This window comes from Dioscorea cayenensis, chromosome 8, assembly GCF_009730915.1.
Source record: "Dioscorea cayenensis subsp. rotundata cultivar TDr96_F1 chromosome 8, TDr96_F1_v2_PseudoChromosome.rev07_lg8_w22 25.fasta, whole genome shotgun sequence".
NCBI classification, from domain to species: Eukaryota; Viridiplantae; Streptophyta; class Magnoliopsida; order Dioscoreales; family Dioscoreaceae; genus Dioscorea; species Dioscorea cayenensis.
Window position 1 is genome coordinate 17,168,683 of NC_052478.1, and position 72,089 is coordinate 17,240,771.

A 72,089-nucleotide genomic window follows, 5' to 3' on the forward strand; every position below is an offset into this window, starting at 1 on the left:
GGACAATTTATAATTGTCACACCCTGAGCCATAGTCTAGCACGTGGCAACCAGCGTAATAACTTAGGAAGGGACAACCGTTACCCACACCCGAGTTACCGTAAGGCTTAAGAAAACATGGATTCATAAATAATTAAAACAAAACCCAACAAATTCACTTTGAACTTAGGATACAAACATAATTTAACTAATCAGATACAACCCAACGAATCTAGTCTATACAATGAGTCTTACACATACAAGATACAATCCACAGACCTATACTACAGAACACTGGATAAGCTGCACAATAAAAGATCCACAACCCGCACTACTTAATCTGAGGGAAAAGATAGAACAATAGAGTGATAAGTAATATGATTACACAATAAGTAAGCAAGGCACATAGTTCAACAAGGATAGAAATGAAACCAAAAAGAACATCAAAATTTATAAAAACATCCCCACAAAATGCGCATTTAAACCATAGATTTATATCACTATAGTGTAAAACTCATGAAAACTTTCAGGCTAGCCATAAAGAATGTTCTCCCTTATTGTTGTCTCAAGTAGGGTTTTGAACCCGCCAAGGTTATTTTATTATTTAAAATGATAACTAGGTAGCCCACCTTGGCATTGGCCTCTGGCAGCCTCGTGTAGTGACTCCGAGAATCTCAGTCAAGTTTGGGCCTATTCAAGCTCTCTATGTGCCTCCTAATATGGGTAATATATTGGTTAACCATGCTACCTCTAAAGGCCAGCCGTGGGGACCTCCACTGAAGTGAAGCTCACAAAGCATGCCACCATCAAGACAAATGGAAAAGGTCATAAATCATCAATATCTCAATAATGGAGCATAAACATTCACATATAGAACATAATGTTTCCATTCCACATTTTAGTTTTATCACTGGTATACCATAGATTCCACATATTGGAATAGTATACCATCGTAAAATCCAGTAAGTATCCTAACATTTTGAAAATTTATATCTCACAACCTCCAAGGAACTATAAAAAAACATATAGCATAAAGATACTATTCTATACCACCATTTTATAGAGAAGCCACAAATCCCAAAGATATGGATGTATATATATCAATATATATACTAAGTCAATGGTCTAAAACTTGCCAAGGATTGCAAATATATCATCATAGGTTTAAAATACATGAAATGGGGATGAAATCAAGTTGGGTGATGGTGAGCATTCTACAAAGTGAGCACGCGACTCCCCCGGCCGCAAGTGTACAGGTCGTCAAGTAATAAATCTCACACGTAAGCACGAGAGGGTCATATTCTCTGGGGTCCCAAGATCAGCTATTACTTCCTCCTAGGAATCACTATCTTGTCTACCAAGCTGAAGTTATTGCTTCAAAATAAAATAAGAAAATAAATAAAAGAAAGAACTATAAACACAATGGACTGAGATACACCATACATGCACAGGAAGATAGCAAATAACAATGAGCATGAGAGGCCTCGGGTGAGGATTTCCTCGGGAGAAGAACAAGTAAGGATGAATTTGGGACTTTACATACAATGTTGGCTAGGTTTGGTCCACTAAACTTGGGAGTCAACTACCCCAGAACCTCCGTGGTGTAACCCTAATCAAATACAGGTTCCTCCATCCAGAAGATGCCCCTACAATATCTTTGGGAATGAGGAGTCTTGTCTAGGTAATTCTAATAATCACTCTCGGCTAGAACTGCCCTAATGCTCGTGCGGAGCTACTGGCACCTGGAACCTTCGATGTACCTATACACTGAATCCCCTTTAAACTATGTGGATCTAATACAAGGGCGCATCTCGCATATATAAGTACAATCGACGAGATGAATCATAGAGTTCTCATGCAATCCACTACAATCAAGTACACATAGAATGAAAACCAAACAAACATGCCAGCAATCTATTATTTTTTTGTAGTTGTTTTCTTATGTATTTTTTTTATTCTAACTTTTACAGCATATGCAAATTTTGCCACATTTTCAATTTTTTTTTAATTGAAGAGTTCATCTCTTAGTTTAATTATTATTTTTTAAAGAAACAACCTGATGTGTTCTCCGTAAGTGCACGGGGTCGCACACAAGTAGTAAAGTGGTACCCCGTAAGGGGTAGGGTTGTCGAGCCACGGACTGGGCTCGAGTTACTACTTGATCTTCTAATATTTAATCGGATCACAAAATGAGGGTAAAGATAATAACTAAGAATCTTAAAGGAGGGAAGGGTGACAAGTAAGGGCTTAAACTGAACTAGGTGAGAGACACAGAGATAGAGCAGGTGGAATTATCAGGTAGATTAGGATCAAGTATTTCAATAGCACGAGAGCAATGCCCCGAGATGATTCCTATGAGCTATCGTATGCTGACTGACCTCTATTGCCTACCAGGTACATTATATGGTTTTGCAATCACACAAGGCAACTACAACTATAGCAATCCACACACCAAGTTTTACCTAAGCAACTGTGCAAGTCAAACACATTAAGTTATGCAAACACAAGGTTAAACACAAGAAACCAAAAGAATTCAATAGATTATTAGGAGAAAGTATTCAAAACATACAAAGCATCAAAGTTCAACATCCCGGGGCACCATGGACGGTTAGCCCCTAAGGGATTGGTTCAACATGGAGAAAACAACAGTAGATCTAAAGAAAGAAGACATGACTCCCTTCTCTTCAAGATCACCTCCAATGTTGAGCTCCATACACTAGCCCCACTTCTCTTGTACCTCTTACTCTACTCGCGCTCTTGCATCATAAGTTCAGTCTGGCCCCAGAAATGTGAAAGGGAAGACCATAGCAGCCGCCCAGAAGAATAAAAAGAGAGGATGATGAGAAGATCCCAAAAGAATGCCCTAGATCTGACTTATAAAGTAGATTTCAGGCTTGACACGCCCTGGACACGCTGGGTGTTCATCCCACTAAATATCACTAGATTGTAGTTTCCAGGCTCAACACACCCTGAGCGTGGGGGTGTTCCTCTCGTTGAAAATCACTGGATTGTTTAAACAATTGAATCATATAATTCTAGCACCGACACGCCCCTGCATCAGCTCCTAGCACGATCGTGCTAGGAGCACACAAACTGTGTCCCTTCTCCGGACTTGTGCTATAGTGATTTGATACTGTAAATGCTACAGTAACTCAGTTACAATGATTTTGCTGCAGTAACAATGCTGAATCCTGTTCTTTTGCACAGGAACCTATTTTTCTGCACAAATAGACAATAATACCCATAGTAGCACCGAATCACAATAAATAAACGCTTAAAGACAAGATAAATACACGAAAAGGTATGGAAATTTATATATGAAATGCACTCATCAAATACCATCACACTTGAACATTTGCTTATCCTCAAGCAAAACACTTCAACACATAAGAAAGAAGATGAGTGCATTACCTCTGATCTTAGTAATATAGGAATTTCAAAAGTGGAATAGGATACCATTTGTCAGTGTGTGTTCAGTTGATAAAAAATGATAAGTTTCACTCTCACCTTGTACTCCCCGAGTGTGTGTGTGATTATCCAAATTTATGTGCCCCATGCAATGTTGGATCAACTTAGCTAACAATGCCCTTATTTCGCACTATACTAACTGGGTAGTAGCTTCATACACCCTAGAGGTAGCCCTTTATCTCAGTAGGTCATAAAATGTACACTTGTAATGCCCAAAATTCGACTACTCAAGAGTGGCTTTCACACTTCTAAGGTGATAGTTCTTTCTACCATCTTTTTACAAAGTATTTATAAAGAACCGGTAGGGCATTCCACAAGGAATCTGACTTTGCGCTTTTTAACACTATAAACCATGTCACTGAGCTAAAGTTCACTCCTAAATACAAGTGGCTCCATAATTAGGGTAATGTGAGAAAAATAAGAGGTTTCCAAGATAAGAGTGAAGCTAACAATTAAGCTCAATACAATTACACTAACACTCTAGTATCCCCTTACACTTAGAAATTCCACAAAATAAGATCATAGATCGTCCTAAGTCATGCCTCATCACAATGAATACACAACAGTAAAACCCTCCCCCACACTTAAACCATATATTGTCCTCAATGTACAAATGCATGCATGAAGAAATGAATCAAGGACAACTAAAATTGGGGAGAAGGTTTAGGGGCATTCCTAAAAGCGTGTAGTGATGTGGCCGCTCTCAACATGTATGTTCCTTGTTTCCATATGGCTCACATCCTGCAAGCAAAAAGGGCCACAAGTGAAGCTCAAGAAAAAGAAAATAAGAAATAAAAGAAAAATGCTACTAAAAAAAAAATTGGTGATGCTAATGAATCGTTGATATGGCTCTAAACCTCGGTATGATAACCTGCATTCAAACAATTGAAATTAATCCATAAATGAAAAAAATCAAGGTAAGCACGACCGTGTCCCCGAATGTGTTTGCCCCACTAAAAATTTCAGAAGAATGATGAAAATTCAAAACAGATACGATATGATTGTGCAAGGTGAATAGACAATGTGCTGCTCCCCCTGACACGCTCATGCTCAACCCGTGTTTTTCCTGGAATGTTGCAGAAGCTGAAGCCAGTGGAAATCAGTGGCACTAACATGGTCGTGCTCTGCCCGTGTTCATCGTGGAAATGCATCAGAACCCAGTTTCTCAGCGTCACAACACTTCCAAAATCTAGGCAAGAATTCCTAACAATTAATAAAATATACAAATAATGAAAATGCACACAAATACGGAGAATCAAGTAAGAATAAAATCATGAGCACCACTAATTTATTCAAGATTGAAAGAAAGAAACTAACTAAACTAGGAAAATAACACACCCCTTGCATGTGTGTACCGCAAGTACAGGGGTCATTGAAGTAATAAAATACCCCGGTGAGTGGGTAGTCGAATCCACAAGTAATAATTGCTCGAAAACACAAGTATTGTTATTTAACTATAGTGAAAACCAAGATGTGATGTTGATTCAAAATATTGATGCAAATAAAAGTAAAGAGAAAAGAGACCAAGCAAGAGTAAGAATGAGAGGTAATCGATGGTAAAATAGACTACTCAGACAATGCTCACAAAAGAACTATTGTTTTAAGTGCAAGACTAGTATTTTATCTCCTAATCAAAGTTTAATGAGTCGTGGCAATCCAAAGACACACGGTCCCAAACCTAAGGTCAACCATGACTAGCCCTCTACACTATGCCCCGGCGGAAAGGAATACTCTTAACACCTCACATTATATGGGTCTGCTTGAAGCTCTAGGGATTCCAAGTGATAAACCCTGTTCCCTAATATAGATCTAACCCTTTAGTCAAGGTGAAATACCCCTAGTCACGATTAAGCCCCAGCACTAAAGATTACTTCAACACTTCACTCTGTCGCTTACGCAACTAAGCCCCAGTGGAGTTTGTCTCTTAGCACTTCACTCTATCGTGATCGTAAAGAACTCTTGGAACGTTGAGATAGGACAAATCATGTCGGAAGGGAAAGGGGACGTTCTGCTACATCTCGACTCACTCTCTCAACCCTCTTCAATCTCGTTAAATCTAACCCTAATGAAGTTGTCACCCCTTCATAGGATTACCTAGATAGATTCTCAACCCTAGTGTTACCCTAAGGGAAAATCAAATCAACAAGCACATGAGATTGAAACTCAATTAAAAATCAATTAAAGGGAAACATAATAAGTGTTAATGAAACAAAATCATCCTAAGGTTTACAACTCCAAACACCCACTAGGGGTTTAGCTCTCCATAGAGCAATACAAAATCAACAATGAAATCGAAAGTAAGTGCAAGCAATCGATAGAGATAACCCCCTTGTCATCCATATTGATGGTCTTGAGGAGCTGCCTCGTCTTCTCCAAAGTTTCCCTTGTCAAACCTAGGACACACCTCGCCGAATCAATGCCGATGAAAGCTCCCCCAATAGTTCTCCTACAAAGGAACTCGATGCCGAATGCCGTAGAACCGCTCCTAAAATCAAGAAAAATCCTCTCCAAACCCTAGCCACGCTCTTCCCCGAAGATGGGCAAAAGATAGGAAGAAGGTCCCTGAAAAAAACTCTCAAAGCAGTATTTATAGGGCTGAAATTGGGCATCCACATGCCCCTGTGGAATTTTCATATGGGAGTGTGGATTTCTAGGTTGCGTTTTCCTACGCACTGTGAACGGTAGCTGCTACAGTACTTTACCAAAATACTCCCGAATTTACTTTCTTTCATCAAGGTTGCATGATTGGGCACACATCCATACGGTAGATTGTGTCGCATCTTCCATTAAACCACATTGATGAAGCTCTTGGAAATGTTACACAAGTTAGAACACATGAGTGCGACTACCTTTGTGTCCCTCCGACTTGTACATTCACTTGAGCATTTTAGAGGTTGGCACACACCCACATGTCTATGATCACAACTTATGCCTTGACCCTTGTTCGATATAAGAATTTCATCAACAATCGCGTCCACGATCTACTTTTGCTTCCTTTCTTCCAAACTTGTCTCCACAACCCTAAATGCACAAAAGAACACAAATGCATATGAATGAGCTATAAAATCTGATAAACGTGATGCTCAATGTAAAAAAAGTATATTTCATATTACTTATACACAAGCACTTATTAGAAAACAAAGAAATTAAAACATCTAACGCTTGGGTTGCCTCCTAAGAAGTGCTTGTTTAACGTCACTAGCTTGATGTACCTTATTACTTACCTCAAGATGGCTTGAAGAGAGTGTGTTCCTCTAGGCTACAAGTTACATAGCTACTTCCATTAAAGCACAAAATTATCTGCCATGGAGGAATACATGTCGGAGGCTTGAGCAGTCTTATTTTAGGTCTCCAAGGAAACAAATTGGGTCAAGAACTATCCAAGCTTAGTATGTGCACATGTGGTTCATTAGATGGCTTCCTTTTCTTACCCACATTCTCTTGAGTTCCCAAACTCTTCTTCTTGCCTTGAATGAGTTCACCAATTGTGCAAGAATATTTGTGTTCAATTATCTTGGAGTTTACACCATCATCTAATATTTTGGTATGAAAACACAAGGGTCCCATCCGACTATAGCTTGTATAGTTGATTCCGAAAAATGTGAAGTTTGTGAGCTTACCAGGGAATTCCTTGAGAGAAATTTGGTCAAACTCCAAGATATGTGATATGGCAGTGGGGGTCGTCTCCATATTCTTAATGCTTCCACAATCAAACCCCTTATGCCCCTGTCCTCGAACTCTCATCAATGATAGAACTTTCAAACATCGATGCTTAGGTCTCCAAGGGAACAACCCAGGACATGAGTTGTTCAATTTCAGTACAGGAGGATCTAAAGATTGCTTCAATCTTATTGCATGACTTGACTTCACCCCTTGAAGTGCTCTTTCTTATATGACCATTCATCCTAGTGAGAAGAGGTTACTTGTTCAAACTCAATCAAGTATGTCTCATTCAACTCTTGAAATTTTGTTTTCTCCCATGTTTTCCCCAAGTCACTTGTTGGTGGTGTTTGTTCTTCGCTAAAAGTGACCAACTCTTGATTTTCCTTATTCGGGGAAAGTCTCTCATGCATGAGGGTTTGTTCTTCAAAATTGGGGACTATCACATCATGGGTTTTCTTCCAACATAGATGGTCAGAATCATTAGGGATCACAAGAGGTTCTTCCATCATGAAGGAGTAAAGTGGCCTTGTCAATTCTTGATCATAAGCTTCATCATTTCAACTTCCTTGCATAATCCTACCCTTCACCGAAATTGCGTGGGAAGTTATGGCAAGTGTGACAGGGTTTGACTATAATGCCCTTGGGTACAATGAGTTTCTATTTAAAAACGAAGCTTCTATTTAAAATATGAGGTATGAGGTTCTGTTTAAAAAATGAGTTTCCTGTTTAAAAAATGAGTTTTCTATTTAAAAAAATGAGTTTTTTGTTTAAAAAAATGAGTTTTCTGTTTAAAAAAATGAGTTTTCTGTTTAAGAAATGAGGTTTCTGTTTAAAAAAATGAGGTCTCTGTTTAATAAATGAGTTTTCTGTTTAAGAAATGAGGTTTTTGTTTAAAAAAATGAGGTCTCTGTTTAATAAATGAGTTTTTTGTGGTGTATTTATCACCCCCAAAATCTCTTTATTGCAGTTGGGCTGAGCCAGTGAGACAAAGCATGCAGCTCACAATCACAGTCACGTTGCATGAAAAATGGGATTTCAAGTTCAGAGAAAAAGGTGCAACCTTTCGATGCCTTCGCCCGACGACGAGGAGCATGCGGTCTTCCCCGAGGTCGACGACGAAGAAGATGAAAGAGATGAGGTCGACGACAGGGAAGACGATGAAGACGAAGACGAAGACGGCGAGATCGAACCCTCATCGGCGCCGCTTCCTCCCTCCGTTCCCGTCACCGACTTAGGCACCATGGATCCAAACCCCGGAATGATCCCTAACCCTAACCCTATTGCTATCCATGTTGCGGTCTCCGCAGTCGAGAATGGTTCCGTTCAAGTTCAGCCCGTCTTATCCGACGTCGCCACCGAAGACCTCACCACTCCGACCGCCGAGGAACGTCGCCAACCGGATCGCCAACGCCGATAAAGATTTCTCCTTTAAGACCCCACACGAGCAGGCCACCTTCGAGATCGCTCGCCAGATCTGGAGCTCAGCACTCAAGCGTTCGCGCGAGATCAGCGACGATGAGATACTCAATGTCCCTACTCAATGAGGTCTCTGTTTAAAAAATAAGCTCTCTGTTTAAGAAATGAGTTCTCTGTTTAAGAAATGAGTTCTCTGTTTATATGCTTGTTTGTCTTTGTTTAACTATCGATGTTTCTGTTTAATATATTGCGTTTACGTTTAAAAAAGTGCTTAAATATCGTTGTTTCTATTTAAATATGTACGAGTGGCCAAGATTAATTGGTTTTTATATCCAGGATTAATTTATCACGTAAATATTTGTTTTTCTGTTTAAATATTAATGTTTTTGTTTAAAAATGAGTTTTATGTTTTAAAAAATGAGGTTTCTGTTTAAGAAATGAGTTTTTTGTTTAAGAAATGAGGTTTCTGTTTAAGAAATGAACTCTCTGTTTAAGAAATGAACTCTCTGTTTAAGAAATGAGTTCTCTGTTTAAAAAAATAAGCTCTCTGTTTAAGAAATGAGTACATGCAAAAAGGAATGCAAAAAAGAATGAAAAAAATGTATGCAATAAGGTTTAAGGGCAATGATGGAATTTCATAATGCAGGGGGTAAAAAGGAAGTGAAACAATAAAGGAAGGGTTGTCTGAGGTATGCAAAACTCACAGGGGCTGTTTGGGAAGTTTTGAAATTATCGAGGGGTAAACAGTAATTTTCCCTAATAATAATAATAATAATTAGGTGCACAATATTATAAAAATAAATTCTAATCATTAGATGAAGTTTGAGAAGAAATATGCTATGAAATAAAATCAATAGAGTACCTAGTGAGTTTACATGTGCGTTTGGAGAAGAAAGGAACGTGAGCACACTCAAAGAGAAAAAGAAAAACCAATTGAAAATGAACAAATGCCCCAACTAAATGAGAGCTTGGAAGAGAAGATATTTAAGCAATAAAATTAAGAATTAATATATATGTTTAATATATGAATATCTTTAATAAACTAATCTAAAAAGAGTTCAAAGGTATGCATGCAAATAATAAGATTTACTAGGAGTATTTATGTAAAAACAAGAGTAAAGACAAAAAAAAAAAAAATTTACAAAGAATTGGCCAACCAATAGGTGACAGGCAAATGTCCCCCTCAAAAAAGTTTGGAGATTTTTAAGCTAATAAGATTAATATACAGTATATATTTATTTAATTAATATTATATAACATTAAATATATAGATTTTTGAAGGGTTATAGATGTAAATATCAAGGTAATGAGACCCGGACCAATCCAATTGGTTCAACCGAAAAAATCAAGAATCGGTCATGTGGCCGGTCTGGGTATACCCCATTGAACCGGACATGGAAAAACCCAGTGTTAACTTAATGACCCGGACGGGTCAACTGGGTCATAATGTTAGGATTTTTTTTACAATATTTAATACTTTATTATTATTTTCTTAATAAAACCACAAAATCATATATATTTATTAATATTAATTTTTAATTTATAATCAATAAATAAAATTACAATATATATATATATATATATATATATATATATATATATATATATATATATATATCATAAACATAACAACAAAAATTAACATTTAAAAATAAAATCCATTAATATGTTATGGTAACATTTTCTAAAAATTTATTTTATTCAAAAAATAAAATAATAAATGAGTGTAATTTTGTTATAAAATATAAAAATAAAATATTCTAATTAAATAAAAATATAAGAAAATTTAAAACAAAATAAAATCTCAAGACCGGGAAGTTATGTAATTTATTAATAAAATGTATATTCATATAAAAGGATAATAATTAGTGAATTAAATTTGTTATTTACTCTAATAAAATCAACCAATAAATAAATAAATAAATAAATAAAAAATACCGAGAGAAGTTTGATAATTATAAATTAATATATTAAATTTGTAAATATTTAAAAAATATAAAAATAAATTACATAATTAGAAAACACTAGTGCATATAAGGTCATTTATCAATTTAAATATCAAAATTGAATATTTTTTATATTATAATTATAACTGAAAATGAACAGAAAATCCCTCCAAAGTTTAGGTATTCACAGAAACACCCTTCTAGTTTGAATATTCACAGTTCATCCCTCCTTTTCCATACACATGTTTATTTGGTCCTTCCGGTTGCTAACACCGTGATTTTTGAGGAGAAAAGACCGAAATGCCCCGCCGGTTACATCAATGCTTCGTTCTCTCTCCACGTTGAGAAGTGGTGGGTTAGGCGGCCACGAATACCGAGAGGGGAGTATTGGTTCCTGTGTGTGCCTTCTCTCAGTTGCCCCTTCAACACATTCTGAGACTTGCCCCTTCATATGCTAAGACTTACACACATTGAAGCCCTGTGTTCAACTGAAGGTATCGAGAAGAAGTTTGCTAGAGCTTTCCCGGATCTTCATTGTTGTTTCGTTGATACCATCTCCATACTCTTGAATCAGCGAACCTGAAAGTATTAATGTAAGATTGTTCATTTGTTTACATCGCTCTTATGGGTTTCTAGGGTTTTGTAATTGAAGGTTTTTTAATTTTGTTTGTTGTGTATGATCCAGGCTTAAATTTGGAAAGTTCAAGTTCTTTCTCGAATGGAAGATGATGTATATAAACGTTTTTGGTTTTAGTTTTACCGTTGGCTTTTTTTGCCTGTGTTGTTTACCCCTTAAATTAAACTGTTTTAATTTATATACTGTGTTTGCACTTATAATTTCTAGTTTCCGCTTAAATATTATTGATAGTTCGTTAATCCTTCTTGGTGAAGGTATTGGACATATGGCAGCCAACCTTGTGAATGGCAGGTGTTATTTGGTCTCTATAGCAGAAACGATTGTTGAGTTAAGACAAAACATGAGTTCTAGACATTTGGAAATCATCCGGAGTACTCCTTTCGCATCGTTAATGGAAATTGAACCTGTACTACAAGAGAGGGGATTGCTCGATGCTCTGTTGTAGAGATATGATGAGAGCTCCCAAAAATTTAAAATTGGTGAGAGCTTGTTGACGTTTAGGCCAGAAGATGTATCCATTATTCTTGGTCTCAGATGCGATGGGGACTCAGTGGTTTTCAAAAAGAGAAAGCCACATTCAGATTTTGAAGAAAAATATTTCTCGAAAAGCTATGAAAGACATAGGGAAGCTATAAAAAAAACTCTTAGCACACTAGTCCGGAAGAGGGGAGAAGAAGAAAACTTTGTGAAGATATTGGTGGTATTTATCATGGGGACCATGCTGTTCCCGAACTCATCATGTTCTGTTCCCAATTGGCTTGTAGACTATGTAGACGATCTTCCCGCAATGCGGCGCTATGCATGGGCGCAAGCCACACATAAGTGGCTTATGGATGATGTCCCACAAACGGCCGCCAGAGTTCAAGCAAGATGCTCCGGTGAGAAGACAAACATTGGCTACTTGCGAGGATGTGCTGTCGCTCTAAATATTTGGTTCTACGAAGTAACTGGCACTGGCAAGAAGGTGCGATTTGGTAAGACTCCCCGGATCCCGTGTTACGGGGTGAACAGTTTCAAGAAGCAAGCATCCATCGGTTCATTGCTATCATCAGTCGAAGGGAAAGAGGTATTTAGTTTACACTTAACTTATTTAGTGTCCGCTTAATAATATTCGTTTCTGGTTTAAAGTTTTAGTTTACACTTAAAATATTTAGTTTTAGCTTAAGTTTCCTTTTTTTCACTTTCAAAATAATGTTTTCCGTTAACTTTTAGGTTTTACACTTAAAAATTATACTTTTTCGCTTAAATATTTAGTGTTTACGGTTAAAATATGTAGTTTAGACTTAATATTTTAAGGTTCCGCTTAAGAATTAATTTTTGATTGTTGGTTAAAGTTTTTCGTTTGAGTATCATTGCTTACCTTGACTGTATGTCATTTCCACATTACAGTTTTCCGCCCTCGCCCCGGCTAACGCCGAAGAAGAAGCTTTCGTTAGGACAAGCCACCGTGGAGAACAAGTGGTTAGCATAATACATCTTGGCGCAAAATTTGCGGAGAAATCCACAGGGAAACGTGAACGGTCTCCCTCACCACCAAGGAGCCCACCACATCGGGGTCGACGTGGTTCTGTTTTTGTTAATCCACCGAGGGGGGTAATTGATGAAGACATTGGGTTACGTTTACTGAAAGGTTTTGAGAAGTTGGCCGAAACTGTTGATGGACTTCAAACCAGAGTTGAAGTAATTGAGGGTCGTGGGCCTTCCAATGTCGCACCGATAGCTAACGACACCAAGGATTTGCCGCCGAAACAAACGGCCAGCAAGGGAACTCGAGTGAAGAAGGTTGCCAATAAGCGAAGACAACCATTGCCTCATTCTGCATTTAACGATTCTGATGATGCTCCTCTCAAGCCAGTTACAAGGCGATCTACAAGGTCTGCAATTTTGCAAGCCGATTGCCGACCAGAAGAACGGCCTCCAAAAATTGCCCCAAAGGGCAAAGTCAAGACAAACTCAACTTCCTCTTCACCGACTTCGTTTGACGGACCCACAACACCATCCCCACGCCCTTCACTCTCCGCACCAGCCAAGCAATCCCCACCCGCTTCCCCATCTGCACCTGCTGCGCCATCCCCACCCGTTTCCGCCTTCGGACCCGTCTCATCATCCCCACTCCCTCCCTCCTCCGCAACCAAGCCACTATCCCCACCCCTTTATTTGAGTTCTGGACATATACTTATTTGCATATCACTATTAATATGATTGTTCGTCATGCTCGAATATGCTTGTCTACTTAAAAAGAATCATTCTTAGTTAAAATTAGTTCATACTGCTTAAACATAGCTAATACGGCTTAAATTTCGTTCATGCAACAATTGAATTTCGGTAATACTGCTTAAAATTGGTTTATACTAGTTAAACTTTGTTGTTTTTACTTAAAATTAAAACATACCGCTTTTGTTGTGGCAAGCTACATGTACATAACATCATGTAGTCAGTCAGCTATCGATTCATTACAGGATCTACGGTTATGACCAGCATCATGGCAATGGTTGCATCGTAATTCGCGAACGCTTGATGGTTGTTACTCTAGATGCTTCCTTCTTAGCTGACCAACTGGCTTCTTGGTGATTGGAGGACGCACAAGTAGTTCGCGGTTGATATCATCTGGTTTGTCATTATCTGGTACTGGAAATATGGCTTCTGCATATGCTTGTCGGTAAGAGTCCACTGTGAAGTAGTCATCGATATATCGATGAATATTTGTGTCTGTCTGCAGTATTGCCGCACATGCATGTTTGTATGGAATGCCATACACCTGCCACCTACGACATGAGCATGTCCGAGCGTTCAAACTGATGCAGTAGTTCTTTTGGTCAACCACTTCAAAATGGTCACCGTCGGAACGACCGACCAGTAGGTTGCGAGACTCTTCAACAAGTTCCTCAATCTTTCGATGAATGACAGGACATAGACGTCTCTCCCATCTTTGAGATTGTTCATGTCGATGACCCAACATGCCCATCAGCTTAAACCTTCGTACGAATGACAAGTCATGAAATAATAAGCAGAAATATTAAAACTTAATCGGAAACACTATAATTTAATTGTAAAAATTGTAACTTAAGCGGTAACAATTAAAATTAATCGAAATATTTGAAACTTAAGCAGAAAAATTATAATTTAATCGTAAACGATGTAATTTAAGCGATAAATCCTAATATTAAGCGATAACAAGTAAACTTATGCGAAACAATTTAAACGTAAGCAGAAAAAATATAATTTAATCGGAAATGATTGATATTAAGCGGAAACAATTAATATTAAGCGAAATAATTGAATCTCAATCGGTAACAAATAAATTTAAGCGGTAACAAATAAAGTTAAGCGAAATGGTGTGTACCTTATTGAGTCTACCATGTTTGTGATAGGGAGATGGCGTGCCTCTTTTATCCATGCACTAAACGACTCCGCCACGTTTGAGTACATCTCCCCCCATCTATCACCTTTGAACATGTAGTTCGCCCAGTGTGCCAGATCGGATTTCTGCATCAACCATTGATGTGCATCCGCTGATGTGTTTAACAGATCGACAACAGCGTCATCGAATTCTTTTTCAGCACATGAAAACGCAATTCTCGATAATATAGACCAGCACTGTTCTTTCAATGACTTGCCAAGTCTGACATTTGCTTTCATGAAGTTTGCTTACAAGTGGCGCAAACAATATGCATGCGGTGAGGAAGGGAATACCTTCGCGACAGCATTGATAAGGCCCTTGGACCTATCAGATATAAATGTAATAATTTTCACATATTCGTCATCATCGTATATAGTATCTCCAAGCTTTGACAAGAACCACGTCCAGTTCGCATCCGTTTCATTATCTACGATTGCAAATGCTACATGAAAGAAACCATCGTTCCCATCTTTTCCCGTTGCACCTAACAAAGTGCCCCCGTACTTACCGAGCAAGTGAGTTCCATCCAGGTACAACAATGGCCTACATCCGGTCTTGAAACCAATGACACATGCTTTGAAGCCAAAAAATGCACGTTTGAAACGGGAACCATCATTCTCTACTATAGCAACGCTACTAGGGTTTGTTACTAATACCTTCTTCCCGTACCACATCAATAAATCATAGCTCGCCACCTCACTCCCATGGAGAACATTCTTGGCGACCTCTTTCCCTAGCCAAGCTTGTTTATAGGATAAATAGACACCGTGGTCTCGCAACATATCACGCTGAATGTCAATAACCCTATATAGGGGACAGTCCTTCAGCTTTTGTATGACACGTGCACTCACCCACTTTTTTGATGCCTTGGGATGTGAGGATGTGCCAATACCGCCACCACATGTGTGTGTGGGATACATCGTCTTGATCCTAAACGTCTCGTAGTTACCTTCCATGGACGCATGGACAAGCCATTCACAACCTTCGACGCAGCTCAGCGATCGACTCTACGCTTGTCATTCTTGATGAATGTAAAGTTAAAATTGCGTTTGATAGCAAAATTTCTAAGTGCATCCTTAAAATATTCACTGTCAGGAAACTGATCACCGACTTCCATTGAAACAATCTCATGATCTTCTGACGAAGGCCGGATGGCAAGAACCCCTGAAGGTTGTTGATGGGGTGGAAATGTGCCCCTATTGAGTGACATACTCGCCGAAAATGATTCGCTATAGTGTACAAATCGGATAAGTCTAAGTGAAATCATGGCACTGTTAGGTAATATCGCAAAAATCAAATAACATTAAAAAGGCATGCGGAAGCAATAATATATTTGCGATATATATTCTACTTGTTTTAATGAGCACCATAATTTAATTAAAAAGGCCTAGAAAATTACCTCTTAATGATTTTCTTTCTTTTGATGCGCTGAACTTATCTCTCGGATTGTCGTAGATCTCCTAGCGCCGAACGAAAGTTCCACGCCTCTAGATCACATGCCGGAATTAAGAGACAATCTCCTCTTCTTCTCCAAATAGAGGCTGGGTTAGAGAGGAAGAGAGAGCTAGGAGATTTTCTCACTAGAGAATTAATTGAGTTAAGTCTATAGTTGGAGAGGAGTCATATTTATAGAAACTTCATAAAACATGATAAACATTATTCAATTATGAGTTCTATTCGAAATATGAACCTTCATAATATGATAAACATCATTCAATTATGAAGTTCTATTCTAAATATGAACCTTCATAATATGATAAACATTACCATAGAAGTTCTATTAGAAATATGAGTCCTAATCTAACTAAAATCACTTTTATCTTTGAGTCCTCATAATTTTGATTATCCATTCGACTCCATCGAATTTAAATCAAAATTTAAGCTTAAGATAAAAACCCTAGACGAATTTACAATTTCACTCATCCCATGAAGTAAAATTGTAAATTGACAATTTTACCCCTGTACTCAAAACGAGACTGATTCTTTATCCCTTTAAGCGTGACTCCCTAGGTTCGTTCTAATTGGCAATGGGAGGATACCAAAGGACGTGGGTGGCACCTAGCCAGCCCCGTGGCCCCACGCCATAGCCCAATTGAACACGAATGAATAGATCATTACGAACCTTTCCGATTATGATTACCATATGTGTATAAACCTTTCGTTCTTGTATCCCAACCGAGTGAGAGCCATGGTAATTGTCAAACTCACTGAACTCGATCACATGCAAATAACTATAGGAGGGTGAGATTACCAAACTACCCTCGTGTCCCACACGATTAGTTTGACTGCCTTGGCCAAGGTCTTCTAATCTCACATACTTATAGTCGCATAGGATACTGACTCGTTTACTTCCGAGAGAACGAATTCCTTTTTGGTGATCACTCACAACTGCTACCTGCCCGACATAGTCGCACTCCGAGGTCGGCCCTACCAAAAGGTGAACTGAGCCTAACAACTTTAGTAACAGACTAGACGTCACAAGTATATTGTGATCATAATACCTCAGGTCTAAGGTCCACTCATATGATCATAACCAACAATCCCAATCATTGACTGTCAAAGAGTAAAACCCATGTGATTGGATTGTTGAGAGTCATGTTCGAATACACCAATTCTCAATGATGCATTTATGGCATATGCTCCCACTATTCCATAGTGTTCAACTAGCACTCTTTGTCAAAGTATATGTCATACAAATCCTTATGAACCTTTAATGCCCAATTAAAGGTTCTCCGATTTGTGAACTATTTAAGTGTATAAGTACCAAACCCTTCTAGTGCTCTCCTCTTTATTCCACAAAGAGTAGAAGTTTTAACTTAATACACATGGACTATGATATTCAAAACTAATTATAATGCCATCACAAGATTTATATGAACATCAAAATAAATGCCTACTAAATAAGAATGTATAATACAAATGAAATGCCCTAATAGAAGTATCCTCGTTGGCATTTGAGGGCATAATCCTAACAGGCACTTTTATGCGCAATCAAACAACTTTAAACAAAAACTTTTACGCGAAATCAAAAAATTTTAAGCGAGATCGTAAAGGTTTAAGCAAACTCGGATAAGTTTAAGTGAAATAGTATAATCTTAAGCGGATGAAGAAAATAGTTTAAGCGATATCGGATAATATTAAGCGAAAACATAAATTATTAAGCGTAAACAGGGAAAGTAAGCGGAAATATATATATGTATATATATATAATGTTCACAAAAAAGAAGGGTTTTGTTGAATTAAAAATTAAAAACAATAATAAAAAATTAAAATAATGGTTGGATATGAGGGGGACCAAACCCCATGACTCTCGCATGTAAAGCGCGCGCTTCCATTTAAGCAGCCTTTAAGCGATATCGGTTAATATTAAGCGAAAACAGAAAGTTTTAAGTAGTAACGAACAAATATAAGTTGAAATGGATAATGGTAAATGATATCTCCAGAAATTAACCGGAAAGTGCATGCAATAAGTGATGACTCTATACACTATACGAGAAATATTATTTATGAATGAGGACATAATACAGAAGAATGAAATAAAATGAGTACACATCAAGCAAAGAAAGGATATTTACGATGGGAGTGAGGAACACGATGGCATGTCTACAACATTTGCATCTGCATCAACAATAAGGTCAACAACAGCGCTATTTAGTATTTGATATATTTGGTACATACGCTTGAAGTCAATTTCAGAATCAATGGGACAAATAGTTCGGTTTGCATCGGGTGTGACAAACTTCACTTTCACAGTGCTAATGTCAAGCCCCCATCTTTGACATATCTCATCTAGAATTGACTCCCAAGGAGTCGACACTGTGAACTAGAGGACTCGACCCTCCCCCCTATACCTAGCAACTACGCAAAAGGTATCTATTGGCTGCCTGCATGAAGACAATTGCATGACCAACAATTGCATGACCACAAAAAATAAAACCAAAACAAGTGTGGAGAAGCTCACATGAATTGTCTTCCGGGTGAAGAAATATTCAAAGTACAAGAGTGCAAAATAAAACCAGAACAACGGGGAAGAGACAAATCTATCCTGCGTAGATGGAAACAAAAAAAAACCCAACAAAAAGGATGATGGAAGAAGAAGAAGGCAGCTTGGGTTAAAGAAGCATGTAAAGTTCAAACTGACAATCGTACTATTTTCCAAAAAGTTGACAAGACCGGGCGCCAGCTTTCCCTCCAAATAGCAGGGCAAAAATGGAATTTTGGATGAAGTTCACAGAGTTACAGCCAGGGACCAATCCGTCAATAAAATAAAAAAAGAGGGTCTGTTTGTCAAATTCAAATGTCAGAGGGACTTTTAGAGATGTTTGAAAACTTTCAGGGACTAAAAAAATAATTTTCCATAATTATAATTTTAATATTATATTTGCTAGTTATTCATTATTGTAATATTTTTTTATATTTATTATTAACCCGGTTTAATTTTATTTCGACCCGGTCAAATCTATTGATCTCTAACCTTTAGACTTAGCCGGGTCAAATACCCCGACCGGGTCTGACAACCTTAGCAAATACATTGTTCACAAGGGCTACACATCAATTTTAAGCTTTTGTGGGTGAATATGCAAATGCAAACAGAAAAGGAAACCCACCACCTACTCTGACCTTTCCTTCTCCTTAACAGCACCGCGCGGCCGCGGCGGCTGCCGGCGGGCGGCATCCTATATCTAGATTTCTGAGCAGTATAAGCAAGCGGTAAATTTCTTCTTCTTCTTCGCACGCGCTTTCTCGGTTTTATTCTTTTATTGAATTTTTCCATCTTCTCATCATGTTTTCAATTTTCGTTCTTATCCTAGTTTATTTTGATTTCCTTTTCGCTTTTATGCTTGCTAGTGTTTTAGTTGTTGCTTCATTTATTTTTCCTCTTCTCACTTCTCCGTTTTATTATGCTTTCTTGAAAGTTATTGGTTTTTCTGGCAATTATCTTTTTTTGTTCTTTTTTTTTTTTATCATTGATATAGCCAGTGATTTTTTACTTTTTTTTAAATATTCAAAAATAAAAATTGAAATCTTTATTCCAGATTGATTCGCTTGGGTCATTTTTTGGGATGTAACTCCGGGCCGGTTTACCTTGATTTTGTTACAAACCTAACATATATTGGAATACTTGAAATGTATCGAAATAATTTGAAGAATTTGGATGGGAAAATTTTGTGTTAATTGCCAATAAGTTAAAGATGTTATGCATAAATATGCAGCAACTCATTCATATTCGGTACATTTGTTGAAATTTAATCAAGAAACACTGAAGTAGTCTGGAGTCTGGATACAAAAAACAAGCATAACTTCGATGGCTTGATGAACAATGATAAGCATTAAGGTGTGGTGTGGAGCGCTTGGATTCCAAAAGATATGCCTGGCATGAATTCACATGCTTGCCTTGGAAACTCTAGTGACTATTTCATTATAACTGTTTTTGGGCTTGGTTGTCTTTTTTCTTTCCTCCTGTATTCTTGGGATTTGTTAGCTTTGATGCATCATGAGCTATTAATAACAAAGATCATGAATGGTATACCCTTTTTTCTCTCTTGATATTGTGACGAAATCATGTCTTTGTTCATTGCTATTTCCATGATACCGATGTGAAAGTAAGTTTCATGAGAGCCATGGTGTATGCTCTTGCATAATACATGGTTTGCTCCAAACATTTGACTGTGGATAAGGCAATTTGAATACATTTTGCCTGTTATCTCATGGCTGTGTGTATCCTCTTATATTATTGTTATCTCTCATTGACTGCTCTTATTCTTGTTTCTACTTGCAATTAGAAATTGTTATTAAGATATTCAGTTTTGATAATACTTGGTAGTTCTTAGTTGTTACTTCATAAAATTTTTAGGTGGTACTCAAATATTTCTTCATATATCCCCAAATTTTCTTTATTCATCTATTGTCATATCATCCAGAGTCTTCAAAAAACATAATTAGATGAATGAGGAGTAGATGAAGTCACACAAATGATAAGTTACACAACTTATGTAATAGTTTGATGTTGATACAATATTTGTTATAGAACATATTTTATGACTCAATAATCGCTGATATGAAGTTACAAGATTTGAATTGTCTGACTTGTAGATTCTGTAATTTGATTAATGTTAATTACACCATATGCCACAATTCAGTAAAATAGTTAGTAAAGTTGATTATAAGGTTATTAAATAAATTTTGTTGTACATATAAACAATGAAGTAAGCATGACATTAAACACATTGGTGTACCTCATCAACAAACAAACTAAAATTTGGCAATGGGTTTGTGAATAGAAGTTCCTATTAAATGTCCTAATTTTGTGTTTGCATACCCATTAATTTTTTAATGTTTACACACCCTTTCTTATTTTTTTCAGATGGCAGCTAACTTAAATCTGGAACTTTAAATTTTCACTAAAAAACCACCCTTAGGTGTTACACAGAGTGTTTTTTAGAGGTTTGGTTAGGCTTTTGTGAAATTTATGGAGTGGAGGGCATCATCTTGTGAATTCATGATTCGATCCACTGAAATTGAAAATAGATTCTGGTGCATGGATGATGGGCGGAGGAGGCATCATATCTTCTTCATTGCCAGCGCACCAGCGGCTTCATGAGTTTGCCAAAACAGCTCTCATCAAAATCTTTGCTTCCCCTTATGCAAAGGTGCATCTCTTGTCTCTTTGTGGTATTTATCTTATGTGTACTCTCTTTCCAACTTCATCATTATTGTTAGGTTTGTGATCTGTACTGTGGCAGTGGAAGTGACACTGACAAATGGTATGATGCTCAGATTGGGCATTACATTGGCATAGGTATTGCTACTATTAGTAATAATACCAGTACCAGTACTACCAGTACACTATATAATCCATCAATGAACATCCAAATTTAATCAATACATGGCGTTGACTGATTAGCATCTACAGATTCATCGTCTTCTAGTATCAGTGAAACTCGTGAGATGTGGGAAAGCCAACCCAAGCCTTACACAGCTGAGTTCTGTGAGTTGAACCCTTGTGTTGTAAGGCCTACTTTCCTTATACTCTTAAATTTTTGTTTTCTTTTCATAGTCTGTACATATAGATGGCATAGGCTGTCCTCTATGTTACCCTTTTATGTCATACATCATTTCTTTGTCTGATGATGAAGATGGCTTTATCACCTACTAAGGTCATTTCTTAAGAAAAAAAAATATACCTGATGATTAAACATGAAAAGTGAATTTTTACAGGACAACTTAGAAATGTATCTGCAGGATAAAGGTATCCCAGTAGATATTGTTTGCTGTTTGCAGCACCTGCAGGTGACCTTAATTGTTTGTGCTCTTTTATGTTATCTTTTTCTTTCTTTGAACTGTGTATTGAGGGACAGCACTTATCCAGCTATGTTTCGAGACTGAAGATAAAGCAAGAACCCTTCTGCACAATGTATCTACACTCCTAAAACCAGGGGGATACTTTTTCGGAATTACTGCTGACTCATCAACCATATGGTATGCATTTAGGATATGATTTATTCCATTTTCCATCTTAAGACATTTTTTCTTCTTCGATCGTGACTAATCCTTGTCCATGATAGAATTTACGGTGTCCATTTTTTGTGAATCTTGAGTCCAGCATCATGTAATCTATCTTTCTATATAGAATTTACTAAAGGTTTACTCTTTCTTCTTTAGTTCAAAACTGCAATCACTGAATCAATGCCATTTCGGGACATTATTTTCCTGAAACGATTGCTATTTACAATAAACTGATTATGATGAGAAAAATAACTTTCAACTATTACAGGTGTTTGGTAATTATGTTTTCTTTCATTAGCCAGAAGTTTCCAATGGTGAATTATTCTTCCATAGAAAAATTACCATATTTATGCTTTTTTTTCTCAGGACAAAATACCAGAAAAATGTTGAAGCCTCGCATAACAAGGGAATTGGTTTGAAGCCAACCACGGTTCCAAATTGCATACGATCAGAGAACTACATAATTACATTTGATGTTGAAGAAGAGAAGTACGCATAGATTATTCCGATTAAATTTGTCAAAATAGGAATGTGGTTTACATATGAACTTGCCAAAATTATGTATATTCATTGCATTTTGTAGGTTTCCATTATTTGGAAAGAAATATCAGTTAAAATTTGTCAATGATATTTCTTCGGAAACACATTCTTTGGTACACTTCCCCAGCTTGATCAGGTGATATGGCATGTTTTTTTTTCTTTATGTTTGTCTGAATTTAAGAAAGAACAATTTAGGTCACTTGAATAGAGTATTCATGCGGATTTAATGAATCTCGTAAAAGATACTAAACCAGGTTGGCGAGAGAAGCTGGTCTGGAATATGTGGAGATACAAAATTTAACAGAATTTTATGATGATAACAGGTATTGCTCCCTATATGTGTTTTGGAATTTTCTATTGTTTTCTTCACTCAGTACTGTGAGAGATAAGGTCATAATTTTGTTATTGCCTTGTGGCATTGCATTGGAGCTCAATATAAATAATTTGACATCTAAAGTTCTTCTTGACTTCCCCAAAGAGCAATCCTTGCAGGAATCCTCCATGGTTATGGTCCGAATTTTGTGGATCCCCGTGGCAGGCTTCTTCCTAGATCATTTGATGCTTTAGGTGACTGGTTTTGTTTTCAATATCAAACTTCAACAACTTTCTTGTTTTGATAAATTCATGACAGCTATAATCTGTATGTTATAGGTTTATACGCGACATTTGTATTTCAGAAGCCAGACCCTGACATTGTTCCTCCGATCACAACTCCCTTGTTTCAAGATGGAAATCCCATTCAAGATGAAGTATATTTTGATTGTTCTTATCTTTTTCCTATTGTGAAGTGATGTTCTTTTAGCTTTCTTTGATGTGCATTTGTTATGCTCAGCAGGACTGGATGGCAAGTAGTTGGAGGCAACATGGATCATCTTTGGATGAAGATAGGACCGGACACACAGAGACAGCCCTCAATATCAATCCACCAATTGTGGAGCATGACAAAGGGATATTGGGTCCTGGCCCACCAGATCTACGTTTTTCAGAACCCTTTTAAGTTGTTTAAGATTATAAATGTGATAATGTACTTATTTGTGTGGGTTTGACAATTGATGGGCAATATGGTCATGTTGTGTGGGTCATAGTTCACATGAAAATTGATAGACAATATGGTTGTGGTGAATTTTAATGTGATAAGTCATGATTTGATGCTAGCATTTTATGATCTAACTATGAGCTTATGCGGCAAATTGGTTTCTTCATGGCATCAGCCAATTTCCCAAGGATATGTTCATCCTTTTCTTGATGCATTTCTTGCTTATAATCAAGTTATTCTCTCAGAGGCCATGCACTCTCTTAGCCTCAATTCATGTGATAGGTCCTCAAGTTAGGTAAACATCAAATTTTGTCTGAATACCAAGAGTAAACCCATTTATCATCTTTATCAATGTTTTCTGTTTCTTTATGCCTTCAGCTTTAATAGTGTCATAATTTGCTTGGCTAGCTGTTTCTGATTCACAGGTTTATTAAGAAGATGGCCTCTTGGATCTAGTCCTCAAGCTGCATGGGGATTCTTAAAAGAAGGATATGCCATAGGTAATCTGAGATTTCCAAACTTCAGCATTTCTTTAATGTTCTTAGTATTCTCCTTTTGACACTTGTCTTTCACTTTCTGCCATGTCAGGAATCTTAATTTCTATATGCTTAGCAGCATTAGTGAAACTGGTTGACTAGGGTACTTTACTAGTATGAAATAAATTCCAACTTACCAGTTAGCACGAATGATTTTGTCTGTAAGTTAGGAAGCCATGCTAATTTACTTATTTTTTGCTATATTTCTTAATTTATTCAAATAGGAACATGGTCAGTTGTATTTTAAGAATATTATTTGATATTTCTTGTGCATACAACTTGTCTACGTAGTTATAGTCTTTGAAAAATACCTGAAATATAAAACACCCATTCTATTTATACACACCAAAGTTCATATGGTGAATTCTAAATATCTATTAGTTCTTGAGAACCTGACATGGTTCTTATTTTAATGTTTCACTATGTGTACATCAGTATGCGTAGCCTGTCATAATTTCCTCGTTGTTGTTAGGTTGTAATTCTTGAGGGTCCATAAGTATGGGACTTGTCAGCATCTACGTTGCAAATCATTAATTTCCTCATAGTTGTTTTTGTTCATTGTTTCTCTTCTGTTATGTAGCAAACTGGCTCATACTTCACGTCACTAATATGTTAAGCATTGGAATGTGGAAATTTTACTGGTCTCACCTTATGGCATCCTAATTTTTGCCATTTGGTTACGATATGTTTCTGATTTGGATCATTTACAGAAAATTATTGGGTGATGTGCACTTTCTTTTTTTTTTTTTTTGAGCGAACTGTTAGTCATCATCATTTTTCAGTTTTCTTCCTTTCTTTGTAATCTACTTATATCAAACTGTTTTTGCTCATTCTGTTCAGCTGCCTTTGCACATCAAACTGTTGATTGCAGCATCTACTCTGATAAAAGAACCTGACTGCATATATGAGACCACATACTTGCAAAAGGTTAGTTACATATTTAGCATCTCAGCCTCTCAGAATTCTCGAATAGTTTATTCGGTTTTTGTTCTTTAGTTTGTTGCTTCACTTTTATAGTTACTTGGCACCTCTAATTAAAGAACTTTATTTAGTACCTTCCACATTCTATTTTCTAAAACTTATCTGCATGTACGGCTCAGTGTTATTAAAAGCGAGAAAGACGCTCGCCTAGGCGCTTAGGAGAGGCGAGGCAAGACTTTAGCGCCTCAACACCCTCTGGGCGAGGCGCCTTCAATGAGGCGAGCGCTTTGTGCCTGGCGCCAGGCACTAAAAAGGCGCGCTTGTCTTATTTTTCTTAATATAGGCCTTTTATTTAATGTTTTCAATTAGTGTTTATTGGAATTCTAAAAAGGCACATTTACTAATAAGGTATGAAATAAATTTAAGGGAGGAAAATTAGGTGGTTTTAAAAAGGCACGCTTGTTAATAAATAAGGAAATAAATTTAGAGGAGAAAAATTAAGAGGTTTAAATGCATAGTTGTTATTTTTTAAAACTAATGATAAATCAAGGAATTAACTAATCAATTAGAGATAATTGAAGTGGTGGCAAAATTAGCACTTGGCATAAAAAGTTTGAAAAAGAAAGAAAGATAGCATACAACAGCAAAAAAAGAAAAAAAGATGAAGATGAAACAAGGTTGGTGTTTTGGTGGAAGCATGTGACTTTAATTATTCTAAAAATTATATATATATATATATAATATATATATATATATATATATATATATATATATTAACTAGCTTTTTACTTTGTTCGGGCGAGCGCCTTTCGTGGCGCCTCTTGCCTCGGGTAATAAAATGTCTTAGCGCCTTAAGAGCGCCTAGCGCTTTTAATTACACTGGTACGGCTTGATTTCTCCTGAAAATCTTAAATTGCTAGAGAATATATGAATATAGAAATAGATGCATATACATATATTTGTTTCACTATGTGGTTTGTTTGCATTTGTTTAGTGGGAAGATCCAAGTTAAGGCAGTGATCCTCCCTCAATAGAACATCCCTTGCTTAGGAAAACATAATAGGGCATATAGACAGACTTGAAAGCTTAAAAAATCCAAGCAACCATTATTTTCATTTATGATGACCAAGTACTGAAACATTTCAGGCTGCGTACACAACTGGTAGATGCATTGCTCTAGTTCAGTTCATGGCGATTGCTTGTCACAGGCTTGCAATCAAATTAGCCTAATATCTCACTACATGGTTACAAATTTAGTTGCCCAGGGTAGAAATAAGTTATCGGGATTATTTTATTTTTTTGAGCAGCTAGGCGGCTAAAGAAGGTAGAGGCATTCACAATCCTCCCTAGAGAAAGTAAGGGCATGGTTTGTGCACACATGGACTTTGGGATCACCCGGTAACAACCACTGCTCGTTCTTTCAGAAATGTGTTTTCCCTCGCAAATCAAACTCTTACCATTTAGTAGGGTTGTTACAGGGACCCATGTACCAATTGACTTGTGGACTGTCCCCAGTTAGTGGGGATCTTATAAAAGATATTTAAGATGAAGGGGCCTAGTAATTTGGTGGAATGAAAAAGAATGCATCTGGATGCCTATTTATCAGAAACTCAGATGTCTATACTCAGATGTCATAGACATCTTCACCTATTGTTAGTCAGATGCCAGCAGACTTTGAAAGCTGGACTTGAAATCTTCTTCCTCCAACATTGCATTGAGCAAGACTCTTGGATGAGAAAAAGGAATGATCTCCTTTCTTTCTTTATATTCCTATGAATATGAAATTATAAATTGAACGATCTTCCTATTTTATTTTTGAACTCATATGAACGTGAATGACTAAAAACATAAGTCCATTTTCTACATCATATCGAAAATTTTTATTTGAATTTCAAACGTACTGAATTTCTGGCATTTCTTCATTGTCTCTTCATTCAATTCTTGTCTAAGTGTGCTATCCAAATTTTGAATTAGCAACATGAAGAATTTGTCTGTCCTTGTTTACACTTTTTTTTTTTTAAAATTATGCAAACAAGTAGTTTACCAAATTACTTGCTCCCACGGTATACTGAATTATTATTCCATCATCATTGATCTATTATTATTTACTTCCAAGTTACAACTAAACTGATGACCTGATGTTATGTGAAGCTTTCTTTTACATGAAGCATGCTTGTATGCTGGTAGTATTTGCTATGAGATATTTTGTTAGCCGACCAGCAAAGTTAGGTTTCACAGAAGATAATCAAATTTCTAGATTTTAAATAACAAAAGTTTAAAGGTTCTTGAGCTATATTTACATTTATTCTTCGGCTATTATTTTGAATATTTTGTTAGCATAAGCTCCTTTTGTTTTGTATTTTTTTTTTCTTTTTTTTGATTGTGTATGTGTGCTCTATTTCCTTTTAACATGGTTATCTGAATCAATAAATGGGTTTATGGGCTGCAATTATAGGCTCTAAATAATATTGGTTAGCAAATGTTACTAGAGGCATGATGTTCTGACCATAATAGAATAAAATGAAGGTGATGGAGCTTATATTCTTCTTCACTCTTTCTTTATTCCTTATCCTTACTAATCACTTTCATGTTTAATATAAAACCAATAATCGGGCATATGCTTAATTCAAGAGTGATAACCTAAGGCCCTATAAATGCTTAATGCAAAAGTCTTAACCTGAGGATCTTAAACCTAGAGCTAGTTAGATTAATACATTGCACAAAAAACTTATCCTAAGGCCCTATAAATGCTTAATGCAAAAGCCATAACCTAAGTAAGGCCCTGTAAATCTTAAATCTATGACTAGTTAGATTAATACATTGCACGGGAGTCTTAGAACACATTAGATTTAAGTTATAATTCTCTAAATAATTCCTCTTATTTTTTTAAATTCAACTTTTTAGTGCCTTTATTTTAATTTGTAACATTTTAATGTCTCTACATTTTTAATTTAGTCATGTCAGCCCCTCTAAACTCTAAAAACTAATCACTTTGCTCAATTAAAATAATAGAGGGACAAAAATATTACAATTTAAAATAAACTGACTAAAAGGGTATGTTCGAAAAAGTAGAGGGATTATTCAGGGGAATTATACCTGGATTTAACTTGCTCAAATATCGTAAGCCGAGCCATTATCTTCAACATTCTCCTTTAACAACTTGTTATTGAATTCCCATGATTCTCTAACAAAGACAAGGGTAGATACTCACCAATTAACTATAGGCTGATGTGGCAGCTATGTCATATATTTCCCTTCATGTTGGCAGTACATGTCATTCATTTCACATTGAGTTGACATAGCAATGTTGCAAGACATGGCATTCCACGTGGTATTATTAGCCATGTGGAACACTTGTAGGAAAAATTGATATTTTTTTAGTAGCTATGTAGTATTGCTGACATGGTAAGAAATGAGTGACATGTACCACCTCGTCAGCATGTCCATTATCAACATTGGCACGAGTGACCCAATTGATTGTAGTTATAAAGTTGAATGACCTAATTAAATTTTTTTATAATTAAGTAACCCAAATAGGAGTATTTAAATAGTTGGATGACTATTTAGATATTTTACCATACAGAGAAGCCCATTTTTGGCAAGGATTTATTGAAGATGTTTGTTCACATGACTTTCAGTGCCAACTTATTTCATTTGAATCTCTTCATCTTTAAATGCTGCTCGGACGAAGGAATGCTTGATTCCAGTTTACTTGGTGCTATAGCAATATGTAATAATCTCTGACATAAAAATTGCTGATTTATTATCACAAAATAATGTAGTAGTTTCATCTTGGAGCAAATCTTGTTTGGCTCCAATGTGTTCCAAAATTTTTTTTTTAAGTGATAGTGATTGACATGCTACCGTGCTAATTAGCACACATTTTTGCTTCTGGGGAATATAATGCTAACTTTTGATGTTTCTTAGATGCTTATGAGAATATAGCAAAACCATGTTATAAGAAAAAACATAATCAGAAATGCTTTTTATGTCATTTTTCCTACTTACACTGTTCATTGCTGCAGTGATTTACATCTAAACTCCTTTTAGCATGATGTTTGGGGATATGTGTGAACTCCAAATGTTGATGATTTGACCTCCAAAACACGCAAAAAATGCTTCTCCATGCCATAATTGATTTTTTGATGTCCTAAAATAAATAAAATATAAAAACGGCTTAAAATGATATTGGAGTCATGAAATTCACATGAACATGAGTAAAATATATCAATGAAATAGTGTATTTGGACACTTATCAGAGAGTAGAAAGACCATCTGACATCTGTCTTTCGGTGGAGTCCTCCATTCTGGGAGTAATTTTGAAGAGTCTTGCACTTCCAGATCAAGAGACTGCGGCGCGGATTTCTGCAATAATTACTTTAGTTTGGTTTATTTGATTTATGTATTCTTACATCATGGTTTTTATATTTGCATTTCAGCATTAGGGTGTGTAAAATTCTAGTAATAAATTTATCATATATGATGTTGTAGACAGTTGTGTCTAATTTAAGTTACTATAGTTATAATTCAAGTAATGCATTGGCATTTGTAGAGTCATACATGGTTGTATTATTTTCAATATTAGTCATTTTGTTTTATTTCACTTAAGCAATGATAGTTAGAAGATAATTAAAAACAGTAAAAGAACACATGGAAGCACATGTAAGTGTTTTTCTTAGGTTTTATGATGCATGAAATATCTCAAAGTAGGCAAAGAATGCGCTAGCCAAGTTCCACTAATTGCCATTTAGTTTTGTGCTCCTGGTCTCTTGTTTTGGAATTGCGAATCTCTTGAAGAATTGCTCCAGGCATTCTCGGGCTCAACGGAAGAGGATAGTTTGCAATGGATTTCTAGGACAAAGGGGTTGGGAGGAAAAGTGGGAAAGAGAAGATATGTTAACGTGGCATCCTACATGGACCGAGTAAAAGACATATGTATAAGTTGTTAACATAGCGCCTTTTATAACATAGCGCCTTCCACAAGTGCATATTACATGGAATAGTGGAGTCCATGCAAGCATTTTAGCATCCACATTAATATATTCTTGTTGGAAAACCTAAATATCCTGTTTATGCAATTAAATCAAAGTTTAGTGTTTATTTTGATACAAATTGAAGCATAATATTTAAATTGAAATAAGAGCAAAAGTTGGTACCCACCCAAAAATATTACCTGATGATTTGAAATTGGTTTTGAATCATCTATTTGAGACTACTTTACTATATCTTTTGCATAATTCTTTTGGAATAAAAACATAATCCTTCTTTGTTTGATGTGTTTCAATGTCTTGGAAGCAGTGAACTAAGCCTAAATCACTCATTTCATAACTTTTCATCGGGATGTTAGTATGGATTATTATTAGCTCGTGCCAGTTGGGTCAAGATTACTTGAGTGCTTATACTCACCCCAGTACAACCCATTTCATAAATAGGTCAAATGACGAACCTAGTTATTATACAGGTGGACCCAAACCGACTTGGCCCATCTCTCCTATTTAAAAGAAACATATAAAAGAAAAATTCAATCTTTTCTTTCAACATAATGGGAATATGTAATAGACAATGCTTTCAACAACGATTGTGTTTTATGTTAAATGAATAAAAGTATTTGCCTAGTATACGTAAACATAATTAAATGACAATGAGCATAATCAAATTTGAGAATCTCGCACTCTTTTCCACATACTAATAAATTGAGTACATCGATATAAAATAATTGTTTAATGTCATTTTTGTAACTATCATCACTTTCAATGACTACAAACAACCGGCTGGTTCCCAACTCTTGATTATAAGAGACCAAAACTATTGAATATTCATATCAATGTTTATATATTTTCGACAAATACATAAACTTATTTGCACATGACCCGGAGGAAACAATTGCTTTCGAGCATATAGTTACAATGTTACAAATACACATTATTATTAAATAACATAATTTTAAAATCAAAGAGATGTCTCAAATAAGGGATTTTTTGAACAACCATGGACTAGTGTAGTGTAGTGGATTATTAATATATTTTAAAAAAATATATAATTTATAATTTTTTTAACGATCAATATTGAGCGTAGTGGATTGCTATTTAAATAGTAAATAAGCAAACATAAGGTCGAATCTCTGGGTGAACAGTATTGTTGCAGTGCTGTGTAAATATTATAGAAATACTATAGCAATACTGTTTATTGGGTCTCCCTTGGGATGATATAGTTTTATTTTTCTTCGAGGGTTACATAGGGGATTTATTAGTTATGTTTGATTTCTAAAAATCTTTTGATAGGACTCTAATTGGCTCATATAACACTTGGACGAGTTAATAAATTTCTAGGGGTCTATAAGTCGTAATTAGTGCAACATTGTAGTTACTTGTTTTTTGATAAGCCTTTTCTAGGGTGGTGCTTGTCGTAATTTTTTTTTTAAAGGGGGATTTTTTTTTTGTGATGTATAGGGATACATCAAGTGGGAGTAAGTATTATTTTTTGTTCTAAGTTTTTGAATAGGAATTTTTTTTTTAATTTAACAATCCCTCCCCCCCCCTTTTTTTTAAGCTCTTTTTGCTTTTCTTAAACGATTTGTTTAGTTTATGTTAGATATGCGGACATGTACACTAACTATCCTTTATTGTTTGACCATCATTAATTAAGGGGCCAAATTAGATATCAAATAAAGATTAGTACATAATGTTATCTCATTATAAGTGTAAGATAATTTTATAATACGTAGAACCTTGAGACTATTGCTAACCATCGATAGATAACATAGCAAAAAAGCCAAGGTCATATCATAGAAGTAAAAGATTTTCATAGCGAATAAGTAATGATTATTCTTGACGAGGAAGCAAGAGATCTTTATGTATATATCGGTTGTGGTCCGTGGCTTAATACTCAACAGCCAAAACATTGCAAGCTCCTTGATCTCAATTGATTCAGAAGACTTCAAGCTTATCAATCTCAATCAATGGGCATAATTATGTTTATGGATTTATGTTTTCCAAGTAATTTGCACATAACTTTTTTATGTTTTGTGATTTGGTATAGAAATTTATATTTATTTTTGCTGTTATATACTACTAATTTAAGATTAAAAAATAGTAATATTTTTAATGTCACCCCCACCTAGCAAAAATTACAACAGTTTAACTTTCAATAGATAGAAATTACAAGGGTCAAAATTTCAACAGGTACAACCTCCAATAGTCAAACCTATAATGGTAAATAATTATAAAGGTCACCAAAAGTTAAGATAGTCAAACCCAAATAGTCAGAGAATCTAGCAGTCAAAAAAAAAAAAATAGTCAAACCTCTTGGAATTATTAGAAATTACAGCGGTTTTTAAAATTTAAGACTACTAAATTGGTGAGTGTCTAAATGTGCATATTTTTATTATATTATTTTACACACTTCGCATACATTTTTTTGGATTGATGTTCGTTTTAGGCTCAATTTGATATATTTTTGTCTACAAGGCATGGAAAAGATGACTGGTGATTGGGAATGCATTGCGGAGTGTTTTCGAGGCGAAACGGTTGAGTTTCGAAGAGAAGTAGTGTAGCACTTTACTATAGTAAACCGCTGTAGTGTACTCATTGTAGACATACTGTAGCACAACATGGTATTTTGTGCGGCCCGCACATAAGGCCGCACGGAATGGGCAGAAAGGCATGCGGGAATTTATGCACCCGTATGAGAGGCCACATGGGGCGTTTTGTGAGTTGTGCAGGCAGTTTATGCGCCTGCAAAAGAGCCCGCATACTGCCTCGATTTCTGGACAATAAAATCCCGAATCTAGTGTTTGAGAAGGGGCTTTTCTTCCATCTTTTGGTTGCCCTTGTGCGGGCACTTTGGGGGTGATTTGAGGGGATTTATAGAAGCATTTGGGAGAGATCAAGCCAACATTTAAGCACCAAGCTAAGCCACTTGGAGAGATTCAATGTGGCATCACTCATCTTGTTGAGCTTGGTAGGATAAAAAGGGGAGAACTTTATCTAGTCAAGTGGGTTTCAAAGATAGAAGGAGTTTTTATGATTTATGGTTGATCGCCCGCAAGTGTACAGGATCGCCAAGTAATACCTTGAGCGAGGGCCCAAGGATCGTATTCCACGGGGCTAAGGAGCTCCTATTACTCATCCATCACCTATTATCTAACCTTACAACTTAATCATGGTATACTACTCTAATACATGCAAAAATGTAAATAGAGGACAAGTATAACAATTCCAAGGCAAGCAAGGAGATCACAAAAGCAATGATAATAAAAATAGGCCTAGGGACGAGGATCCCCATGAGGGGTCATCATGATGTATGGATGCATAAGAATAAAGTAGCAAAGGTGATTTAGGCCGATGGGCCTCAACAATAGTTCAACCCCAATTTCTCGGTGGTTAAACCCTAATCCCGTACAAATGATGACAAGGATCTCTCCTTAATCATATTCCTACGATTGCAATAAGTGAATGGAGATCATGAAACAAGGATACACTTAACCTAAGTTTATCCTCATGGTTCGGAGGATCTACCTACATCCAATTTCTCGGTATGTTGCTCAAAGATTACCCCTTTTAGCTCATTAACGATCTAGTACACGCGAGTAGGTCACGTCTACGTGTACAACTCAAACAAGAACTAAGGATTTCTCCACATAATAGTTCTAGGCATGAAACACAATGAGCCAAACCATAAATCACACCAATGCATTCCAAATATAAGTGTAGCATCCAAAATACATGATGAACCCCCCAAGGTTCACCTACATCCGGTGGCCTTGGGGGTCTAGTGTGCCACCATACAAATAAGTATCTCAAACTCAACAAAAATAAGAAGTAAATGCATAAATGACACTCCCTAGTCCGAATGATGATGAGGATGGAGAATGCCGGCGGAATGACGATTTCTCTAACCCAAGGAAGGTTGAATGCTCCTCCTCCTTTGATGATGAAGCTCTCCCCTTGAAGTTCAAGCTCTTGATCTCTCCAAGCCTCAAGCCAAAACACTCCCAAGAATGATGTCTTCGTTCTCCTTTTCTCTCCCAAGTAATGGCTGCCAAGAGTCCTCCAAAAGTCCCTCAAATGGCCTTCAAGATACCCTCATATACCCCCCAACATCTCTCACAAATTGGTCTCTACATGGGTGGTATACCGGCTCAATGAGGAGCTCATTGAGGCCGTTTGGGGTAGGCAAAGTACACAAAAAGCTCTCAGAATAGTCTATACTGGCTCAATGAGCACCTCATTGAGCCAATATGCCTTCAAGCAAATCATCTTCTTCAATAGCTATAGTAATCATCCCGGGCTCCATCCCGGGCAGCATTGAGGCCGTACGCCATGATTAAATTCATGACTTGAAAACTCTACAGGTGCTACAGTTGCAGCTACAGTGATCTTGCTACAGTAAATATACTATAGTACTGCGACCTGGTTTTCTTCTCTTTTTCGCTCAAATTGTATCCTCGTGTTCTCCGTGGCGTTTCCGTGCCCTGCAAAGCAAATAACACACGATTAAGCACAAAACGGGCATCAATTCTTATAAAAATACATGCTAGAAGCAACAAATACATATATTGCATTACGTGCATTTTGACACTTATCAATTTATTTGTGTTATTGATCCTTTAATCTTGCTTTCTACTTCCTTATCATGACAATTTAAACCCCAAGGCCACTGGATGTTGGTGAACCTTGGGATGAACATGTGATTTGTGAATGTTTGGTTTGGTTGAATACATTGTTTATATTTATGATTCAATCTATGAAACTTGTATGCTTTGGATTACATTATGGAGAAATCCGTAATTCATGTTTGGATTATGTATTTGAGGATGGTGTTTGATAAGTGCTTGAGTAGACATATTTTTATATATGTTTTACATGCATTGAGCATCATTTTTACTGTGGTTTATGTCTCATATTGTGTATTTGGTGTTCTTTTATGCATATAGGTTGTGAATGCCTTGATGAGTAAAAAGGAAGCAAAGATAGGCTATAAAGACACAATGTTGGGAGTTCTTGTTCAATTCAAGGACCAAGACACGAGAGCAGTTCATAAACGTGGAGATGTGTGCCAATTTCCAAGAAGATTTAAGTCAATTCACTATTTGGAAGGGCACAAAGGCATCCACATCTTCATATTCCTTTTCTTTGTGAAGATTGCAAGACCTCTCAAAGATTCGTCGATGAAGAAAAGTTTTATAGCCTACCACATGGACATGTGCTCGGACATGTGGCCTCAAGAGAAGAGTGTTTGGACCGCGTTTCGTGAAAAGTACTGTAGAAATCTTACTATAGTAACTTCAGCATGGCGATATTGTAGCAAAAAAATATCGTTCACGCGGCCGCGGAAATTCCACGCGCCGCGTGGAAATTTTCTGCGACGCCGCGACGTGTGGAAAAATCCACGCAGGGCGCGTGAGGGCACGTGACAGGCGCGATCTAAGGCCTATAAATAGCCGTTTTGCCCTATTCTTTCTCATCTTTTGTGCGGCTCTTGAGGGGTGAGAGCGGCTAGGGGTTTGGAGAGGAGGTCTTTGCGGCTTTGAGGCGCTCGTCACCAACTTTGATCGATTCCTCCTCCGTCATAGCATCAAGGAAGCCACCGGTGAACCTAGCTTCGGAGTGGGTACTTCAAGAGCGTCGAAGCTCTCCATCAAGGCCATCGGTTCATATATAAGGGTGTTTATTTCTATGGTTTTTAATGTACTTTCATTCATTGATGGTGTGTTTTTGTATGTTGCTCCATGGAGAGCTAAAACCCTAGAGGGTATTTGGGCTTGTGAACCCTAGGATTCTCATCTTTTTGTGGATTTGCTTAGTCTTTCTATTTAATCCGAGTTTGATTAAGTTTTTAATCTTGTATTCTCATTGCTTGCTTGTTTAATTAATCCTTGTGGTTGATTGGATTTGCATGATTTGTTACTTTGATGTGAGAGAGGTCTCCATTAGAGTTAGAACTTCAAGATTGAAGAGGGTTGAGAGGGTGAGTCATGAGATAGTGGAGTGTCCCCTCTCCCTTCCGATTGAGTGTATTCTATCTCCGTTCCTTAGGCTCTATGCAACCATATTTGGTGTGAGGCGTGAGATTGAGAGATTTCTCCGCCGGGACCTTGTAGGGGGTTAGGATCCTTCGCCGGGAATTAGGGTTGGATCAATCTTTAGGAATCGGATACACCTCTTGGAATCCCTAGAGTGCTTTGCAGTCATATGTGGTGTGAGGTGTTGAGATTGAGCGATTTCTCCACCGGGACCTCGTAGGGGACTAGTATCGGTGATCGGGAGGCCGGATCCGATTATATTTGGATTTCCACGACTTAACTTACTCATCATAGAAACACTTTGCTTATTCGGTACCTAATACCTGAATCCTAGGGGGAGCATTGCCCGAATACCCCACTTTTACTGATTGAGATCTCCATCCATTTAACCCTTGCATATTCGTCTCCGGTATTCATTTCTTCGCACATTAGATCACCACACCTTTCCATTTATCATTAGGTTAGAAAGCAGAGAAGAAGTTAGTACTAGTAGCCCTGTTCCCTGTGGATTCGACTACCTACTCACCGGGGTAATTATTACTTCGACACCCTTGCACTTGCGGTACATACACGCATATTCGGACGTGTCAGTGTTCCCTTTGCACTAGGTCATGCATAGATTGATAAGGTTGTGAGGTGATGGCATAACTGAGCACTCGGGTGTCAACAAGCCATCTGCTTTAGGGAAATTCCTATGATAGAGACTCCTAGAAAGTAATGCAATCGCAGGAGAGTAAGTTATAAATTGATTTAAGAAACTCTCATATGGGATTAAGAGTTAATCACGAAGGTGTTAGGGTTAGCTCATCTTAGAGATCTTGCGGTCCAAACACAACTTTGTAAAACCAAACTAACTTCCTAGATTACCCTAGTAGTCCTAAGGGGATTTGTATTCAAGGGCCATTATCTACCATCAATTCCACCCCTAGAAATCACATGTTTAGTACCAAGCCTCTAGTTTCACCTTTCTTTGCTAGTTTAGAGTCAAAACACTTTTAATTTGTTTAAGTTAAATAATAGGCGAAGAGTGAGTAATAATACTTTCTTGGTCTTATGGAATATAATCCTCATGCTTCTGCAAAAGTGATAAGTGCTTGTGTATTAGTAATACAAAGTATTCTTTTATTACTATAAGCATTACTTTTATCAGGTTTTAATGCTAATGCATGTGTATTTGTAAACTTTTGTGCATGAAGGGTTGTGAAACCAAATATGAAAGAAAGAAGCCAAAGTGAATTGCGATTGTACTTTGTTGATGAAGTTTTGGAGTGAACAAATGTGAAGACACAAGTTGTGATTGAATATACATGAATGTGTGCCAACCTCCATTGTGCTCAAGCAATTACAATGGTTTAGAGGGGCACAAAGGTAGTCACATTTGTGTATCCTGACTTGTGCAATGATAGCAAGATCTTCACCAATGAGATCTTTTATTAAAGAAGCGACGTGATCTACGATATAGACGTGTACCCGTTTATGTTGCCTCGATTAAAAGTGTGGATTCGGGAGTATTTTGGCGGAGCACTGTAGTAGGTTAATGTAGTAGTTTACTGTAGCACTTACTGTTCACAGGCCGCAGAAAATCAGATTTCCAGAAATCCACACGGGCGTATGGAAATTCCACATGCCCATTGATAAGTGCTTGTGCGATATGAATGCGAAGTGTTCATTCCTTATGTTGAGCATTACTTTTCTCAGGTTTTTACACTAATATGTGTGTTTTTATGTTACTTTTATGCAGGTAGGGTTGTGAGGCCGAGTATGAAGGAAATAGGCCAATGTGGATCATAATGCACCTATTTTGGAGGAAATATTGCTAAGGTTCAAACGCGAAGACATAGGTTAGGTGTGAGATGCTAGAGTGTGTGCCAACCTCCTCTCATTCGAATAAGCACATCCATTTGGAGGGGCACAAAGGCAGTCACACTTGAGCATTCCGATTTATGCACATAAGAACGAGAGCTCCACCAACATGTATATCATTGAAGAAGCAAGTGATTCACGACGTAAACGTGTGCCCGTTTGCGTTACCCCGATGAAAATATGGAATTGGGAAGTTATTCAGGCCGAAGACTGTAGCAGAGCACTGCAGCAATATTGTAGCATGTATTGTAGCAGCACTGTTCACATTCTGCCGAGAAATCAGAGAAACAGATAATCCACACGGGCGTGTGGAAATTATCCACGGCCGTGTGGAAATTCCGCACGGGCGCGTGTACCGTCCACGCCCGTGGAGTCGCCCGATTCCAGCCCTATTTAAAGCCGATTAAGCCCCGATTTTGGTATTCTTTTCTCCATCTTTTCCCCAACTTGAGAGAGGGCTTCGGCTAGAGTTTTGAGGGGTATTGGCTAGGGTTTTTGGAGAGGTTCTACGGCTCCGACATCGCGCGTCGTTTGGAAGAAGGTTATTGGGAGAGCTTTCGTCGGCACTGATCCGGCGAGGTGTATCCTAGGCCGGACAAATGATCCCTTGTGACGAGTAGACGACTCTCCACAAGACCATCGACATGACCATCGAGGGGGTTTCTTTATGGATTCATTGCTTTTACATTCGATTTCTTTGATTGTACTTAGCTCCATGGAGAGCTAAACCCCTAGTGGGTAATTGGGTGATTGTGAACCCTAGGATGTATTCGTTTTATTGAACTTCTTTATTATGCTTTCAATAAATTGATGTTTATTGTGAGTTCCAACCTTGAATGCTTGATTGTATGAACATTTCCCCTAGAGTGACACTAGGGTTAAGAGTTCTTGTTGGTAACCTTGTGAGTGAGTGACACACCACGAGCGTTAGACAAAGCTAGGTTGGAGAGGGTTGAGAGGGTGAGTCGAGAGGTACAGGAGCGTCCCCTTTCCCCTCCGACGTGATAGATTCTACCTCCGTTCCTCGAGTTCTTTGCGGCCATAATAGAGTGAATGGTCTAAGGGATGAATCTCCGCTGGGGCTTAGTTGCGCGTGCAACGGAGTGAAGCATTGAGGGGATCTTAGTATCTATTGCTTAATTGTGGTTAGGGACCTTCCGCCTGGACCAAAAGGTTAGGTCTATAATTAGGAAGAGATTTATCACCTGGAATCCCTAGAGCTCATTGCAACTTTATTCGAGTGCGAGGTTGAGAGGTTATCTAATCTCTCCTCCGGGACATGAATAGAGTTAGGCATAGTTGACCTTAGATTTGGGACTATGTATGTAAGGATTTCCACGACTCACCATTGCATTGATTAGAAAGCATAATAGAGAGTTCTTACACTTGAAGCGATTATCCTAGGTGAAGCATCATCCGAGTACCCCATCTTTATCGATTGCCTTACCCCCTCCTTACTTTTGCTCTCTTACTTGTTGCTTTTAATTGTTGAGAATTAAATCATTGTCACACTTATCATTGTTGATATTCCACATAGCTAAGAATCGAATTAAGTGTCTTTACTCCCTACTCCCTGTGGATTCGATACCCGCTCACCCGGGATTATTACTTCGACAAACCCGTGCACTTGCGGGATATACGCAAGGGGACCTTGTCACCCATGTGGATTCCCGATTCCAGCCTATATAAAGCCGCGAACAGCCCCGATTTTAGGATCTATCTTTCATCCTTTCTTCTATCTTTTCTTCAACTTTTAGGAGGCCGACGGCTAGGGTTTAGAGAGGCTTTAGCAAGTCTTTTAGAGTGGTTCTATCACTTCAACAACGCGTTTCTCTTGGAAGATAGTTATTGGGGGAGCTTTTGTCGGCACCGATCCGGCGAGGTGTGCCCTAGGCTTGACAATGGCACCTTTGGAGAGGACGAGACTACTCCACAAGACCATCGGCACGAATATCGGAGGAGTTTTCCTATGGATTACATGTTTTTACTTTTGATTTAATTATTGATTATATCTTGCTCCATGGAGAGCTAAACCCCCTACCGGGTACTTGGATTTGTGAACCCTAGGATGTATTTGTTTTATTAACCTTTTATTATGCTTTCCTTAATTGATGTCTTTAATTGAGTTCCAATCTTGAATGCTTGTTGAAAGATTTCTCCCTTAGAGTGACAATAGGGTTGAGAGTCCATCTTGGTAATCTTTGTGAGTGAGTGATACACCATGAGGATTAGATAAAGCAAGATTGGAGATGGCCGAGAGGGTGAGTCGAGAGGTAGCTAAGCATCCCCTTTCCCCTCCGGTGTGATTTATCCTATCTCCACATTCCAAGAGTTCTTTGCGGTCATAATAGAGTGAAGGGTTAAGGGATGAGCTCCGCTGGGGCTTAGTTGCCCGAGCAACAGAGTGAGGTGTTGAAGTGATTTTAACACCTGGGGCTTAATTGTGACTAGGGGTCTTTCGCCTGGACCAAAGGGTTAGATCTATATATAGGAATAGGGTTTATCACTTGGAATTTCTAGAACTTCTTGTAACTTTACACAGTGTGAGGTGTTGAGACTAGTTTATTTCTCCGCCGGGGCATAGTGTAGAGTTAGTCACGGTTGACTTTAGATTTTGGACCGTGTATTTAAGGATGTCCATGACTCATTAAGAATTAATTAGGAAGTATAATAGTTGGTTTCGTATCTGAGTACCGTACTTTTATCGATTGCCTTTTCTCTCATTTTATTGTACCTCTCTTTCTTATTATCTTTAGTTTATTTGCATCGATCTTTATCCACACCATCATTGTTTCATTTCCACTTAGTTAAGTAGCAATCTTGGTGTTTCTATTCCATATTCCCTGTGGATACGATACCTCGCTCACCTGGGATTTATTACTTTGACAAACCCGTGTACTTGCAGGACACACACAAGGAGTGTGCTAAGGTTTTGGCGCCGTTGCCGAGGAATAGGTGTTTTGGAAACACTTTACACTTTGCTATTTTAGCTATTTACCATTCATTCTATTTCATCTTTTCTTATTCTATCATCGTTTTGATTTGTTTTCTTTCTTTTGGTGCAGCTCCTAGTTATGAACCAAGGGAACCCTTCGATAATTGTTGAAGGAGATCCTGAACTTGAACGTACACTCAGAAGAAGGGGCAAAGAACTTGTGTAAGAACCATCAAATCTAGTTGAGGTAGAAGGTGATGGGTCCGAAAATATGGCAGAGCAGAATGAACAACAGAGAACACTTTCAAACTATGCCAGGCCCTCAGTTATTGGCACGCAGTCGAGTGTCGTGTGACCCCTAATTACAGCTCCAAATTTTGAGCTAAAGCCAGCATTCATCCAAATGATACAGCAGTCAGCGCAGTTCAATGGTTTGGTCGATGAGGATCCAAACAATCACATTGAAAACTTCTTGGAGGTTTGTGACATGCTGAAGATCAATGGTGTTATGGATAATGCTATAAGATTGAGGGATTTCCCATTTTCTCTAAAAGGAAGAGCCAAACAGTGGCTCCATTCATTGCCAAGAGCTTCCATCATAACATCGAACGAAATGGTCAAAGCCTTCCTTGCAAGGTACTTTTCTCTGGGAAAGTCGGCAAAGCTTCGTAATGAGATATCTTTATTTGTTCAGATGGAGCTCGAATCTTTGTTTGAGACTTGGGAGCGATTCAAGGACCTCTTGCGGAAGTGCCCACAACACGGGTTCCCCGAATAGATGATCATTCAGACATTTTTAATGAGTTGAATCCAAGTACAAGACAACTTCTAGATGCCACCACCGGAGGTACAATGGGGAACAAGACCCCTGAAGAAGCTCGACAATTGGTGGAAGAAATGGCCATGAAATTGATGCAATTACATCTTTGGCAGCCCAAGTAGAATCATTGAGCAAGAAATTGGATACATTGACTTCACCGAGGGTAGCCGCTATCACAAGTTGTGATGGTTATGGGGGTTCACATATGTCATTTGATTGTCTTATTTTGATTGCTACTACAGCCCCAACTGAACAAGTAGATTTTGTGGGTAATTCGGGAAGAGTACAAGGCAATCCTTATAGCAACACCTACAACCAAGGGTAGAAAAACCACCCTAATCTTTCATGGAGTAACCAAGGGTAGCAAAAGGCCATGGAACCACTGAGTTTACAATAACAAGAAGCCCAGAACATGTAGAATCGAGTTTCAGGGTTAGAGACCGTGATGACCGATCTAGAGAAAGCTTTGAATAGATTTGTGGAATTATCGGATACACGGTTTCAATCGGTTGAAGCTACACTTCACAACCACACCTCTTCATTGCACAATCTAGAGAATCAAGTGGGGTAAATTGCGAAGTCTCTATCGGAGAGGCCACAAGGAAGTTTACCTTGTAATACCGAAACTAACCCATGAGAACATGTGAAGGCGATTACTTTGAGAAGTGGTCGTGAGGTGGAGGGCAAGCTTCCTAGTGAGAAGCTCAATGTTGAAGCACCCGAGGTCGTGGGGGTTAAGGAGAGAGCTAACAAAGAGAAGGAGGTGGCACCCCCACCTTACAAGCCAAGAATCCCTTATATTTCAAGATTGAAGAACGACCAAAATGATAAACAGTACAAGACGTTCTTGGGTCTATTAAAGTAATTACAAATTAACATTCCTTTTGTGGAGGAGTTGTCCCAAATGCCTCGGTAAGTGAAGTTCTTGAAGGATCTTTTAACTAACAAGAGAAAGTTGGAGAAGAGTGCATCGGTGATCTTACATGCCTCTTATTCAGTGGTTCTACAAAAAAAAATATGCCAAACGATGCTCAAAAATGTAAATCGGATGAATTCGACATCAAAAACGGCAATTTTGGGGTCCCGGCACTGTAGTGGCACTGTAGCGGTACTGTAGCAGGTCATTGTTCTTGCTGCGGGCATTTGGCTGGGAGTTTCACGGGCTCCATGCGCCCGCATGGATGCCCATGAGGTTTGCTGGAAATTCTCAAGTCTCGGTACCGTAGCAAAAACACTGTAGCATAAACCCCTGTAGGATAAACACTGTAGCAAATTGCTGTTGCTGAGTACTGTAGCACCGACATGTTTTCTGGCCATTTGGCTGTGAGCTTCACGGGCTCCATGCGCCCGCATGGAGCCCGCATGGACTGACGGGATTTAAATAGAACATGATTTTCTAGGGCAAAGGGAGAGCTTTTTGGGGGAGTTTTTCTCTTGGGCCTCTAGGGCCGCCGCCCCACTCTTCCCACCGGCGATCTACTGCGCAAGGCTTCACCAAGAGGGAGACAAACTTTGAAGGAGAAGATAGGGAGAAGATCCTAGACATCAAAAGTATCATTTGAGGGGAGATCTCTTCAAATCTTCAAGATCTTCACCATCTAAGGGGATCTAAAGCTAGAGGGAGTAGTTCTTACTTCTTTTCTTCTTTATTTGTTCCTTGGATTTGTATGAGTGGTCCTCTTTCATGAGGCACTAACTTATTTGTGATTTGGATATGATGAACTCTCGGGTTGATTGTTTGTAATTTGGATGATCATCTTTATTGATGTATTGTTGGATGTTGTATTTCTTTTATGGAAACTTGTAGTTTGTGGTTCAAGTCTTGTGTACTTTGATGTGTTGATTTGCATGAGAACTCTGTATTTCAACTTCTAGGTTGTACTTGGTTGCGTGACCATCGCCCTTGTACTAGACACACTTGGCTTGGAAGGGATCCATGTACAAATACACCGTGACCATCGGGTATTTTGTACCCCTCCAGCAATTAGGGTTGGACCTAGTTTGAGTATCGACCCTGATTAGAGATTTCCCTGAGTGTAATGCAATCATACGAGGATTTGGGCGGAAGCGATTCTGACCCAATACTTGTATGGGATTAGGGTTCAATTGCCGTGACCATCGGGTTGAGCTAATTTAGGATTCTCTTGGCCCAACTACCATCTCGCATTTCATCCTAAATTCAGGACCTAATGACAACCCTAGGGGGATTCGTTGTCCAAATCACTCCCTTAACTGTTTGATTCTCCCTTGAGTTCGTATTGTGTGTAGTAGTACCCCGGATTTCATTGTAGTTAATTCTTTCTCTTTTTATAATTACTATGCATCTTTTCGAGTGTTAGGCTAGGAAATAGACGAAAGGGAAGTAATAGTAGCTCCTTGGGCCCAGGGAATACGACCCTCTCGTGCTCGCACGAGAGGTATTACTTGACGACTCCGTGCACTTGCGGATCGCTCATCAAGTTTTTTTAGGCGCCTGCCGGGACACAAGGAATACTAGGAAAAACTCGTAGTCTATTGCTCTAGCCATTTATCTTTGTTGTTGTAAATATCAATCTTTGTAAATATTTATTTTTGTTTCTTTTTATCTTTTTCTTTGATAGCTTACTATTGTTAGTTTTATTCTTTTTTTATTACACAGGGGCCATGGACTTCAAGAAAAAAATTATTGGCGGCCAAAATGTATGCGCTTGAAAATGAGATGGAAGAATTAAGTGCCATGAGAGCACACCAGGCGATCCGCCATGGATTTTTCAAGAAAGATTATTGGCCGCTAAAATGTATGCACTTGAAAAGCAAATGGAAGAATTGGATGCCAAGAGAGCAAGCCTTAGCAATCAAGTACACTCGATGTTTATAATCCATATTGGGGAGGACACCCGCATTCTTCGGCACATCATCATACTCAACAATGGGAGTACCCTCACCAGGGATTGCCACAAGAACCCTCCCATCAAGATTCGTGGCATTATCATCCTCCGCTCGTTCATACTAAGCCACTTAATGAATGGGGATTCAATACGCAAGATGTGTTCGCAAGATTCATGATGCAAACTGATGCTGAATTTAAAGCCATGAATACTACAATTTCTAATGTCGGATTATCTTTTTGAAGATTTGGTGAACAAGATAGGAGAGTCTTCCAAAGAATTGAGCAAATTGCCACCATCTATTGAAGCCCCTATCCGAGAATGGCACAAGGAATAAAGAGGATAATAGTAAAATTGAGGGGGAAACCAATATTGAGGTGTTGGAGGTTGAAGAAGCAAATGATGTATCATTAATACCTTTTTGAGCAAATGATAGAAGTTCCACCTCAATGGGGAATTGAAGAAGAAAAAGGGGGAGGATGACATCATGGCCATAGAAACATGTGAGGAAGTAGAAGAAACTCCATCGACCACATTTGAAGATACTACTTGCCTCAACATTGATTTTTTTCCATCTACCCATCAATTTTAGTCAAGTGCAAAAACAAAATTCGGGAATTGTATTCGAAGATGTGGGTACTAAGCTAAGATCATCGTTGAACCCACCAATGCCAGGCTTGGACAATTCCCAACCAAAGATTTTTCCTTGGCGGCCCAAGCAAACTTTATGGGCCATTGAAGTTTATCAAACCATGGTTGAGAAAAAAATTGTGGATAGGATGTTGAAGCCCTCAATTAATCCACCTATGCAAGGCTTGACAAGTTCTCAACCAAACTTGTTCCCTTGGAGACCCAAACAATGGTTATGGGTAGTTCAAGGCAATTTGACAATGGTCGAGGAAGAAAATTCGGGTAGGAGGTTGAAGCCATCCAAGGACCCGCCCATGCCAAGCTTGAACAATTCTCGACCGAACCTTTTTCCATGGAAGCCCAAGCATCTTTGTGGTGGCATACTGAAAGGAATTTTTGTCGGGACCAAAGAAGAAGCGGGGAGGAGGTTCAAACAATCTAAGGATCCGCCCAAGCTTAAATTGCACAACTCCCGGCCCAAGCTTTTTCCTTGGAGGCCAAAAGGTAACTTGTGCTTGGCCTTCAACTTGACACCATCCCGGAAGGTACAATTTATTTTTCTTGGTAGTTCCTATGCCAATTCTAGCCGGGGTGAATACACCGTCTTCAAGCCTCCCTAAGGTAAGATAAAGGTACGTCGAGCTAATGACGTTAAACAAGCACTTCTTGGGAGGCAACCCAAGTTTCAAATCCTTTGTTTTTTCCATTTTTCGTATTCTAGTTTCTTGTTGAGTTTAATTAGTTGTGTTTATTGTTGTGTTATGTTCGTATGTTTGTTTGTTTGAATGGTCCGTGCTTATCTTATATTTGTGAGTCTTATCTAGTGGATGAGCGTTGTTTGATTGTGTTTCAATGCATGTTTTCGTGTTGTAGATGTTGTAAACTAGTTTTGTTCTAAGTTACATGGGAGCCATGCCAAAATTTTATTTTTACAGGTCCATACGGGCTGTATACGGCCCGTATGGACCATTTTTCTGCTCCCCAGGGGCCTCACGGGTGAGATGCGCCCGTGAGGCAGCCCGTGAGGCTTACAGCCTCATGGGCTAGAGAAGGACAGAAATCCTCACGGGTTCCATGCGCCCGCATGGAGCCCGTATGGCTTGCGGGCTGAAATTTCCAGCCTTATGTAGCCACCTTTCTCTCCCTTGTTCTCACTCGTTTTTCATCCGTTTTCTTTCATTCTTTCACCATTTTTCTTCATTTTTCTTCCTCTTCACTCCTCTCCTACCTCTTCCAACTTAGATCTTGTGGATTGATTGAAGTTTTACCATCTATTTCACCGATCTTCATCAATTCAAGCTTTGAAGCCCTAGTTTTTGTTTTGGAGCAACCTTGCCTCTTCTTCTTGATTGTGCATGCATATCTTACTTTAAACCATGAGGAATGTGGTATGGTTGTTTGATCCATAATTTATTTAAATTTTTATCCATGGTTTGTAAATGTTTGGGCTTCAAAATCTGGGGAAATTCTTGCCAAATTTCAATCGTGCTTTACGATGAACTTTTTGAATGTTGTTTATCTTGAATTTGTTTGACACTTGTAGCATCCTTGAAAACCCCTAGAAACACTTGCACTAGAGAGATTTAGACATCATGATCTTAATTGAACAAAGAACTTGCATGGACTTTTTTTTTCATAGCTTTTTAGAGTTTTTGTTTGTGTGTGCTCCCTACATATTCCTTGGTGAGATGAACTATTCTTTTTTTTGACATGTGCAGGACTATCAGGATATGAGCTTCATTCTCACCACCCTTCAAGAATTCATTCTACCCCTTGTTCATGCATGCATTGCACAATCTTCATTAAACAAATGGGGCGTCTCTTTACCCTTCCCTTTCATGCTTTTATTTAATTATTATGAATTCTACACCATGTTCTCTCGATTAGTGTACATTGAGGGCAATGTACGATTCTAGGTGTGGGGATGGGTTATTTGCATGCTTACTTCACCGATGATAGCTATGATTTATTGTTAGGAACCTCCGGCTTGAATGAATGATAATAATGAGTTGTAAGGTTATTTGTGCTATAAGGAAGTCATGTTTTTCTTTCTAGTGCTTTCTTCATAGCTTTGACACAGTGTTTCTACCTTGTCTACCCCCGCTAACCCTATCGCTTTGATTTAAAGTGTTAGAATGGTAAATTCATCCCTCAATGGTCTTTTAAGAGCTTTTTGGTTCTTTTTGTTCATTTTGCTTTTATCCCTAAGTGAAGTTTTGCATGAAGGTGCTCGAGGGAGACATGTATATATTTGTTATCTTAGAACAAAAACAAAAACAAAAGAGAGAAAATTTGATGAAAAATGAGTCTATGTCGAGTATTCCTCCGCTAATTTGGCATGAATGCGTCTATGTAGACTGTAATCAAGTAGGTTGGGTGGCTCTTGTGCCTAATTAGCATGTGCATCCTTCTGAAAGATTATAAAATATTTTGTACAGTCTACGTTAGGCGGACTCGAAAAAAAAAAAATGAGATAAAAAAAAAGAGAAAAAAAAGAGAAATATTTGTTCTCCTGGACTCAATCATGCATTCACTGAGATATTAAAGTGTTGAATGTGGACCGAAGGAACTCTTGACCTACTATTGAGGGTGCCTTTAACATTTCTAACACCGGTAGTCATTGAACGTGGTGTGAATGGGGAGAGCGAGGGATGAAGCATACACACTCACGGGGAAAGCACTCTAAAGGAATCATGACTATCTCTACTGAGTCAGTTATTGTACAACTCATTTTCTTGAATTCATTTCAACTGTGCCTGTGGGGTTCTTCACTATTTGAGCTTGAGGTCGTACATTTAGCCGTTTATCATTTTGCCCTTATTCTTTCATGTGTGTTTGCTTGGGGACAAGCAAACGCTTAGGTGTGGGGATATTTGATAAACGCCTAAATGTATGTATTTTATATGTATTAATTGTGTATTATTTGTGAACATGTTAACGAATTGATGCCCGTTTTATGTCTAAATTGGTTATTTCGGTGTCGCAGGTCTTAAATGAGTCAAACGATGCTCAAAAATGTAAATCGGATGAATTCGACATCAAAAACGGCATTTTTGGGGTCCCGACACTGTAGTGGCACTGTAGCGGTACTGTAGCAGGTCATTGTTCTTGCTGCGGGCATTTGGCTGGGAGTTTCACGGGCTCCATGCGCCCGCATGGATGCCCGTGAGGTTTGCTGGAAATTCTCAAGTCTCGGTACCGTAGCAAAACCCCTGTAGGATAAACACTGTAGCAAATTACTATTCTCGAGTCATCGTAGCACCGACATGTTTTCCGGCCATTTGGTCAGTGAGCTTCACGGGCTCCATGCGCCCGCATGGAGCCCGCATGGACTCGACGGGATTTAAATAGAACATGATTTTTCTAGGGCAAAGGGAGAGCTTTTTGGGGAGTTTTTTTCTCTTGGGCCTCTAGGGCCGCCGCCCCACTCTTCCCACCGCGATCTCATCGCATAAGGCTTCACCAAGAGGGAGACAAACTTTGAAGGAGAAGATAGGGAGAAGATCCTAGACATCAAAAGTATCATTTGAGGGGAGATCTCTTCAAATCTTCAAGATCTTCACCATCTAAGGGGATCTAAAGCTAGAGGGAGTAGTTCTTACTTCTTTTTCTTCTTTATTTGTTCCTTGGATTTGTATGAGTGGTCCTCTTTCATGAGGCACTAACTTATTTGTGATTTGGATATGATGAACTCTCGGGTTGATTGTTTTGTAATTTGGATGATCATCTTTATTGATGTATTGTTGGATGTTGTATTTCTTTTATGGAAACTTGTAGTTTGTGGTTCAAGTCTTGTGTACTTTGATGTGTTGATTTGCATGAGAACTCTGTATTTCAACTTCTAGGTTGTACTTGGTTGCGTGACCATCGCCCTTGTACTAGACACACTTGGCTTGGAAGGGATCCATGTACAAATACACCGTGACCATCGGGTATTTGTACCCCTCCAGCAATTAGGGTTGGACCTAGTTTGAGTATCGACCCTGATTAGAGATTTCCCTGAGTGTAATGCAATCATACGAGGATTTGGGCGGAAGCGATTCTGACCCAATACTTGTATGGGATTAGGGTTCAATTGCCGTGACCATCGGGTTGAGCTAATTTAGGATTCTCTTGGCCCAACTACCATCTCGCATTTCATCCTAAATTCAGGACCTAATGACAACCCTAGGGGGATTCGTTGTCCAAATCACTCCCTTAACTGTTTGATTCTCCCTTGAGTTCGTATTGTGTGTAGTAGTACCCCGGATTTCATTGTAGTTAATTCTTTCTCTTTTTATAATTACTATTCATCTTTCGGAGTGTTAGGCTAGGAAATAGACGAAAGGGAAGTAATAGTAGCTCCTTGGGCCCAGGGAATACGACCCTCTCGTGCTCGCACGAGAGGTATTACTTGACGACTCCGTGCACTTGCGGATCGCTCATCACAGATTTAAGGGCTAGTCTCAACATCATGCCATACTCATTCTTCCAGAAGCTAGGCTTGGGAGAGCCTAGGCCAACTCGGATGACATTACAATTGGCGGACCGAATGGTGAGACATCTGAGGGGCATCATTGAATACGTGCTTGTCAAGGTTGACAAGTACATATTTCTTGTAGACTTCGTAGTGTTGGATGTCGATGAAGATGTAGATGTTCCCTTGATACCTGGAAGGCCATTCTTGTGCATTTCCAAGGCACTTATCAACATGGACGGTGGGGAGTTGACACTGAGGGTTGGCGACGACAAGTTGACCTACCGCCTCGCCGAAGCCATGCGACATTCTCTTAACTTTGATGATACTCTTTATTTTTATTGACACTACTGATGAATTGATCGATGAATAAGTGCAGGAGATGATGAATCCGGACCCGTACGAGGGGTTGCTAGACCAAGAGGTGGATAATGAAGAAGTGATGATGCTTGGTATAGAGGAGAATGTACAACTTACCCCGAGGATCATGAAGAAGATGCTTCGAAAGATGAAGCAATTGAGGATACACCATAAGAAACGCCCTAAGGCTGTTGGGAATGTGCAAGAACGGAACAAGGGTGACGAAGCCTTGGGTTGTAACAAGCTCGACAACTCTCCCTCTACCTTCAAAAGACTATGTTCATCATGCTTCCAATTCATGTATAAGAGGGTCAACTTCATCTATGAGCCCCCGTGAGGTAAGGCAAGGTACGTCAAGCTAAGTTACGTTAAACAAGCTCTTCTTCGGAGGCAACCCAAGTCTTTACTGTTTTTCCTAGGTTCTAGTTTGTGTTTGCATGAATAAGAGCTTAAGCATTGGTGTCTTGATTTTCTAGATGCTATTGTTGTGATTTTCTTGTGGATCTTTAGTGTTTACTTGTGATTAATTGTGTGTGGCGAAGTTCTTGGTCGTTTGAGCATGTTTTTCATGTTTTCTCTGGTAAATGTTGCATTGTAGGTCAGGCTTTGAGTGCTTGTATATGTTCAAATATTTTTCTGCAAGGCCTGTAAATTTTTCTAAGTTATCAAGAGAAGATACACGCCATGTGGAAATTCCACACGGGCATGTGTTTGCGTTCAGAGCTCATCCATAGAAGACACATGGGCGTGTGTCTACCCTTGTAAACGACCTTGTGACGGTCACACGCCCGTGGCTAATTTCCACACGGGCGTGTGTTTCTTTGTAGAGACTTAGAGTTTTATCCCGAGAATAAACAGAGGGTGCGTCTGCCCCTGTGGATGATCCTCTGATAAACACACAGGCGTGGGTAATTTTCACACGCCTGTGTGTATCCCTGGAGAGTTTTTCTCCTCCATCCCGAGAAGACACAGGGGATTGTGGATGCCCCGTGAATAGACCCTGTGATGGTCCACGCCCGTGTGGAATTTCTATACGGACGTGGGAAACACTTAGAAGAATTTCTCGGTTGGTCAGAGAAGCCACAGGGCGTGTGGATACCCATGTGGGTCGGGCACACTGGTGTGGGGAATTTCTACATGCTCGTATGGATGCGTTCAAAGATAAAATGTGCTATCCCGAGAGCACACAGGGGAGTGTGTCTGCCCCTGTGAAGCCCTCCTATCGAGGGTGGGTAATTTCCACACAGCCGTGTGGATGTGCAGAATTCCAAGAAACGTGGGTTTTCCTTAAATTCGCTTCGCGGATCTTCATCTTCACACCCCAATCGCTTAGAAAATACAGTTTTTCATTCCCCCGATCTTTCACCGTCGATTTAGCAAGGTTTTATGTGAGTTTTTCATGCCGATTTTCAAAGTTTTCATCTCCTTCTCATTGGTAAACTTTCTTTCTCTCGTTTCTTCACCATACTTGATTTTAATTGGTTAAAATGGTGAGTTCTGTTTCGTCTCTATGAATAGATGTTCCATGTTTGTTTAGAATGAGTTTAGAGAAGAAGTTGTGGTGTATTTTTGGAATTTCCACACGACTATGTGGATTCATGCAGTATTGAGCTGTTGAGCTTCTTTAATAAATTCTTCAATTTTTGCAGATCACCCCAGTTGAAGAAGTAAGATGACAAGCATCCACGTGAGCCTTCCCTGAGCTGGAAGATATGGGATTCACTATTCTCGAGCATCAGGTCTTATTTGAGGCTATCGAAGCTTAGGTTTGGATAGTCGTGGTTTTTGGATTTGAGTACGCTGAGAGAGGTGCAACGAAGCGACGAGCTAGCGGTTGAGGTCGAGGAGCTATTGGTTATAGGAAGCTGGATAAGGTTATTATCGATTCGAGAGCTAGCCATCCGCGCATTGATGCTCGAGGTTCTATCGTCTTTTCAGTTTGACTAGTCATATGCCAGATTCGATAGTGTTGACATCGTGCAGTTCTGAGCATTTGGACGTTATTAAAGTATGAGTGTTACACAATTTTCGATCTGCATGGGATTGTTTGATGAGGCTTTTACTGACACGGAGGAGTATGGGCGCTAACCGACTGATTATCCTGGCAGCTTGACTATTTAGAGAGTATACGAGATGTTATGTGGACAGGGTCAGTACTAGCCAGGAGTGTCTAAGGCCACGTACCTGTCTCGGCCGAGCTATAGATACATACATGTAGTGCTCAGTAGATCAATGAGCGGTCGAGGTGAGAGCACTGGTGTTTTGAGTCGGCAGGATTTGCTTTACTTATTTTTGATGGTCCAGCGCGAGCCAATTCATCTGGGGTATATCGTGGCCGATTATCTTCGTTATCAGGGCCAGTATGCCAGAGTCGGTGTTCTATTCTCAGGTCCATTCATCATCAGACTTATCATGGGGATGGGATTATTAGACATTATCAGGGGGGCTGAGAAGGTCAATGTACCGACATGGGCACTATAAGATTGATGGGGATGGTCCAGAGATGCGGACCAGGATTGTATATGATGATCATGCCCCATTCTGGAACAGCCGAGGTCGAGGACGGCACCGGAGAGGGGTCACAGCCAGTGCAGGAGCCACAGACAGAGCAAGCACAGGCAGGGGCTCCCCTTATAGCGCATGAAACCCCACTAGATCGGATATTTTCTCCACCTTGAGCCCATGATCTATTTGAGGTTCGCATTACACATGCCATGAACCACACAGAGGTGATGGCACGTCTCGACATCCTACAACAGCTATTAGAGCGAGACGTCGCCTCACCATTCATCATGAGACCCCGGACCCCTCAGGTATCCACAGGACCACCATTATCAGTTCAGGCATTGATCCATCCACCTATTACAGTATCTTCACTAGAAGCAACAGTAGAGGAGCCCCAGCCAGACATCAATGCTTGATACGTCTTTACTTTTCTTTGCTTTTACATTTTCGTATTCCATTTCTGTATTTTATTTTGGGCTTGTACACTCAGAAAGGATCTTCCTTCTGAGTTTATCTTTTATTTTTGTCTCGAGTTGTATTTCATTGCTCTATCTTTTATATACTCGAGTTTATTTTGTTTTTGTTGAGCTTCACTGAATCCCCCTTGTGTATGCGTGCAGATGGTCTTGTCAATATGGAAATTGAGAACTAGTCATGGGCACGACCAATGTCTTTTTACACTTGGCCGCGTGTGCTTCACCACCCATTGGAACTCCACTCTCAATTAATTTAGCTTCATCAAACTTACCACTAGGAATTCAGGGGAGTATTGTTTCAATTGCCACTCCCACATATATGCTTAATTGCTATACTTTTATTGTTCTCGCATGTGTACATTGAGGGTACATCTTAAGTGTGGGGGAGAGTTTGCTTTACACATGTCCTTTATACTTATACTTTGATTGCGCATGCTCATGTAGCCAATGGCGGTTCACCTTAATTGCAATGATGGTATTCTTGAGTTTAGGAGAATTTTTAACATTGAATGTTCTCATGCACTAGTTTTTACTTGGAGTTTTAGGAATTTTTGACCGATTCACACTTGTTGTACTACTCGCTCATTAAACTCTTTTGGAAACTCAAGTTCAATGTTTGAGGGACTAATTAGTTTTGTTTCTTGTGTTATTTTGCTAAAAAAAACTTGTTTTAGTTGTGCATTTGGAGTGGAAAGAGCTACCACCTATGAAGTATGAAGCTACTCTCATAAGTCGGATACTAGTTATGCCCTAATGAGAGAAAGAGCTATCTCTTGGGATGAGTGAAAGCTACTACCACGGTAGAAAGAGCTACCACCTCGAAAGTGTGAAAAAGCCACCTTAGTGGCCGCTTTGGAAAGGGCTACCTTAGAGGATGTGTGAAGCTACTACCATCTCTTTACTTTGTTTTGTATATAAATAAATCCCTTATGCTTAGAACTTTGAGGAGTATACTTTGGGTTGATTTGAGTGAGTTCACACACTTACACAATTTCGGGTTTGTTGTCCTTTTTGATTCGAGTTTTTAGCTAGAGCAATGATTTTTCGTATTTAGTGTTGAAATTTTCCTTACTTATGGAATGCTTCCCTTGCATGCTTTGGTCAACCTAAGGCCAAGCACTTTCAATATTTCCTTCTTCTATGCTTCAATGTTTTATTTTTTCCTTGAGGATAAGCAAAAGCTTAAGTATGTGGGAGTTTGATAAGTGCTTATGTATTAGTAATACGAAATATTCTTTTTTCACTATAAGCGTTACTTTTATCAAGTTTTAGCGCTAATGCATGTGTATTTGTGAACTTTTGTGCATAAAGGGTTGTGAAGCCAAATATGAAAGAAAGAAGCCAAAGTGGATTGTGATTGTACTTTGTTGACGCCCGTGTGGATTCCCGATTCCAGCCTATATAAAGCCGCGAACATTGTTTCATTTATCCACACCATCATTGTTTCATTTCCACTTAGTTAAGTAGCAACCTTGGTGTTTCTATTCCTTATTCCCTGTGGATACGATACCCCACTTACCTGGAATTTATTACTTCGACAAACCCGTGCACTTGCGGGACACACGAAAGGGGTGTGCCAAAAAGGTATTACTTGATGACCCATTATAAAACTTTTACTGTTAGAAAATATATTGGTCAAAATTTGAGCAAATATAAAGTACAATTGCCAAAGCTACAATGGTTAAAATTTTAACTGTTAAAAAAAACTTCTCATTCAAATGTGTTAGTAAATAGTTGGAAGCATACCTTATGTCAATACCTAAGAATCCCAAGAGCTCTGTACTCAGCGTACAAATGCAAATTCCTGCTTCAATGGCTTTTGTGCTTGAGTCAATGGCTTCTATGTATATTTCATTGTCATCATGAGTCAATAATTCCTATGCATAAAAATTTGCCTTCCTCTTTGGTTGAGGACACCTACTAAAGTCGCTTCATCTTCACATTCTAAGATCCAAGTCCAAAGGATGGTGGTTCACATAAAGAAAATGAATGATGAGGAAGAGATATAGTGTGATTGTGAGAAAATTCAAAATTTTCTCCACACTCTTCATTTTCTTTTTATTCTCTCTTAAGCAACGCATGCTAGTAAGGAGTAAAGCATGCTTGTCATGTTGTGCTTTGTGGACATATATTGTGATGAGTGCACTTTGTATATATGATTGCATACCCCAATTTCATTACTTTTTTTGTTCTCAAGTGTACTTTTATACATGAGCAGCGCTATTATGGTTATTTTTGTCATATGTGCAGAATTCAAGGGCTCAGTATATTTTGGAGCAAATTCGGGATGAAAGTACCCTAGAGGAGTCAAGTGTTCAAGTCTGACACGGCGGGACACGCTTGTGTCATACTCCCCGAAGTTCTCAACCATTTGTGATTCATTGCGATTTTGGTGCTCAAGGATATTTGCAAGATCTACACGGTTAGGACACGGTCATGTCAATGCCCCCGAAAAACCCAGGCCATCGGTGAAATCATTGGAGAATTATTGACACGAGCTGGGTGCCCATGACACTATCATGTCCTTGCTCCCGAACTTCTCAGGCTGAGACACTCCTTGTCACTTTTCGCTCCCAACATGACACGGTCTAAGGTACGATCGTGCGTAGACCGTGTTAAGCTTGAATGGTGCCCTTTTTACTCCAGTTTCTGGGGTTTTCATGATCATCTATGTTCGGGGATCTTTTTCTGCACCGGGAGGACTTTGATGAGGATGAAAATCGAGCTTATCCACACATTCTAAGGCATAAAGGAGTAAGTTAGAAGCACAAGAGAAGTGGTGTTAGCACAAGGAGCTCAACATTGGAGCCATATCTAAGAGTGAAGGGAGTAATGTCTTTTTTCTCTAGATCTAGTCTTTACCCCTCCATGTTGTACCCACCCATGAGGGGATAACCGGCCACGGTGCCTCGAGGTGAGAGTTTTGTACTTTGGATGCTATTAACACCTTTACTCTTTGATTCTACAGAGTTCTTTTGGTTCTTGTGTTTAATCATGTGGTGGTATAACTTGATGTGTTTGATTTGTACAGTTGCTTTGGTAAAATTTAATGTGTGGATTGCCATAGTTGTGATTGCCTTGTGTGGTTGCAAAATTTGATGTGCATGAGACCATAGTTACCCTAGTAAAATTTTGTGCAATAGAGAACCATAGATGCCACATTGCTTCTGAGCACACACTAGAACCCTAGAATGTACCTGGTAGGACCTAAGAGTAGGTGAGCATCCCTTTGGTACAAGGTGAACATCCCGGTATATTGTTCTCTTTTGTCGTCACGTAATCTAATCGCCTTGACTACCATCTTTCCTTTTTCATATCTTCCATCCAATTGTATTTTATTTGTGCCCAATTCCATTATCATCTTGATTGCTACTAGAGATCAGTGTTAAGTTAGTATTTTTAGTGCAGTCCCTGTGGTTCAACAACCCTACCACTCACGGGGTATCACTATATTACCTGTGTGCGACCCGTTTACTTGCGGAGAACACTGGTCGGGATTTTGTCCTTTTATTCAATTCGAGATGGAATTATTTTGGGGAACCTTAAGTTTCACTGGTCGGGACTCTTTATCGTTATGCAATCTTTTCCCCATGGTGCAGTTGAAATCTCGCACCCCGAGAAAGGAACTTTTAAGTTTAATGGACATCGTTTGAGGCATTATGCCACTCATGATGACGACTTAGTTTTTGAGCCAAGTACAGTATACTCATTGCTAGAACCTCCATAGCGCACAACATGCATGTCAAGCTAGTGACGTTAAACAAGCGCTTCTTGGGAGACAACCCAAGTTGTTTGTTTTGAAATCTCCGTGTTTCCATTTTTTGTTTCGGAATCGCTGTCTCTGCTCTTCATGTCATTCGCTTATGGTCTTATAATTGCCGTGATCTTGTTTTGATTTTCGTACCGTTTCATATTTCATGTTTGGTCGTGTGTTTTATCGATTATCTTGAGAGGAAGATTTTCTACTTTGAAATTTTTGAAAGCCGCTTTTGAGCAATCAAATTTTGGGCATCACAAATGTACTTTTGATGACCTACCGGGGGAAAAGACTACTTCTAGGATGTTTGAAGCTACCACCCTTGCGTTTTATGCCTTTGTAAATACTGTTGACTGTGGGGAACACAAGTAGGGTTTTGTACACACACGCACCAGGTTTTGGGAGCAGGAATATTGTCGTTCTTGTACATTCATGTCTTTACTAGCACCTATGCCTCCCCTTTGTCTAAAATTTATCACCTCTGCCCTGAGATTGAAAACATTGCACTCATCAGTTTTGTTATTAAATGTTTGATGGTTGCTCAAGGACAAGCAACAACTCAAGTGTGGGGGTATTTGATGAGTGCACTTTGTATAAATGATTGCATACCCCAATTTCATTACTTTTCTTGTTCTCAAGTGTACTTTGATACATAAGTAGTGCTATTATGGTTATTTTTGTCATATGTGCATAATTCAGGGGCTCAGTACGTTTTGGAGCAAATTCGGGATGAAAGTACCCCAGAGGAGTCAAGTGTTAAAGTCTGACATGGGCGGGATATGCTTGTGTCATACTCCCCGAAGTTCTCAGCTATTTGTGATTCATTGAGATTTTGGTGCTGAAGGATATTTGCAAGATCGATACGGTCAGGAGACAGTCGTGTCAATGCCCCTGAATAACCCAGGTATTTGGTGAACTCATTGGAGAATTATTGACACGAACTGGGTGGCCATGACATGATCATGTTCTTGCTCCTGAACTTCTCAGGCTGAAACACTCCTTGTCACTTTTTCGCTCCCAGCATGATACGGTCTGAGGCACGATTGTGCGCAGGCTGTGTCGAGCCTGAATGGTGCCCTTTTAACTCCAATTTCTAGGGTTTTCATGATCATCTTTGTTTGGGGATCTTTTTCTCCACTGGGAGGACTTTGATGAGGATGAAGATCGAGCTTATCCACACACATTCTAAGGTGTAAAGGAGTAAGTTGGAGGCACAAAAGAAGTGATGTTAGCACAAGAAGCTCGACATTGGAGGCATATCTAAGAGTGAAGGGAGTCATGTCTTCTTTATCTAGATCTAGTCTTTACTCCTCCATGTTGTACCCATCCATGAGGGGCTAACTGGCCACGGTGCCCCGGGGTGGGAGTTTGTACTTTGGATGCTATTAACACCTTTACTCTTTGATTCTACGGAGTTCTTTTGGTTCTTGTGTTTAATCATGTGGTGGTATAACTTGATGTGTTTGATTTGTACAGTTGCTTTGGTAAAATTTAATGTGTGGATTGCCATAGTTGTGATTGCCTTGTGTGGTTGCAGAATTTGATGTGCATGAGACCATAGTTACCCTAGTAACATTTTGTGCAATAGAGAACCATAGATGCCACATTGCTTCTGAGCACACACTAGAACCCTAGAATGTACCTGGTAGGACCTAAGAGTAGGTGAGCATCCCTTTGGTACAAGGTGAACATCCCGGTGTATTGTTCTCTTTTGTCGTCACGTAATCTAATCGCCTTGGCTACCATCTTTCCTTTTTCTTATCTTTCATCCAATTGTATTTTCTTTGTGCTCAATTCCATTATCATCTTGATTGCCACTAGAGATCAGTGTTAAGTTAGTATTTTTAGTGCAGTCCCTGTGGTTCTACAACCCTACCACTCACAGGGTATCACTATATTACTTGTGTGCTACCTGTATACTTGCGGAGAACACATCATATTGCTACATTTTCCCACTTGTACACAATGGCAACAACATATGTTCTATTAGTAGCAGCATATGGCTAATAGCAACTTGTGTTATCTAATCTGCAACATATGTCATATCTCCCATCCTCATCTTTATATAGGAAGTGAAGTTTGCAACCATATGAGAAACATACCAATGATATTTGCCACATTGGGTCACCATTAAAAAAAACATAACATCACTAAAACTCTCATTATACCTCAAATCATCTTAATCACACCAGATTTTGTACCTCTAATACCTTTACTTATATAGAGTTATGTAAAATCCCATGATATATTTGTACCTATGGTTGCTATAAACAACTCATGTTCATAGATGCTGAGAACCGTAAGCACATGGGTTGTCAAGTAATAAACCTTTCGCGCAAGCACAAGAGGGTCGTATTCCATGGGGTCCCAAAAGCTGCTATTACTTCCCCCTTAGACAACACTATCTAGTCTAATAGAAGTAGGTTTAAAACAAAATAAGAAAACTAACAAAAGAGAAATCTATAAACAAATGGACTAAGGCACACCACATAAGCACATTAAGAAAGCGATTAACAATGAAAGAGCGAGGTCCTCGGGTGAGGATCCCCTTAGGACTACTAAAGCAAGAAGGATGTTAGAATTACAAAGGCAATAGTTGTTTTGGGCCAAGAGAAATCCTAAAGTAGGTCAACCTTGACGGCCATGGCAATTAACCCCTAATCCCAACAAGTATTGGATTAAAATCATTTCTGCCCAAATCCTCCTATGATTGTATTACACTTAGGGAAATCTCTAATTAGAGTCAAACATAATATCTTGGTTCATTCCTAATGGTTGGAGGGGTACGAAATACCTGATGGTCACGGTGTAATCATACATGAATACCTAATGCACGAGTTGTCAAAGTAATAAAGTACCCAACAGGTGGGTAGTCGAATCCATAGGGAATAGATGTCTAGAAACAAGAAGTATTGCTACTTATCTAAAATGAAATTTGATTGGTGATTGTGATTCCAAATATTAATGAAAATAAAAAGAGAAGAAAAGAGTGTAAGCAAGAGTCATCGGAAGGAATAACGAATGGTAAAATGGGGTACTCGGACATTGTTCACCTTAAGACTATTGTTTCAAGTGCAAGACTAATATTATGCTACCTAATTAAAGTTTAATGAGTCATGAAAATCTAAAGGCATACGGTCCCAAACCTAAGGTCAACCGTGACTTGTCCTCTACACTATGCCCAGTTGAAATGGATACTCTCAACACTTTACACTGTGTGAGACTGCTTGAGGCTCTAGAGACTCCAAGTGATAAACCTTATTCCCTAATCTAGATCAAACCCTTTGGTCTAGGCGAAAGATTCCTAATCACAAGTAAGCCCCAGTACTAAGGATGTCTCAACACTTCACTCTGTCACTCATGCAACTTAGCCCAAGTGGAGAAGATCTCTTAGCACTTCACTCTATCATGATTGCAAAGAATTCTTGGAACATGGAGGTAGGATAAATTACATCGGAGGGGAAAGGAGACGTTGTGCTACCTCTCGACTCACCCTCTCAACCCTCTTCAATCTTGTTAAGTCTAACCTTAATGAAGTGTCACTCATTCAAAAGGTTACCTAGAAGGATCCTCAACCCTAGTATCACTCATTCAAAAGGTTACCTAGAAGGATCCTCAACCCTAGTGTCACTCTAATTGAAAATCAATCCAATAAGTAAACAAGATTGAAACTCAATTAAAACATCAAATAAAGGAAACATAGTAAAAGTTTATGAAATAAAATCATCCTAGGGTTTACAAATCCAAGTACCCACTAGGGGGTTTATCCTTCCATGGAGCAATACAAAATCAAAGATGAAATCAAAAGTGAATGCAAAAACTCCATGAAGATAACCCCCTTGCTTTCTATGATGATGGTCTTGAAGAGCCGCTTCTACTTCTCTAAAGACTCCTCTGTCAAGCTTAGATTACACCTCTTTGAATGGATGCTATTGAATGCTTCCCCAATAACTTTCCTTCGAAAGAAATCGATGTTGAATGCCATAGAAACGCTCCAAAATCCCAACAAAAAACTCTCTAAGCCCTAGCCGTGCTCCCTTCAAAAGATAGGAAAAGGATCCCCCAAAATGATACTACGAAGAGCAATTTAAAGGGCTGCAATCAGGATTTCACAAGCCCCTGTGGAAATTCCACATTTGCGTGTGAATTTCTAGGCTCTTCATTTTCTGGGTACTGTGAATAGTAACTGCTACAAAAAATTTGCTACAGTACTCCCAAAATCATCTTCTTCCATTGAGGCAGCATGGTTGGGCACACATCCATGCGGTAAATCATGTTACATCTTCCCTTTCAAACACATTGACGAAGCTCTTGACAATATTACACAAGTTGGAGCATATGTGTGTGATTGCCTTTGTGCCCCTCCAATTTGTAGATTGATAAGTGCTTGTGTGATAAGAATGCGAAGTGTTCTTTCCTTATGATGATCATTACTTTTAGCAGGTTTAAGCGCTAATACATGTGTATTTGTGTTCTTTTGTGCATGTAGGGTTGTGAAGCTAAGTATTGAGAAAAGATGCTAAAAGTAGATCATAAACGCATTATTTGGTGGAATCTTGGAAGGAACAAATGTGAAGACACAAATAGGGCTCTAAGATACGTGAATGTGTGCCAACCTCCATGTATTTAAGCCATTACAATGAGTTGGAGGGGCACGAAAGCAGTCACATTTGCATATCCCAACTTATGCAATGATAGCAAGATCTTCACCAATGAACCCGTTTATTAAAGAAGCGACGGGATCTATGGCATAAACGCGTGCCTGTTTATGTCGCCACGATGAAAAGTGGATTGGGGAGTGTTTTTGGTCGGGCACTATAGAAGGTCACTGTAGCAAATACTGTATCAATATACTATAGAGAACCCAATTCCACACGCCCGTGTGGGAATTCCACAGGGGCGTGTGGAACATCCACAAGCCCGTGTGGATGCCCAATTCTAGCCTATTTAAAGCCGTTTTTCAGCCCGATTTCAACATCTTTTTTTTCCATATTTTCTCCATTTTTTTTAGAGGCCGGCGGCTAGGGTTTAGAGGGGTTTTGGCAAGGTTTTTGGAGTGGTTCTCCGGCTTTGACACCGCGATTCTCTTGGAAGATAGTTATTAGGGGAGCTTTCATCGGTACCAATTCGGCTAGGTGTGCCCTAGGCTTGACAAGAGGACCTTTGGAGAGGATGAGACCACTCCACACGACTATCGACATGAATAGAGAGGGGGTTTTCTTATGGAACACTTGTTTTTACTTTCGATTTCATTGTTGATTGTAATGTGCTCCATGGAGAGCTAAACCCCCTAGTATGTACTTGGATTTTGTAAACCCTAGGATGTTATTGATTCATTGATCTTTTATTATTCTTTCCTTAATTGATGTCTTTAATTGAGTTCCAATCTTGAATGCTTGTTGAATGATTTCTCCCTTAGAGTGACACTAGGGTTGAGAGTCCATCTTGGTAGCCTTTGTGGATGAGTGACACACCATGAGGGTTAGACAATGCTAGATTAGAGAGGGTTGAGAGGGTGAGTCGGTACCGATCTGGTGAGCTGTATCCTAGGCCAGATAAAGGAACTCTTGCGACAAGTAGAAGACTCTCCACAAGACCATCACCACGACTAACGAGGGGGTTTTCTATGGATGCTTTGGTTTTATATTCGATTTCATTGATTGTATCTAACTCCATAGAGAGCTAAACCCTTAGTGGGTACTTGGGTATTTGTGAACCCTAGGATGTATTCGTTTCATTGAATTTCTTTATTATGATTTCAATTAATTGCTGTTTATTGTGAGTTCCAATTTTGGAGACTTGATTGTATGAATACTCCCCTATAGTGACACTAGGGTTGAGAGTTCTTGTTGGTAACTCTTGTGAGTGAGTGACACACCATGAGAGTTAGACAAAGCTTGATTGGAGAGGGTTGAGAGGGTGAGTTGAGAGGTAGCGGAGAGTCCCCTTTCCCCTCCGGTGTGATCTATTCTATCTCCACTTTCCAAGAGTTCTTTGCGGCCATAGTAGAGTGAATGGGTTGAGGGATGACCTTCCGCTGGGGCTTAGTTGTGAGTGCAATGGAGTGAAGTGCTGAAGTGATTTTAGTATCTAGGGCTTAATTGTGACTAGGGATCTTCCACTTGGACCAAAAGTTTAGGTCTATATATAGGAATTGGGTTTATCACTTGGAATTCCTAGAGTTCATTGCAATTCTATGCGAGTGCGAGGTTGAGAGGTTATTCAATATCTCCTCCGGGACATGTATAGAGTTAGGCATGGTTGACCTTAGATTTTGGATCATGTAATTAAGGATATCCACGACTCATTGTTGCATCAATTAGGAAGTATAGTGGTGGGTTCATGTACTTGACATGATTGTCCTAGGCGGAACAATATCCAAGTATCCCATCTTTATCGATTGCCTTACCTTCTCCTTTACTTGTGCTCTCTATTTTGTTGCTTTTATTTCCGTTATTTCATAATTTGTCACACTTGTCACTATTCATCTTCCACATTACTTAAGAAACAACTTAAGTGTCTTTATTCCCCACTTATCTGAGATTATTACTTCGACACCCGTGCACTAGCGGTTTACACGCATATACGGACATGTCAAGTTTTTGGCGCCATTGCCGGGTAATAGGAGTTTAGAGATGCTTTGCACTTTGTTTTCTTAGCTATTCATTCATTCTATTTCATATCTTCTTTTCTATCATCATTCTGATTTTGTTTTCTTTCTTTTGGTGAAGCTCCATGTTATGGCCACAGTGAACCCTTCGATTTTGATTGAAGGATATCCTGAGCTTGAACATACACTTAGAAGAAAAGGGAAAGAACCTGTGCAAGAACAGTCTAATCTGGCTGAATTGGAAGTAGAAGAATCTGAAAACATGGCAGAACAGAATGAGCAGCAACGGACATTATCCAATTATGCTAGACCTTCAGTATTGGGGACACAATCGAGCATTATGCGTCCCCAGATTACAGCTCATAAGTTCGAGCTGAAGCCGGCATTCATCCATATGTTGGAGCAATCCGCACAGTTTAATGGTTTGGCCGATGAGGATCCGAACAGTCATATAGAGAACTTTCTTGAGGTGTGTGACATGCTTAAGATAAATGGGGTAACAGATGATGCCATCAAGTTGTGAGCCTTCCCATTTTCCTTGAAAGGGAGAGCGAAGCAGTGGCTACACTCATTACCTAAAGCATCAATTACCACATGGGAGGAGATGGTAGAAGCTTTTCTTGCCCATTGTTTCCCTCCCAGAAAATCTGTAAAGCTTATGAATGAAATCTCATCCTTTGTACAATTGGAGTTGGAGTCTCTATTTGAGATGTGGGAAAGGTTCAAGGAGCTCCTGAGAAAGTGCCTGCAACATGGATTCCCGGAGTGGATGATTGTTCAGACCTTTTACAACGGTTTAAATCCGAGAATAAGGTAACTCTTAGATGCGGTAGCAGGAGGTACCTTAGGTAGCAAGACCCCCGGTGAGGCCCGTCAACTAATTTAAGAAATGTGGTTAAATAGCTACCAATGGAATGCTAGGGAGAAGAAAAAGGTGGCCGATATCCATGAGATAGATGCAGTAACCTTATTGGCGGCTCAATTGGAATCATTGAGTAAGAAGTTAGATCTCCTAACTTCGAATAGAGTGGCGGTCGTGACTACTTGCACCGGGTGTGGTGGAGGACATGCTCCCTCCAATTGCCCGATCTCTATTGGTGATGCATCTTCGGTTGAGAATGCCAATTTTGTAGGTAATGCTATGAGGAATCAAGGAAACCCATATAGCAACACCTACAATCATGGTTGGAAGAGTTATCCCAATTTCTCGTGGAGCAACCAAGGTCTACAAAAGGCCATGGGGCCAGCGGGTTTCCAACAACAACAGCAAGCCCCAAACATGGAAAACAAAGTTTTAGGTTTGGAGACCCGGATGAATGATTTGCAGAAGGCCTTAAATAGGTTTGTGCAATCATCTGATACAAGGTTTCAATCAGTTGAAGCTACACTTCGCAACTACACCGCCTCTTTGCATAATCTTGAAAATCAAGTAGGGCAGATTGCGAAGTCCTTATCGGAAAGGCCATAAGGAAGCTTGCCGAGTAACACCGAGATCAACCCTAGAGAGCATGTGAAGGCGATCACTTTAAGAAGTGGTCGTGAGGTTGATGGTAAGCTTTCGAGTGAGAATCCCAATGAACATGCACCCGAGGTTATAGAGGTTGAGAAGGTAGCAAGCAAAGAGGAGGAGGTGGCACTCCCACCTTTTAAGCCAAACATCCCTTATCCCTCTAGATTGAAGAACGACCAAGGGGATGAACAGTATAAGAAGTTCCTGAGTTTGTTCAAACAACTCCACATCAATATTCCTTTTGTTGAGGCATTGGCTTAAGTACCTAAGTATGCAAAATTCTTGAAAGATTTGCTGACCAACAAGAGGAAGTTGGAGGACAGTGCTTTAGTGATCTTAGATGCTTCTTAGTCGGCGGTGTTGCAAAAGAATATGCTGAACAAGAAGAAAGACCCGAGAAGTTTCATCATTCCATGTAACATTGGCAATTTGGGTGAAGAAATGGCATTGGCGGACTCAAGGGCCAGTATCAACGTCATGCCATACACATTCTTTCAGAAGCTAGGCTTGGGAGAGCCTAGGCCCACTTGAATGACTTTGCAATTGGCGGATTGAACGGTGAGACATCCCAATGGTATCATTGAGGATGTGCTTGTCAAGGTGGACAAGTACATATTTCTTGTAGACTTTGTGGTCCTAGACGTCGATGAGGATGCGAATGTAACCTTGATACTTGGGAGGCCATTCTTGTAGACTTCCAAAGCACTGATTGACATGGACTGTCGAGAGTTAACATTGAGAGTTGGAGATGACAAGTTCACATACCGCCTTGTTGAAGCCATGCAGCATTCTCTGGATTTTGATGATACTTTGTATTTTCTAGACACTACTGATGAGATTGTTGATGAATATATGCAGGAAATGTTCAATCCAGACCTGTACGAGGGTTTGTTTGACCAAGTGGTGGACAATGAAGGAATCATGATGCTTGGTTCGACGGAAGAAGTACCATCTACCTCGGGGATCCTGATGAAGGTGCTCCGAAAGATGAAGAGGGCTAGGAGATGCCACCGGAAATGCTCCAAGGCTGTTGGAGATGTGCGTGAACCGAACAAATTGGATGAATCATTGCTAGGTAGTCCCATGCCTAATAATTCCCCCTCTACCTTCAAGAGACTTTGCTCATCATGTTTCCAAGTCATGGGTAAGAGGGCAACCTTCATCTATGAGCCCCTGTGTGATAAGACAAGGTATGTCAAGGTAAGTGACGTTAAAGAAGCGCTTCTTGGGAGGCAACCCAAGTGTTTACTGTTTTCTTCATTTGGTAGTTTAGTGTTTGATTGAATAAATTGTTGAGTGTTGGTGTCTTGATTTGTAGATGCTTTTGCTGTGATTTTCTTCTAGATTTCTAATTTCACCGTGTGTTTTCATGTGAATTTGAAGAAGTTTTGGTCGTTTGAGCTATCTATCGTGTTTCTCACTTGTATAGTTTGCATATTAGGGCAGGCTTTGAGTGTGTAAACATGTTCAGAAATTTTCTGCAGAGCCTGCAGAGTTTTCTAAGGCATCCAGAGAAAACACACGGCCATGTTGAATTAACACACGCCCGTAGTTTTGTATTGCGAGCTCATCCAGAAAAGGCAAAGGGGCGTGGACTCACCCCCGTGAACGACCTTGTGATTCTCGCACGCCTGTGGGTAATTTCCGCACAAGCATGTGGTTTCCTGCAGAGACTTGGCAAACTATCCCGAGAGCACATAGGGGCGTGGACTCGTCCCTGTGGACAAACTTGTGAAATACGCACGGGTGTGGGTAATTTCCACACGCCCGTGCAGATCCCTACACACGAGTTTTCTCCATCCCGAGAAGACAAAGGGGCGTGCGGCTGTCCCTGTGAGTTGGTCTTGTGAATGCCCACACCCATGCGGAATTTCCATACGGGCGTATGAAACACTTAGAGATTCTTCTTGGGTGGACAGAGATACCACAAGGGCGTGCGGCAGCCCCTGTGGGTCGGGCGCACGGGCGTGGGTATTTCCCACACGCCCGTGTATTTGCGTTCAGAGGCAGTGAGTGTTTACCTGAGAATGTACAGGAGCACGCACTTGCCCCTCTGAAGCTTTCCTGTGGAGGCTCACGGGCGTGGGTAATTTCCACATGGCCTTGCGGTTGTATATAACGGCAAGTGGCGGGAGTCCTTTTTAAAGGATCATTGTTTCTTCTCATTCCTACACTCCCTCTTCGCCTGAGAGCACCCTCACACTTCTTCCCGACTTCGTACTGCCGTATTTGGAGGGATTTTTGCGTGGTTTTACGGCCGTTTCAAGGTTTTCCACTTCAAATCGTCGGTAGGCCCTATCTTTTGTTCTTTTCAAAATTCTTGATTTTAATCGATAAAACTGGTGAATAATACTTTGTTTCTATAATTAGAATGAGTATGCATGTTTAGAATGAAGTTAAAAGCGATTTAATGGTGTAATTTTTTTTATTTTTGAGGTGTGGCCATGCCTTCTTAACGCCCCGTGGATCCACATGGGTGTGAAGAAATTCCACATGACCGTGTGGATTTCTGCAGCATTGTTTAATCGACTTGTTTGATCGGTTTTCTTTCAAATTTTACAGATTATGGCACCCAGGTCAAAGAAGCAAGTTGATAAGAGGCCGCGTGAGTCATCTCCTGAGTCCGAGGATATGAGATTCACTATACCCGAGCATCAGGCCCGTTTCGAGCGTTTGTCGAGACTTTGGTTCGGACAGACTTGATTCTTAGACACGTGCATACTGAGACATTTAGAGTAGGGAGACGAGTTTACCGATGAGGTCGAGGATCTCTCGTCGGTGGGTGGTTGGAGGCAGTTGTTGTCGATTAGAGAGATAGCCATCCGTGAGCTTACACTGGAGGTCTTGCCGTTATTCGAGTTCAACAAATCCTATTCGAGATTCGACAGCCTCGACGTTGTTCAGTTTTGAGCACTTGGACATCACTATAGTTTGAGTATCACTCAGTTCTCAGTTCGACTCTGCTTATACGAAGAGGTATTTACAGACACTGAGGAGTATTCTCAGTTACCGACAGATTATCCTGGAACCTTGACCCCGTAGAGAGGTTACAGAGCATTATGTGGTCAGGGCTAGTATGAGCCAGGGGTGTCCAAGGTCATGTATCTTTCCTGACCTGCGTATCGATATCTACATACCATCATGAGCAGGTCGGTGAATGGCTGTGGTTATAGCACTGGTGTCTAAGCCGGCAGGAGCTTCTGTACTTGTATTTGTTGATGCAGCGCATACCGATCCATCTAGGGCACATCATCGCTGAGTACATTTGACATTAAGGTAAGTATGCCAGATTGGGAGCGATCTTCTCGGGTCCATACATTACGAAATTGGATCTGGGTATGGGTCTCTTGGGCGTGATTCGTGGGGCCGAGAAGACGAGTATACCTGCGCCCCTGAGCCTAGAGACGATGAAATTGATGGGCATGGTTCGCGGGGTTTGGACGGGGGTTTATGCTCTGGTGCTACCGGTTCCGGAGATGACCGAGGAGGAGGGTGATGATACTGAGGCTTTTGAGCCTACCTCCGAGCCTCAGCCAGCACCGATGGAGACCGAGGCACCTCATATGGCAGAGGATCCACCCCAAGTACGCATGATTTCACCATCTTGAGCCCATGATTATTTTGAGAGGCTCAAGAGTGCTGTAAGGGTGATACGGACAGAGGTTGCTGAGGTCTGAGCAGAGATTGCTGAGGTTCGGGCTACGCAGGCCACACAACATACAAAGTTCATGGCACATTTCAACATGTTACATCGGATTTTAGCGAAAGACGTCGCCTCGTCATTTGTCCTGCGGCCGAGAACTCCCACGGCATGTATAGCACCTCCATCCCCTATTCCAGCACCAGTTAACCCACCATGTACTTCATCACCAGCACCAGCAGCAGAGGAGCCAGAGCACGACATCGACACTTGATTTGTTTTTTTTTCATTTCTTTTACTTTTGTACTTATATTTTGGACTTGTATTCTTAGAAAGGACTCCCTTTCTGAGTTTATCTTTTATTTTGCTGTCTTGAGTTGTATTCATTGCTTCATCTTTTATATACTTGAGTTATTTTATTTTTATTGAGCTTCACTGAAACCCCTCGTGTATGCATGTAGATGGTCTTGTCATCATTGGAATTGAGAACTTTGTCATGGGCACGGCTAAGGTGTTTCGGCACTTGGCCGTGTGAGCTTCATAACCCGTTGGAACAACACTCCCAAGGACTTAGCTCCATCAAATGCAACACTAGGAGTCAGGGGAGTATTCTTTTGATTGCTTATCCCATATTTGAATTTAATTGATATACATTATGAGTGAGCTTACATGAGTACATTGGGGACAATGTACAACCTAAGTGTGGGGAATAGTGAACACATCTTGTATATTAGTTTTTATTGATATACATGCTCACATAGCCAATGGCAGTTCACCTTAGTTGCAATGAATGTATTCATGAGTTAGGAGAATTTTTAACATTGAATATCCTCATGCTCTAGTTTTTGCTTGAATTTCTAGGACTTTTTGCCCATTTAACACTTGTTGTACTTCTCACCCTTGAAACCCTTTTGGGAACTCAAGTTTGATGTTAAAGGGACTAAGTATAGTTGTTTTTTTTTCGTTAAAAAAAAGATCAAAATAGTTTTATTTGTGCTTGTTGGGTGGCAAGAGCTACCAGTTATGAAGTATGAAGCTACTCTCATAAGTCGGATACTAGTTATGCCCTAATGAGAAAAAGAGCTATCTCATAGGATGGGTGAAAGCTACCATTCCGGTAGAAAGAGCTACCACCTCAAAATTGTGAAAGCCACCTTAGCGGCCGCTTTGGAAAGGGCTACCTTAGAGGATGTGTGAAGCTACTACCACCTTTAAAATGTTTTTATTACATTGTGTAGATTAATAAGTCCCTTGTGCTTAGAACTTGGAGGAGTATAATGTGGGTTTTTTTGAGTGAGCTCAAGCACTTAAATAATTTCGGGTTTGTTGTCCTTTTTAATTCAAGTTTTTAACTAGAGCATTGATTTTTCGTATTTAGTGTTGAAATTTTCCTTACTTGTGGAATGCTCTTTTTGTATGCTTCGGTGAACCAAAATCCAAGCACTTCCAATGTTTCCTTCATCTATGCATATAATGTTTTAATATTTGCTTGAGGACAAGCAAAACTTAAGTGTGGGAGAGTTTGATAAGTGCTTGTGCGATAAGAATACGAAGTGTTCTTTCCTTGTGTTGAGCATTACTTTTCTTGGGTTTTAACGTTAATATGGGTGTATTTATGTTACTTTTGTGCAGGTAGGGTTGTGAGGCCAATTATGAGAGAAAGAAGCCAATGTGGGTCGTAATGCACTAATTTGGAGGAAATCTTGTTAAGGTTTAAACGCGAAGACATATGTTAGGTTCCAGATGCAGGAATGTGTGCAAAACTCCTCGTACTCGAGTTAGCACAACTATGTTGAGGGGCACAAGGGCAATCACATTCAAGCACTCCAACTTGTGCATATAGAACAAGATCTCCACCAACATGTCCGATATTAAAGAAGCAAGGTGATCCACAACGTAAATGTGTGCTTGTTTGCGTTACCTAGATGAAAGTATGGATTTGGGAGTATTTCAGGCTAGTACTGTAGCAGAGTTTTTGTAGAAAATATTGTAGCAAAAACACTGTAGCAATACTTTCTACAGCCGACTGAGAAAACAGGAAAATAAAGAATCCACAGGGGCGTCCACATGGCCGTGTGGATTCCCGATTCCAGCCCTTTAAAAGCCGATTTCAGTCCCGATTTCAGCATTCTTTTCTCCATCTTTTCCCCAACTTGAGAGAGGAAGACGGCTAGGGTTTTGAGAGGTATTGGCTAGGGCTTTGTTGAGGTTCCACGGCTCCGACATCGTGCGCTGTTTGGAAGAATTGTAGTGGGAGACCTTTCGTCGGCACCGATCCGGCGAGGTGTATCCTAGACCGGATAAAGAGACCCTTGCGACGAGTAGAGGACTCTCCATAAGACCATTGCCATGACTAACGAGGGGGTTTTTTCTATGGATGCTTTGTTTAAACATTCGATTTCATTGATTGCATCTAGCTCCATGGAGAGCTAAACCCCTTGTGGGTACTTGGGTATTTGTGAACCCTAGGATGTATTTGTTTCATTCAATCTCTTTATTATGCTTTCAATTAATTGATGTTTATTGTGAGTTCCAATCTTGGAGATTTGATTGTTTGAATACTCCCCTAGAGTGACATTAGGGTTGAGATTTCTTGTTGGTAACTCTTGTGAGTGAGTGACACACCATGAGAGTTAGACAAAGCTAGATTGGATAGGGTTGAGAGGGTGAGTCGAGAGGTAGCGGAGCATCCCCCTTTCTCTCCGGTGTGATCTATCTTACCTCCATGTTCAAAGAGTTCTTTGCGGCCATAGTAGAGTGAATGGGCTAAGGGATGACCTTCCGCTGTGGCTTAGTTGCGAGTGCAACGGAGTGAAGCGTTGAAGTGATTTTAGCACCTAGGACTTAATTGTGGCTAGGGATCTTTTACCTGGACCAAAGGGAAAGGTCTATACATAGGAATAGGGTTTATCACTTGGAATCCCTAGAGCTCATTGCAATTCTATGCTAGTGCGAGGTTGAGAGGTTATTCAATCTCTCCTCCGGGACATGTATAGAGTTAGGCATGGTTAAGTTTAGATTTAGAATCATGTAATTAAGGATTTTCATGACTCATTATTGCATCAATTAGGAAGTATAATAGAGGGTTATTGCACTTGAAACGATTGTCCTAGGTGGATCAATGTCCGGGTACCCCATCTTTATCGATTGCCTTACCTTCTCCTTTACCTGTGCTCTCTATCTTGTTGCTTTTATTTTTCGTTATTTCATATTTTGTCACACTTATCACTATTCATCTTCCACATTAGTTAAGAAACAACTCAAGTGTCTTTATTCCCTACTCTCTATGGATACGATACCCACTCATCTGGGATTATTACTTCGACACCCGTGCACTTACGGTTTACACGCATATTCGGACGTGTCAAGTTTTTGGCGCCGTTGTCGGGGAATAGGCATTTAGAGATACTTTACACTTTGCTATTTTAACTATTTATCATTCATTCTATTTCACACTTTCTTATTCTTCCATCATTCTCATTTAATTTATTTTGTTATGTCTTACTTTTTCTTGCAAGGAGTTTAAATGATGAATGATCCACTCATTGCTTTTTATTCTCGAGTTAAAGCTTTGAGTGAAAAAGTTGATA

The 72,089-nt window shown here is 39.4% G+C and overlaps 2 protein-coding genes and 2 non-coding genes across 10 annotated transcripts; 1 reads left to right on the forward strand and 3 right to left on the reverse strand.

Moving 5' to 3' along the window:
- Nucleotides 1-13,632: 13,632 nt before the first annotated feature.
- LOC120267344 lies at nucleotides 13,633-15,464 on the reverse strand. The gene is made up of 3 exons (XM_039274997.1): nucleotides 14,802-15,464; nucleotides 14,452-14,594; nucleotides 13,633-14,083 (listed from the first exon to the last, which is right to left on the reverse strand). Exons 1-3 carry the CDS (start codon nucleotides 15,462-15,464, stop codon nucleotides 13,633-13,635), a joined length of 1,257 nt encoding a protein of 418 aa, XP_039130931.1.
- Nucleotides 15,465-19,066: 3,602 nt separating this feature from the next.
- Nucleotides 19,067-23,724, forward strand: LOC120267685 (mRNA cap guanine-N7 methyltransferase 2). 7 transcript variants are annotated; one of them, XM_039275364.1, is made up of 13 exons: nucleotides 19,067-19,218; nucleotides 19,722-19,843; nucleotides 21,037-21,158; nucleotides 21,229-21,307; nucleotides 21,422-21,516; nucleotides 21,727-21,798; nucleotides 21,878-21,987; nucleotides 22,381-22,503; nucleotides 22,598-22,690; nucleotides 22,809-22,877; nucleotides 23,033-23,121; nucleotides 23,206-23,303; nucleotides 23,387-23,724. In XM_039275364.1, exons 3-13 carry the CDS (start codon nucleotides 21,051-21,053, stop codon nucleotides 23,549-23,551), a joined length of 1,101 nt encoding a protein of 366 aa, XP_039131298.1. In that variant the 5' UTR covers nucleotides 19,067-19,218; nucleotides 19,722-19,843; nucleotides 21,037-21,050; the 3' UTR covers nucleotides 23,552-23,724. The 7 variants fall into 7 exon arrangements, with proteins under 7 accessions (XP_039131298.1, XP_039131297.1, XP_039131294.1 ...); XM_039275363.1 differs by lacking the exon at nucleotides 19,722-19,843 and adding an exon at nucleotides 20,873-20,952; XM_039275360.1 differs by lacking the exon at nucleotides 19,722-19,843 and having other exon boundaries at nucleotides 20,873-21,158.
- Nucleotides 23,725-41,530: 17,806 nt separating this feature from the next.
- LOC120268014 lies at nucleotides 41,531-41,636 on the reverse strand. Its single transcript, XR_005538685.1, has one exon. It is a non-coding gene; the product is annotated as a small nucleolar RNA R71 (small nucleolar RNA).
- Nucleotides 41,637-64,001: 22,365 nt separating this feature from the next.
- On the reverse strand, nucleotides 64,002-64,108 carry LOC120268069. The gene has a single exon (XR_005538740.1). It is a non-coding gene; the product is annotated as a small nucleolar RNA R71 (small nucleolar RNA).
- Between the last annotated feature and the right edge of the window lie 7,981 nt (nucleotides 64,109-72,089).

What these genes read in the sequence shown, in the direction of transcription:
- LOC120267344 (XM_039274997.1), bottom strand. Translation starts at nt 15,464, where the DNA reads ATGGAAGGTAACTACGAGACGTTTAGGATCAAGACGATGTATCCCACA. An exon ending in TTATCAATGCTGTCGCGAAG is followed by an intron (nt 14,595 to 14,801) that starts GTATTCCCTTCC and finishes TGGTTGATGCAG; the next exon opens with AAATCCGATCTGGCACACTG. An exon ending in AACATGGTAGACTCAATAAG is followed by an intron (nt 14,084 to 14,451) that starts GTACACACCATT and finishes ATTCGTACGAAG; the next exon opens with GTTTAAGCTGATGGGCATGT.
- LOC120267685 (XM_039275364.1), top strand. Translation starts at nt 21,051, where the DNA reads ATGATGGGCGGAGGAGGCATCATATCTTCTTCATTGCCAGCGCACCAG. An exon ending in CACTTCCCCAGCTTGATCAG is followed by an intron (nt 22,691 to 22,808) that starts GTGATATGGCAT and finishes ATACTAAACCAG; the next exon opens with GTTGGCGAGAGAAGCTGGTC. An exon ending in TAGATCATTTGATGCTTTAG is followed by an intron (nt 23,122 to 23,205) that starts GTGACTGGTTTT and finishes TGTATGTTATAG; the next exon opens with GTTTATACGCGACATTTGTA.